This window comes from Enhydra lutris, unplaced genomic scaffold (assembly GCF_002288905.1).
Source record: "Enhydra lutris kenyoni isolate GAN:26980312 unplaced genomic scaffold, ASM228890v2 scaffoldscaffold59, whole genome shotgun sequence".
Taxonomy (NCBI): Eukaryota; Metazoa; Chordata; class Mammalia; order Carnivora; family Mustelidae; genus Enhydra; species Enhydra lutris.
This window is the reverse complement of record NW_019154143.1, coordinates 5,682,986-5,755,074: the sequence shown is the minus strand read 5'-3', so window position 1 is coordinate 5,755,074 and position 72,089 is coordinate 5,682,986. Positions and strand designations below refer to the sequence as shown.

Here is a 72,089-nt window from a genome sequence, read left to right as displayed (position 1 = left end):
AAATAACTTATGGTACAGCTACTTTGGAATACTATACAGCTATTAAAAAGAATGAGTAAGTGCTTTTTGTATTGATTTAGAAAGATCTTCAAGATAGACTGAATGAAAACAAGTCAAGTTGCTGGAAAAAAATGCATCTAGTATTTTATTATGTGTGTAAAAAAAAAAAAAAAGAAGAAGAAGATGAAAGTTGTCCTCCTTGACCAGGAACAATCCTTTGGAAGGCTAAACCAAACACTAGTATTGATGAGCTGTGTTGGGGTTATATCGGATGCGGGGGCAAATGGATTTGGACAGAGCAGGACTGAGACTTTCTACTGTGTGTATTTTTATTCTTGTTTGATATTTGGACAATGTGAACATATCTACTCACACTAAATTAAAATAGAAAGGCAGAAGTGCTCTCCTTTTGCCTACAAGATGATGCAGTTGATTTACCATAAGTAGGACTTTCAGTTTTAGTTTAATCTTAACAGTAATACATTTGCGCTGAACCATCATGCCACGTTCCTTTAATTCTAAGGTGCCTCTTCTCCTATGTACTACCATTTCTCTGAAATGAGTAATCTCCCCTCTCTTATCACACATAAATATAGTACCATATTTTATTGTGTTATCCGCCTGTTGTTGGACATTAAGTTGTTGCTAGGTTTTTTCCTTTCATTTCCTCTCCGTGAATTGTCTCCCACTGTTTATTGAGTAGTGAAGAAGTGTTCTGTTTTATTTTTGACGATTAGAAACAAGGCCGCAGTGCTCCAGCTTGGTGGGGCACTTAACAATATGGGTTCTAGAATCACACTGCCTGGGTTTGGATTGGGCCATAGTACCTGCCGGCTGAGTAACTGGGGTAGTAATTTAGCTCAAGTCTCCTTCTATTGTGAGATTAGGACTGTGACACCACCTGTTTCATATGGTGTAGAACCATTCTTGATGGCATAAGCATTCAGTAAATGTTATCTTCTTCATAACAAAAAACATGTGTTGATGTGTAAGAATAATTTCTATACAACAGAGTACTGAAAATGGGATTATTTAACTAAGGAGTATCAACACTGTAGGACTCATGATAGGTATTGATAAATTGCTTCTCACAAATTTGTATTGATTTATCTGTTTATTAGTGGTACAGTGCCAAAAATGGATATATTTTTAATCTTTCTTAAAATTTGAGACCTGGGCACTTGGCTGGCTCAGTTGGTTAAGCAACTGAGCCTTTGGCTCAGGTCATGATACCAGAGTCCTGGGATCAAGTCCCACATTGGGCTGCCAGCTCCACAGGGAGTCTGCTTCTCCCTCTGACCTTCTCCCCTCTCATGCTCTCTCTCACTGCCTCTCTCTCAAATAAATAAATAAATAAAATATTTCAAAAAAAATTTTTGAGACCTGATAGTATTTAAGTATTAAGTTTTAATTTCCTTTTACTACTAGGTTGGTGAAACTTTTTTTTTTTTTTTTTTTTTACTCTGTATATTTATCTGCTGTTTCTATTTCCTCTTGTTTGAAATTGTCTATTCTTGACTTCTCTTTCATTTTCTAACCTGGTCTTAGTACTTATCTGATTGATTTATAGGAGCTCTATACAACGTTGATACTTTAATTCTGTATTATTTATGCATTTTCCACTTGTTTTTTTAACTGTAGTGATTTTTAAAATAAACACATCACCTTTTAAATTAAAAATATGAAGATATTAAAACAAAAGTGCCTATATAATGTATTTGTACAGTTTAAAGATCAGTCATAAATTGAACATGTCTGTACTCTCCACTCAGTTTAAGAAGGAGAATGTTACCAATATTTTGATGGCTGCAAGCAACTCTCCACGCCCATTCTCCCCAAGCCCCGTGGGTGCAAAAGTCTGCATTTTATTTCTTGCTTTTAAAAATAATTTTACTAGGGGGGCACCTGGGTGGCTCAGTGGCTTGAAGCCTCTGCCTTCAGCTCAGGTCATGATCCCGGGTTCCTGGGATGGGGCCCTGCATCGGGCTCTCTGCTTGGCAGGGAGCCTGCTTCCCCCCCTCTCTCTGCCTGCCTCTCTGCCTACTTGTAATCTCTGTCTGTCAAATAAATAAATAAATAAAAATAATTTTACCAGGGACTTATGTATCCCTAAATAATACATTGCTTGATTTTTCCCATTTCCAACTTTCATCTACAAGCAATCATACTGTGTGCATGCTTCTATAACCTGTCAAAGATTATATATATAACATATAAACCTGTTTCTGGATTATCTAGTCTGTTCTGTTGATCTATTTGTCTCTGAGTTAATACCACAAAGTTTTTTTTTAACATTGTTGCTTTATCAAAGGTCTTAATATTCAGTAGGACAAACCTCTACATCTGTTTTTCAAGAGTGTCTTAGCTATACTTGGCAGGCTGCTCTTCCAACTAAATGCCAAAAGAAACTTGTAAGTTTCAATGGAAAAAAACCCGAGGGGGTTATGATTCAAAATGGCACTGAATCTGTACGTCACCTTGAGAGAACGGACGTCTTTATGATGTCTTATTTATGAAAAAGCTGAATTTCCATTTGTATCTGTGGTAGGCAGATTTTGCTGTTCGTTGTTTCTGGTGACTTTCACTTAGGGTGGTGAGGTCACGCTCCTTGGAAGTTTGTGGGAATTCTCTGAAGCCTGGATTTAAAGTGTGTCCCAGCAAAGAGAATTTTTTTTGTTTTGTTTTGTTTTGTTTTTGTTTTTGTTTTTGGACCTCCTAAAGGCTTGGGAGCTCTGGCAGTCTAAGACCACTTTATCTAAGTTTTCAGAGTAGGGGGTTGCTGGCAGGATAGGCAGCGTGAATGCCCAGGATTTATGTGATATGATAATACACACTTTGTGGTTGGGAGATCACAGCGCTAAAACAGATGCCGACTTCCCCCGTTGCACTTCACTAGGTGAGTTTTTTCTTCTATCATTCATTTAGCAGGTTATCTTAGAGCATTCTAGCATCGAGGGTTTCTGTTCTGATCTCCCATCTTGTGAAAGATTCCAGCTTTTCTCTTGCAGCCCTTACACTCAATCTTTTTTTTTTTTTAAAGATTTTATTTATTTACTTGACAGACAGAGATCACAAGTAGGCAGGAGGCAGGCAGAGAGAGAGGAGGAAGCAGGCTCCCTGCTGAGCAGAGAGCCCGATGCGATGCGGGGCTCGATCCCAGGACACTGGGACCATGACCTGAGCCGAAGGCAGAGGCTTTAACCCACTGAGCCACCCAGGCGCCCCCCCTTACACTCAATCTTAAAAAACAAAACAAAACAAAAAACTCAAGTAGTAGGTCACCAGGGATCAGCAGATTCCTCAGGGTGAAAACTCACCACTTAACTTCTCTGGTGGTCTCTGGCTCCCATGGATTTCTTTTATATTCCAGCCAGCTCAACTATGCATTTAAAAAACGATATTTAGTTATTTATTTGTAAAACTTTTATTTATTTATTTGACAGAGACACAATGAGAGAGGGAACACAAGTGGAGAGGGAGAGGGAGAAGCAGGCTTCCCATGGAGCAGGGAGCCAGATGTGGGGCTCGATCCCAGCACCCTGAGATCATGACCTAAGCCGAAGGCAGAGGCTTTAACCCACTGAACCACCCAGGTGCCCCTACCCCTCTGTTCTTAAATCTCCTTTTTGTGTAGGAGGATGGAGCTGAATTTAGCTCAAGTAGGTTTCTATTGCTTACGAGGTAAGGAAACCTGATTCTAACCATTATTTACTAGCTGTGCAACTTTATGTGAGTTCTTTAACCTCTTAGCCTCACTTTTCTTATTGATAAAATGGGATAGTAAGAGTCTTTATTTGCCAGGATTGCTGTAAGGATTACGTGAGTTAATAAACGTAAAGTGTTTAACAGAGTGCTTGGCATGAGGTACATGCTGCATACATTAGATGTTATTTTTATTACTGATTTTTTTTCCAGTCAGGCTGCAACTTATACTGAGTACAGGACACTTTGTGAAGCCATGAAGGATTATACGACACCACTATAACATGACTTGCCACCAAGATTCAAATACGCTCCTAGGCTTGTCACTCACTAACACAGAGACCTCTACCTCCTGAGTAAGCACTTCCCTGAAAGCCTCAGGTCACAGAGAGCCCTGAGTGGGGGCTGAGAACTATTGGGGAGGATGTCGATGGGAGGAGGTGGTGTAAATGTTTCTTGAGAGAGGCCCTCAGGCTACAGCAGAGAAAAGGCTGCTGCCAGCCCTTTGCCTTTTAGGGGGGCTAAAAATCTGTGAAGGTTCTAAGGGAAGTTGTTAATGGGGTGGCTTGATGGTAGCCAAATGCATGTTTCCTAGGCTTAGCAGAGCCTCAATTCCCATTTGAGGACCCTTGGTTTGGACTACTCATTGTTAAACACAGGTAATCAAGATAATGATCATCGGTGAATTAGCAGATGGTGTTGCTGCTGACACGGTTTCCCTAAGGAAACTTTCTGTCTAGTTAACTGACTGTTCGTGTGTCCACATGGGGCTGTTAATGAGCAGCATCAAAAAAATGTAAAATGGGTCTTGAGAAAGGAGTTCTGCAAGCACATCCTGTTTCTCCCCCACCCCCCAGCTTTACTGAGATGTTACTGAAATATAACATTGTATAAGTTTAGAGCATGCAGAGTGATGATATGATACATGTATATATTGTAAAATCATTACTACAATAGAGTTAGTCAACAGATCCGTTATCACCTCACAAAGTTACATTTTGTGTGTGGGCGGTGAGAACACTTAAGATCTCCTCTTTCAGCAACTTTCTTTTTTTTTTTTTTAACTTTAATATTTTTTTTTAAAGATTTTATTTACTTACTTGACAGAGAGAGAGAGATCACAAGTAGGCAGAGCAGCAGGCAGAGATAGAGGGGGAAGCAGGCTCCCCGCTGAGCAGAGAGCCCGATCGATGCGGGGCCTGATCTCAGGACCCTGAGACCACGACCCGAGCTGAAGGCAGAGGCTCAACCCACTGAGCCACCCAGGTGTCCCTTTCAGCAACTTTCAAGTATATAATACTGTGTCATTTACTATAGTCATCATGCTGTACATTAGGTCCTCAGAATTTATTCACCTTATCACTGGACATGTGTACCCTGTGAGCCACATCTCCCTATGTTCCTGAGCAATCACCACTCTTTCTAGGAGTCAGGCTTCTTTAGATTCCATGTATCAGAGAAATCATATAGGATCTATCTTTCTCTGTCTGATTTACTTCACTTAGCAAAATTCCCTCAAGGTCCTTCCATGTTGTGGCAAATGGCAGGATTTCCTTTCTCATGGCTGAATAATGTGTGTGTGTGTGTATATGTGTTTTCTTTATCCATTCATCTGTGCACAGATACTTAGGTTGTTTCCATGTCTTGGATATTATTAATAATACTTCAGGGGCACTTGGGTGGCTCAGTGGGGTAAGCCTCTGCCTTCGGCTCAGGTCATGATATCAGGGTCCTGGGATCGAGCCCCGCATCAGGCTCTCTGCTCAATGGGGATTCTGCTTCCCCCCTCTCTCTGCCTGCTGCTTTGCCTACTTGTGATCTCTCTCTCTGTGAAATAAATAAGTAAATAAAATCTTTAAAAAAAATAATACTTCAGTGAACATGGAAGTACAGATGACTCTTAAGACAGTGCTTTTATTTCCTTCAGATGCATACCCAGAAGTGGGTTGCTGGATCATATGGTTAGATCTAATTTTTTGAGGAGCCTCCAACTGCTTTTCCATATCGGCTGTACCGATTTGCATTCCAGCCAACAGTGTATAAGGGTTCCCTCCTTTTCTCCAAACTCTCCCTAGCACTTGACTCTTGTCTTTTTGAAAATAGCCTTTCTAACAGATGTGAAGTGAGAGCTCATTGTGGTTTTGATTTGATTTCCTTGATTAGTGATGTTGAACGTCTTTTCAGGTACCTGTTGGTCATTTGTATGTGTTCTTTGGAACATGTCTATTCAGGTCCGGTACCCATTTTGCAAATGATTATTACTATTTTTGCTATTGCATTATAGGAGTTCTTTATACATTTTAGATTTTAACCCCTTATTAGATAGATGGTTTGGAAATATTTGCTCCCATTTCCATAGATTGCTTTTTCATTTTGTCAATTGTTTCTTTTGCTGTGCAGAAGCTTTTTGGTTTGTTGTAGTCCCACTTAGTTTTACTTTTGTGGCTTGTGCTCTTGGTATCTTATCCAAAAAGTCATTGCCAAGACCAATGTCCAGGAACTTTCCCCCTATGTTTTATTCTAAGAGTTTTATAGTTCCAGGCCATTTCGAGTTAATTTTTGTGGGTGGTGTAAGGGATCTAATTTCATTCTTTTTCATGATTGGTTATCCAGTTTTCCCAGCACCATTTATTGAAGAGACTGTCTTTTCTCCCATGAGAATTCTTGGCTCCCTTGTCAAATATTAGTAGGCCATAGATACATGTTTTGTTTTGTTTTGTTTTCCTGGGCTCTTGATTCTATTCCATTGGTTTATGTGTTTATTTTTATGTCTGTACTATGTTGCTGTGATTACTAGAGCTTTGTAAAATATAATTTGAAATAAGGTAGCATGATACCTAAAGCTTTGTTCTTCTTTCCCAGGATTGCTTTGGCTATTTGATGTCTTTTGTCGTTCCATACAAATATTGTGATTAAAAAAAAAATTTCTGTGACAAATGTCAAATGCCATTAGAATTTTGATAGGGATTGTACTGAATCTATAGGTGGTTTGGGATAGTATGAACATTTTTTTTTTTCATTTTTAATTTTTTAAAAGATTTTATTTATTTATTTGACAGACAGAGATCACAAGGAAGCAAAGAGGCAGGCGGGGGCAGAGAGGGGAGGGAAGCAGGCTCCCTGCTGAGCAGAGAGGCCTGATATGGGGCTCAATCCCAGGACCCTGGCTGGGATCCTGACCTGAGCCAAAGGCGGAGGCTTTAACACACTGAGCCACCCAGGCATCCCAGTATGACCATTTTAATAATATTAATTCTTCCTATCCATTAACCCAGGATGTCTTTCTACTTATTTGTGTTTTCTCAGTTTCTTTCATCAAAGTCTTACAGTTTTCAGTGTACAGATCTTTCACCTCATTGATTACATTTATTTCTAAGTATTTTATTATTTTTGATGCTATTGTAAATGGGACTGTTTCCTGTATTTCTTTTTCAGATATTTCATTGTTGGTGCATAGAGACACAACTGAGTTCTGATGATTTTGTTTCTGAGCACATCACTTTTTAAAGGTCTAACACTTGTCATTTTAAAACTGTAGTTCCTGTTATGATACATAAGACATCCTCAAATGGTTTAAAAATATTTTGCTATGACCATGTAAAGCTGGCAGTGTTCTGTCCTATAGAGTTCTCAGATCCTCAGGAGATTAATTCAGAGATGAACTAGGCTAACTTGGGAATCAGTCTCTAGAGCTAGGTTGTGGGTGACAACAAGTTTTAGCCTTTTTTCTTAAAGCATAAAAAATTCATAAGCTCATTATGTAAGAGTGATATAAATCAAAACTATTGAGGGAAAATCCCCCATAATTCCATCACTGACACAAATTAACCATTTTTACTTTTCCGTGTTTACTCTATATATCTTTTTTTTTTAAGATTTTATTTATTTATGATAGAGAGAGAGATCACAAGTAGGCAGAGAGGCAGGCAGAAGCGGGGGTGGGAGGAAGCAGGCTCCCTGCTGAGCAGAGAGCCCAATGTGGAGCTCAATCCTAGGACCCTGGATCATGACCTGAGTAGAAGGCAGAGGCTTAACCCACTGAGCCACCCAGGTGCCCCATCTATACATCTTTTCATGCTGACTGACATATCTCTTTGAATTATAAATTATTAATCCAAATGCAAGCTGCATGAGCTATGGAAGATGCTTACAAAGCACTTGAAGGATAGGACCACATGAGAAGTTTGAGTCATCTGTTTTTAAAAACTCTTCTGATGGGGTACCTGGGTGGTACAGTTGGCTAAGCATCTGACTCTTGGTTTTGGCTCAGGTCATGACCTCAGGGCCTGAGATGTAGCCCTGCATTGAGCTCTGCTCTCAGTGTGGAGTCTGCTTGGGATTCTCTCTCCCTCTTCCTCTGCCCATCCCGCTCATGCTCTCTCTCTCAAATACATAATAAAATAACTCTTTAAAAAATACTTCTGACACTTACAAGGTAGCAATAGTAAAAAATCATAATTTGTATACATATCTCATCTCCTGTTCTAGATCATAATCTCAGAGAACAAATGAGGATCATAGTTTGTTCACTCTCGTGTTCCCTGAAATACACAGTGTGCATTTTGTACATAAAGGACAATAGTAAACATTTGTTAAAAAGTGAATGGGGCCTATCAAGATAGATGTGCAGCTACTGGAGACTGAGACCAAGACAGGAAGGCAAAGTTTCCTGTTCTCTCAGCTTCTCTCTTCCTTGGCCAATCCCAAGGGGTGGGTGTGGAACATCACCAGGAACCTACTCAGTGTAACTCTCCGAGTCTCTGTCCACCCGTGACTACCCCCAGCTCCCATCTTCATTTAGTTAGAAACCAGAGAAAAACACTGTGAGATCTTTAAAAAGCTCTCCTCTTCTGTAGTAGCCAGAGACTCAAGAGGATTCATGAGGGCATCACCAGAGGAACATGGCGTCCCGGAAGAGGCTCCCTAGGGAGTGTCCTGTGCAGTTAGGGGCCTGAGGGCATGTTGTGAGCTGGAAATAGACGTTGTCCAACATGTAGCAGCACACCACTGAATAGATGCCTGTGCTGGGACAAAGAGCCACGTGCGCAGAGATTTGATGACTCAAAAGAAATGGACAAACCCAGCCACTCCATCAGTGATGGCAGCACAACACCCCAGTGGTTAGAGAGGAAGGAACATTTGCACTCAGGATCCATCATGCAGGGAGAAGAGTTATCCCAGAGACGGCTCAAAGGCTGAGGCTAAGAGACTTTTGATTGGCTAGCTAAACAAATTTCATATTGTAACTAAACAAAGTCAAGTTTTGACAAAGTCTCCATGGGCGACAGGAAATGAATTTCCGTAGGAGCTAAGATTCTTGTATTTACTGAAAGAGGAGAAGGATTTTTTTTTTTAAATGGTGAGAAATACTGTTCTAGAATAGAGGATAGATACTTCTACTTCCTGTAGATCTTGTGATTATGTTATCTTTGATCTTGATCTGGTACACATTAGGCTGGTTATCCCTCTATCCATATTTATCTATCTCAAACAGGACCCAATTATTGCCAGTTCCCAAAATCATCAACTTTGAAAATAACATCTTAATAATAGTGCTATGGTCAAGAATGTCTACTCCATCCACTAGTCAGTGCATTTTAAAAATAGTAATTTTATATTTATACAGATAATTTGGACCTGGCTACATCAAAACAGCTGTTTAAAAATGTCCTGCTTCGGACCTGTGTCCTATGTGGTCTTCTAACCACAGTCTATCGTAACCACTCTACTTCCTTCTCCTTGAAACTTCAGCCTAAAGAACACAGGAGCATTTGCCGGTGGGAGAGGTGATTAAGGATCTATTTCTACACAATGAGCAGCAGTGGCAGAAGTAAAGGCTGTGCACACTCTCTTCATCACATTTTTGGGCATAATTCTTAAAAGTCTGGTCATTCAGATAGTTGTATAGGATTAATAAAACCTTTTGCTGGCTGGACAATGTATAGCATAGACTGGGAACGAGGGGACAATTCTACCTTTTGCAAAAACGTCCCTCACATGCCTGAAATTTGTGGTTTTCTTCTGCAAGAGGTGAGAGGTGGAGTAGGGGAGCAAGGAGAAAAGAGGAAGAGATTCATTCATTCAATTAACAAATATTTTTTGAGTCCTACTCTATTCTTGGTGCTGGTCTGGGCACTCATGATAGAAACAAAGATCCCTGAACTTGGAGCTTGAGTTCTAGCAGGATATTGCTGAATATCTTCAATTTCCTGTTGTGTGAGAATAAAACTGCTATTTAATCAATTGTGGTCTGGTTTTCTGTTACTTGCAACTGAATGTAATGCTAGCGATATGGGATTTTGTGGGCCTAGTAGTGTTAACTCTGCTGGTCAAACATCCTCAGAAAGCAGTGATTGTAACTAGACTTTACTCCTTCCAGGGTCAGGGACTCTCTGAGAGGTTTCCATTTTTCTGTTTGCTTTGGGATACTTCTTTCATGCTTTTTTCTCAAATGTTTGGCTTCCTTGGCTGGCCACTAATTTTTAAGACTGACTTATGAAAAAGCTCTTTGGGGGCTCTGGGTGTATTGACAAGGTCTATGGCTTGAAGGGTCTTGCTGTAGGATCACTGGGTTCTGAACCAGCCTTATTATTTGGGCACTGTCTAATGTCAGTGTCTGTAGGTCTTTCCTCTGGGATTGTCTAGTTTCTTCAGAGGAGAAGCTCTAATTGATTGGGTGTGAGCAGGGGAGAGGGACATGCCTGAGGCTCCCCACTGGTCAGTATTAGCTTCTTACATGATACTCCCATTTTCAACTTGATGACTTGTCCTTACCCTGCATGTGGCTTAGTTTTCAAGTCCAGAGCCTCTTGGGTTAATTTCTCCAGAATATGAACTTCCATTCTCCTGTGGAGTGGTAGTTTTCTGGCTCCTTAGAATTGAGAAGGGGATTGGGGACTAGAGGCCCAACCATTTTCCACATACAGTCCACCAGTCATATTACTTTTGGAGTCACACCTTCACTTCTACCTTGTGTGGTCCAAGCACTTAGACTCTCAGTTTCTAGCTCATTATTCATTGGAAATCCCCCTCTGAGATGCTTGTATTTCAACTTCCTCTGTTCTATTAGGTTGGTTATGACTTCATCATTTACTTTTCAATCTTCCATAAGTTTGTGGAATAGTCTTTGTTTCTGTTTCCTCTCCAATTTTTTTTTTTGGGGGGGGGAAGCTAATACCTTTTTACTGTATTCTTTCACTGTTATATTACTAGTGTTTGGGAGGAGGCACAAGTGTGTGCTCACGCTACCATGCTTTCCTTCATCTCCAGAATTACAATAGCGAACATCATGATAACTGGCTATAGCAATGAAAATCTCTGAGAAGGGTTTAATGGTTCAGCACATTGTGGCAGGAGGTAGAATCACTTTTTCGTGAAAGAAACCCTCCCTTAAACGGGCTTATGGAAAAGAAGACTTTATTGGCTCGTGGAAGCTGGGAAGTTCACAGGGTTGAATGGACAATTTTGGTCTAAAAGAGAACTTCAGATGGAATGTATTACGCAGGAGGAAGAAAAGCTAGCCATATTAGTTAGTAAAGATAAAATAAGTTAAATAGCAAATTCAGGGCAAAATGAATGTGTCAGCCAAAAGTTTTGAAAGAGACAAAACAAGGAAGAGAGATGGGCAGGGACTGCAGAAAGTCTGTTTTTGTGACTACAAAGGCAAGAGGAGCCAAGAATCCTGGGTTCAACTCCAGGATTAAACATGGGGTAGTTCAAGCTTCATTAAAATTGTGATGTGGTCTTTCCCCACGGGTGTTCTTTTTGTTGTTGTTTTTTGTTTTTTAGATTTTATTTTTGAGTAATCTCTACACCAAATGTAGGGCTCAAACTCACAACCCCAAGATCAAAAGTTGTATGCTCTACCCACTGAGCTAGTCAGGTGCCCCTTCCCACAGGTGTTCTGATGACTGAACACCTTCTTTCTTCAGAAAGGAATTCTCTAATTTCTTCCATGCTTTTTTCAAGCCCAGGTAGCACCTGGATAATCATCATTCTGAACTCTTAGTTCTTAGATATTACTAATGTCCATATTGATTAGGTCCCTAGCCATTGGTACTGCCTCTCGTTCTTTTTTTGTGGTGAGTTTTTCTGCCTTGTTATTTTATCCAGATAAGAATAGATGAGAGAATAAAATACTAAAAAGGTAGCAACGACCCCAGAAAAATATACACTAACCAAATTAGAAGAGACCTGAAACCAGGGGGAGAAGAAAGGGAGGAAAAAAGAAAAAAAAAAAATATATATATATTAGACTGGTGAATAAAACAGAGTCACACCCTTGATTTGGGATGTATTTTGGTCTGTTAGAAGAAACTACCCCCAAAATTTTAAAGAAAGAAAAACTTATATATATATATACAAAAATAAGGCTAAACACGATGAAGGGAGGGAATATAACTAAAGATGAAAATTTTAAAAAATTCTAAAAAAGGAATTGATAAGATTTGAAGTTGGTTGAAAAAAGAATAAAAAAGATGAAAGAATGTGATCAGGCTGGAGACTAAAACAAAGCACTAGATTTAGGGTATATTTTGATCTGTTAGAATAAATTGTATCCAAAATTTTAAAGAATAAAAAAACCCTAAATGTATCCAAAAAATAAGGTTAAATACAATGAAGGGATAAAAAATGACTATAATGGGGCACCTGGGTGGCTCAGTGGCTTAAAGCCTCTGCCTTCAGCTCAGGTCATGATCCCAGGTTTCTGGGATCGAGCCCTGCATTGTGAGTCCTGCCTTGCGGGTTCTCTGCTCAGCAGGGAGCCTGCTTCCTCCTCTCTTTCTCTGCCTGCCTCTCCGCCTGCTTGTGATCTCTGTCTGTCAAATATATAAGTACAATCTTTAAAAAAGAATGTGACTATAACACTGAAAATTTTAAAAAGATTTTTAAAAAGGTATTGATAAGATAAAATATTTAAAAATGATAAAATAAGAAAGAGGAAAAATTTTAAAAACAGAATAAGAAAAAAATAAAATTAAAAAAATTTAACTTCGAAAGACTAAATGATCATGGGGAAAAAGCCATGAATTCTATGTGCTTTCCCCTCGCTCTGGAGGAACACCTTCTTTATGATAATGGCAAAAACCACATGCAAAAAAGTAAACAAACTAATCCTTGGAGGACGATCTGGAGAGGCATTTTGGAAGTGAACTGACCACAGGTAAGACTTGTGTCATAAGGAAAATGATTTCTGTTTATAAAAAGATTATCTAGATCCTGTGGGCTTGAAAGAACTTCTAGGTGCTTCTAAACTGTTGTCTTACTCCCTGACTTTGACATAAGTTAATGAAGATGAAGAATCACGTGCTTGCGTGTTCTTATTGTCTCGCCAGTTTCATTTGACACCACTGCCTGGAAGCAAACTCCAGGGACCCAGCACTGGGAAATGGTGGGAGTTTTACTCCTGGTGAGCCAAGTATATTGATTTGGTTTCTTTTTTTCTTTTTTTTTTTTTTAAGATTTTATTTATTTATTTGACAGAGACCACAAGTAGGCAGAGAGGCAGGCAGAGAGGAAGGGAAGCAGGTTCCCTGCTGAGCAGAGAGCCCGATGTGGGGCTCGATCCCAGAACCCTGGGATCATGACCTGAGCCGAAGGCAGAGGCTTTAACCCACTGAGCCACCCAGGCGCCCCGAAGTATATTGATTTGGGATTGGAATAGTTGAGCCTACTGCTCCGGAGTGGATGGTAGGAGACAAATGGGGAATCAACATGAAGTTGGCTTCAGGCGTGACTGAATCCAGGGGTTCAAATGAGGTCGTTAGGCCTGTTTCCCTATCTCCTGTCTCTCCTTATCTCTTGTAGCTTCATTTGGGCTTCTCCAGTCCCAGATGCCTAAGCTCCCAGCTTAGCAAATCCAACACAAAGGACAATCTATCCCAATAGTTCTGACCAAAAACTCCTGGAAGCAATTCTGATGTGTTCTACTGGGTCACACATACATCTCTGGAAGAAGCAAGGACACTGAGGCAATGGGAACTCTGGTTGGCCTGCCCTGGTCACTTGCATACTTGTCATGTTGGCCGTGTGAGAGCTCAGTCCCACCTGAGACACCAGTACTGGGTTCCTTACAGGAAAGAAGAGTTCTAATAAAAAGGGGAGAAGCTAGAGTGTTAAAAACAAGAGAGGTCCATTACAGGTTCATTTCCCACTGATAGATTTGAATCTTGTCCTTGCGTGCTAAACAGCATGGTCCCTAAGAGGGATTCCAACATGCGATATAAAACATTCTAAACTTTTGGAATGAACATGAAACTGATTTGTTCTGCATAATTTTTTAAAAGATTCTTTTAAGTAATCTCTACACCCAGTGTGGGGCTTGAACTCACAACTCCAGAGATCAAGAGCTGCGTGCTCCACTGACTGAGCCAGCCAGGTGCTCCTGTTCTACATAATTTTAAGTAAAGTTTAATTTGGTGTGATAGTACCAGAAGAAATGTTGCTATTACAGTCTCATTCTTTAGGCCCCACAAATACAAGCTTAAAAATCTGGTCTTTGTGAACACGGTGACCGTGGCAGAGGCTAATAGCGGAGGAATAATTTCAGAGTAGGGCACGTGGTTCCATTGGCTTTTCAGTGCCCAGCCTGCTCTAACCTAGTATTCATCTCAACATCCCCATTATCAAAAGTTCTAAACCCAATTTATTGGAACTTTTCCTCCACTAGAAAATAATTTATTTGTAGTCAACTTTTCTAAAATATTCATTTTATAAAATGAGGAATACCTACGGAATATAAAATTGGGAATGAATGGGGTATTTTTTGGGTAAACCAGATGTAGTTGGAATACATGCCTACCTAAAAGACTTTGGTAACTTTCCTTCATAAAATCTTCATGGGGCGGTTGTGTGTGTGTGTGTGTGGGGGGGGCTCCTGGGTGGCTCAGTGGGCTAAAGCTTCCACCTTCAGCTCGGGTCATGATCCCAGGGTCTTGGGATTGAGCCCCACATTGGGCTCTTTTGCTCCCTGGGGAGCCTATTTCCTCCTTGCTCTCTGCCTGCCTCTCTGCCTACTTGTGATCTCTGTCAAATGGATAGATAAAATCTTAAAAAAAAAGTTTTCACCGGGGTACCTGGGTGGCTCAGTTGTTAAGTGTCTGCCTTTGGCCCAGGTCATGATCCCAGGGTCCTGGGATCAAGTCCTGCATCGGGATCCCTGCTCAGTGGGAAGCCTGCTTCTCCCTCTCCTACTCCTCCTGCTTGTGTTCCCTCTTTCACTGTCTCCCTCTCTCTGTGTGTCAAATAAATAAAATCTTTAAAAAGACACCTTCACCAATTCATTTGGGAATTGTGAATGAAATTTCTTACATTGAGCTGAGGCTCAAATGTGCCCATGCTCCTGGGATGCTGAGAGTCCCTTATTCAAAATCTGTTTGAAGGAGGCACCCACCCTGTTGCTAGGGCCTGCAGCTACATCCCACGAGGCACGTGGAGGCATGATTAGCTCCACCCACCCAGCAATTAAGACAACGACTGATCTCACTCTGTCCTTTTTTTTTTTTTTAAGATTTTATTTATTTATTTGACAGACAGAGGCCCATCTCACTCTGTTCTTTCTTTTTTTAAAAAAGATTTTATTTATTTGACAGACAGAGATCACAAGTAGGCAGAGAGAGAGGGGGAAGCAGGCTCCCTGCTGAGGACCCCGGATCATGACCTGAGCTGAAGGCAGAGGCCTTAACCCACTGAGCCGCCCAGGCGCCCCACTCTGTCCTTTCTTACCTGGGTCTCAAGACAGCACCATATGTGTGTCTAGTTCAACAAAGTATCATGTGAAAGTTTCCGCTTCTGATTCTAACACTTCTTTTTGCAAGGACCTAAAGAGTTCACAGGACCCGGTATGTCAGGGTGGAGTAGAAGTGGAGTGGTGAGAAGCCATGCCTTCCATTCTGCTCTCCCAGATTCTTGCTCCCAATCTTCTCTTCCTTTCTTTCTCAGCCTCCAAATTCATCAAGACTCTGAATATAGCTCACTAAGTCAAGAGTCAAACACCCCTGTATTTGTTTACAGATTCAAATATATGCCCCAGAACAGGAGAAGGTGTGTGTCAATCATTCACATTCCCCTTCTCTGCCAAGGCTTAGGCCCACTGATCATCTGCCTCTCAGGTGATTGCTTTTCAGAACAATTTCATTGAGATGTTAAAAAACCATTTTTAATCCTTTGTACAAATGGAGCAAGGAACAGAATGGCTATATAAATGTTGACAATGATTTTATTCTTTTCCTACACTTTGTCCTATATTATATACTTGCCATATTACTCAGCACATGTTCATAAGTGAGGTTCTATTTCTTGTGCTCACATCCATTATGTAAGAGGAGGAGGGCTGTAAAGTATTCTGTAAATGTTAGATGCTGTAATTCGTAATATATTTTTTTATAACACTGGGCATTGCCAAAATATTTTCAGTAACTTTCCATTGAAGCCAAACATAACATTAAGTTCTAACTCAAATCACAGGGATCACTGATGAAATAATTCATTTTTTTTCTTATATGAAGTTTCCTGTGAAATCGTGGTGATTCTGAATGCGGGCTAGCTCCAGGAAGCATTCTGCAGAATGAGAGTCACGTCCACTGTTAATGGGGTCATTATGTCCTTCTTCCCCATCTGAATCATATATCAATTTGGCTTCCTTAGAAATGATTTTGCAATCATCTAAATAAAGTTTCCTTTGATGATATGATGATAGTGGGAAGGTAAAAATTATCTCTTGCTGTTTGTAATGGCGTAGATGGAGTTCGGGAGTATAATGCTAAGTGAAATCAGTCAGAGCAAGACAAATACTGTTATGACTTCACTGATATGTGGTAATTAAGAAGAAAATGAGCAGAGGGGGAATAAAAGGAGAAGACAACACGGAAAGTATTGTGTCTCATTAGCACTCATGGGCATTTGGTTCTTAGTTATCATATTTGGTGATGTAGAATGCTGCTCCTGCTACCACATTCTTCTAGGAATATCTGCTAAAGTTGGTGGTAGAAGCCAAGATATTGAAGATCTAGGGACAAAAAACATGCCTCTTTCTGCCAGGACAAAAAAACCTCTCTAGGGGGCGCCTGGGTGGCTCAGTGGTTAAAGCCTCTGCCTTCCCCTCAGGTCATGATCTCAGGATCCTGGGATCGAGCCTCACATCGGGCTCTCTGCTCAGCAGGGAGCCTGCCTCCTCCTCCTCTCTCTCTGCCTGCCTCTCTGCCTACTTGTGATCTGTCTGTCAAATAATTAAAAATCTAAAAAAAAAAAAAAACCAAACCTCTCTAGTAAGAGAAATTAGTTTTTGTTTAATTTAACCAGGATACAAAGGCACTAACAAATTAACGAGTTGATTGACGAATTTTTAATAACTAGGGAATATGCGTATATAGCACAAAATTGAAAAGTATAAGAGAATATGTATTCTTTCAAGCTGTGGTTTCCGGCAATGTTGTTTCCCTCCCTGGAGGGTCTGATGTAGATATGCTAGGTATAGGCTAGAAACTAACATTCCAAGAGATCCCAAAATTAGGCATACAAACAAAGTGGTAATTTGCCTTTCTCATGGAACAGTCTGGAAGTCTGTGGTTCAGGCTGTGGAGTTGTTCTGCTCCATAAATTTACCCAGGGATCTAGGGCCTTCAACCTTGGTGCTCTGCCATCTTGTACAGTGTTCTGCATGGTGGAAGCTGATTCAGTCCCACATGTGTACTCCAGCATGTGGGAAGGGAAAAGAGAACACTGAGGGCAAACGATTTCTTTTTAAGTAATGATGTAGCAATTCCACCATGCTTTCTGCTCCTATTCCATTGACAAGAACTTTGTCACATGGCCACACCTAGCAGCAAGGGGCGGGGGGCTGGGAATGTAGTTTTTAGTCAGGGGACTGTTAGACCAACTGAAAATGCAGAAGAGAGTTGATGTTCTAGCTGGGGGTGTCTAGAAGTAAGAATTGAGCACCAGGGTAGCTCAGTCAGTTAAGTGTCCAACTCTTGGTTTCCGCTCAGGTCATGAATCTCAGGATTGTGGGATCCAACCCTGCATTGGGCTCCATGCTTAGTGCAGAGTCTGCTTGGGATTCTCTCCCTCTGCCCTTCCCCCTGTTTATGTGTTCTCTCTCTCAACTAGAATCTTTAAAAAACAGTAAGAATCAATTCTTTCACAATGTGGCAGTGATGTCAACTGGATTGTGAACTGCTGAATCTATCTCAGTATCGAATTGTAATGTCTGGCATGTTACAACTAGATCCATTCAAAGTACCAGGAATAAAGTAAACAGCAATCAATACAGGCCTGATGCTCCAACCCATGTCATTTCTAGATCTTGTCATTTTTTTTTTTTTTAACGTAAGCTTTATGCCCAGTGTGGGGCTTGAACTCGTGACCCTGAGATCAAGAGTCATGTGCTCTACTGGCAGAGCCATCCAGGCACTCCAAGTTCGTTTGTCTTCTTTAACCCATTCTTCTCTTTCTCTTATTTGAATCTCTAAGGCTGGAGTTTGGTAATCTGGAGGTGATTGGCAATCATCCTTCCCCACAACAACACTGGGCAGACTTAATCTTTTAAAGTTATGAAGTGGGTGAAATCTATCTTTGCTGATCTCAGTTCTTCACCCTCCTTCCCTAAGCATACAATAGCCATGGTGCTATTGACCATTCAAAACACCACACCATAGGGCCCACAGGGTTGCTCTCCATGTAAGGCCATGGCTGCAAAATTCACAAATACATCCTTAGTGTTCCAGCTGGTTGATAAGGATGCTGGGGGCAAAGAAGGGATTTAAGGAGTGGTTGAAATGTTGCTGCTTGTGATAAGAACTCAGTTTGACTAGGTACAGCTATTGCCTTACCTAGATTAGAAGGACTAGAGTTTGTCTTACTGTCAGTAGGACACCCCCCCCCCCCAATCTGTTCAATTGCAGATGTACACATGGATATTCATGAAGACACAATTCCAAATATCATTTTTGTAAATTTCCACTTCTTTTCTGCAAAAAAGCACTGCACCCTATAGAAACAATCAAGCAGGGGCACCTGGGTGGCTCAGTGGGTTAAAGCCTCTGCCTTTGGCTCAGGTCATGATCTCAGGGTCCTGGGATTGAGCCCTGCATCCGGCTCTTTGCTCAGCAGGGAGCCTGTTTCCTCCCTCTCTCTGCCTGCCTCTCTGCCTACTTGTGATTGCTGTCTGTCAAATAAATAAATAAAATCTTTAAATTAAAAAAAAAAAAAAAGAAACAACCAAGCAGACGGACTTTCTCTCTTCTCCCTTCCTATGGTCATTTTGAAGCCATCTTAGAATTTTTTTTTTTTTTTTTTTTGAGAGAGAGAGTGAGTATGTACATATGCACTGGCGGAGTTGGGGAGGGGCAGGATGGAGGCAGGGCAGGGTGAGAGGAAGAGAACATCTTAAGCTCCATGCCCAGCTCGGAGCCTGATGTAGGGCTCCATCTCATGACCCTGAGATCATGACCTGAGCTGAAATCAACAATCGGACTGCTAGCCAACTGAGCCACCCAGGTGCCCCACTACTATCTTTGCTCACTGTAAATCTTTTTAAGAGTTGATTTGATGATACACAAGTCGATTATAGCCATCTTACTTTTTGCTTTTTCTTTTTTTTTAAGATTTATTTACTTGTTTTTAGAGGGAGAGTGAACAGGGAGAGGGGCCAAAGGAAGAAAAGAGAGGGAATCTTGAGTAGATTCCATGCTGAGTGCAGACCCTGATGTGGGGCTTTATCCCATGACCCTGAGATCATGACCTGAGCCAAAATCAAGAGTTGGATGCTCAACCAATTCAGCCACCCAGGCGCCCAGAGCTATCTTTAGTTCTCTACATTTGTTGCCAGAATAGCTCACATTTTAAAAAAAATTTCTGCTACCAATAAAAGAGTCCAAAAAGAGTGCATATATTGGCCAATACTTGACAAAGACTCAATAACAGACATATTTATTCAAAGAGGGCAATGCTTCCCACATCACAGCACAGGTGGAAAATATTAGTGCTTCTATAGCACTCTGATGGAAGCTGGGGCCAACTGGCTTGGAGGCTCTGCCTGCCCCTGGCCTCACCTAACTGTCCCAACAGTTGAAGGGAATCATTGCCTTGGCACACTCCATTCATTCGACAGCCTGATTGAAGAAGATTTATCTAAAATGCTGGTATTCAAAATGTAGTTCTCACATCAGCAGCACTAACATCACTTAGGGCTTGTTAGAAATGCAAAATTGGGGGGCGCCTGGGTGGCTCAGTGGTTAAAGCCTCTGCCTTCGGCTCAGGTCATGATCTCAGGGTCTTGGGATCGATCCCCGCATTGGGCTCTCTGCTTAGCAGTGAGCCTGCTTCCTCCTCTCTCTGCCTGCCTCTCTGCCTACTTGTGATCTCTCTCTCTCTCTGTCAAATAAATAAATAAAAATCTTTAAAAAAGAAATGCAAAATTGGGGGTCTCTGGGTGGCTCAGTCAGTTAAGCATTCAACTCTTTTTTTTTTTAAGATTTTATTTATTTATTTGACAGAGAGAGATCACAACTAGGCAGAGAGGTAGGCAGAGAGGGAGAGAGGAGGAAGCAGGCTCGCCACTGAGCAGAGAGCCCGACGCGGGGCTGGAACCCAGGATCTTGAGATCATGACCTGAGCTGAAGGCAGAGGCTTCAACCCACTGAGCCACCCAGGTGCCCCAAGCATTCAACTCTTGATTTCAGCTCAGGTCATGATCTCAGGGTCGTGAGATCAAGCTTTGCATTGGGCTCCACACTGGACATGGAGCCTGCTCAAGATTCTCCCTTCTGCCCCTCCCCCACAACTTGCTTGGTCCTCTTAAAAAAAAAGAGAGAGAGAGAGAGAGAGAATCATTCCATTAATACCCTCAATTATTCTTTGAGTATTTAATACTTCTGGCCTAAACTAACTGGGATGAATTCTGTTCTCTGCAACTGAATTTTGATATAGTCAGCTCTGTTTTCAGGACCATGCATGTATACACTGATTTATTTAACAAATATGTATTGAGGGTCTTCTCTGAACAGGTGTTTATATGTATTACATTTTATATACTATATCTAATGAAAAATTATATTCCTAAGAAAGTAGTTCCATCCAAATAGGGCAGAAAAATGAAAAGTTCCAATTCCAATCTAATCACTACAAATAATAGTTCATCTGTCCTCATTGGTATGCTGGAAAGAAGATGGGAATTTAGAGGAAAATATTAGCTTTTCTGAACATTTACCAAATGGAGACAGTAAGGTCTTGTCCTGTCTACCCATAAGGTTTCTGTGAAAATCAAATGAGGCAATGTATGTGAAACTGCTTTGTACATAGTGAAGTTCTATGCAGTGCTGGTTATTTATAATTAGTAATAGTAAATTTATCTTACAAACTTTTAACATTGGATGCTTATGATAGCACCTTTAATGAATACCATTTTTGTTTGCCTAATTCTCAATTCAGTGCAAATTCTGACGTTCATGTAATGGCATTCTTAAAGATAAATCAGAGAGTGACTTCATTGTGAAAGGAATTGTCATTTTTGAAAAATATTCACAATTGGAAATCTTTCAATAGATGGGCCTCATTTAATACTATTGGTTGACAGACAGATTTAAATCATACACATTTTGGTATACCCAGTGTACAAAATGAGCTTAGTTGGTTGAAAAATGTAATATCTTTTAAATGATCTCATTTCAAATATGAGTGAGGAGCAAATCAAATTAGAGATCAATCTGAGACACACAGACATAACTTGCAAAGCTTACATGTGCTATTTTATGTGCTTCTTTTTCTTGAGCTGTGAGAACGAGGAACTTAATTCAACCAACAAATGTCTAGACAGTGTCTACTATGTACAATGTTGTAGGTGATGAAGACACAAAGATGAATGAGATACGGTCATTCTCTAGGCTACACTCCGGTCCAGCATGTCCAAAGCAGCAGCCTTTTGTACATGTGACTCTTGGTCACTTAAAATATGACTAGTGTGACTCAGAAATAGAATTTTGCGTTTTCTTTAATTTTAACTAATTTGCATGTAAATAGCCACGTGTGTCTAGTGGCCACTGCATTGAAGGCACAGGTGGAGCCAAACTCAGTAGCTGACATGTGGTTAGGATGCATGGGCCAAACGCTCTTCTTCTCTTAAAATAAAGGTGGTCTATTGATCCTCTGGTTTTAGGGGTGGTGGTGGGGAAAGTGCCACAATGGTTTGGGAACTTAACATTGTATCAAGGGGGAAACAACTATACAGTTCTGTTAAAAATCCACTCCTTTTGATTTAAATGTCCCCTAACATATTCAGAAGGCAAAGACATTGCCAGGCCAAGAAAGCTAAAAATAGGAAAGGTTTAAAAAAAAAAAAAAAAATGGAGGTCTAAAAAACCTAGTTTATGTGTTATCTTAGTGTTCCTTGTCATTTTCATAGTGGTTCCCAGCATCAAAGATTGGGAAAGAAGAATGGGTTAACTTGCTTACCAAGGAAACTTCCTTGATGGGGTAAAAAAATTTTTTTTTTTTTGATGGGGTAAAATTTTTATTTTCTCAAATTAAAAAAACAGAAAAGAAGAACTGAGAGATCATACTTAACAAAAAGGTATTAAGTAGCACTGATCATTCCCCATTATTTCACATTTTATACAATTGGGAATGATCAGTAGTACTTAGTACCATTTTGTTAAGTGTGAGCAACTACTTGTTAATTTTTACTGTATTTTCATATGTAAGGTGAATTTACTTTGATAAATTCTATTTACTCTCACCTGGGGATAGAAATGCTATGATTTTACTCTTTTTGCTTATTAAAATTATTTTTAAAGATGTCTAAAGTACTCTCAATTCACAGGAGTTAGAAGTGCAAATAAGTGTTATTTCTAAGACTAAGTGGCTATCAGTGATAATAAGAATCTGAATTTTACCTGTCATCATTTGGTAGATGAGCTAGTCCTCTAAGGTAAATCTATTTTATTTTTGCTGATTTATCACAAATTGTTATCATTATTTATTTTTTTAAAGAGGCCAAACATGGTGGCAGTTGTAGCCCCAAAGCAAGGTGCAAGACAGTCATGCCTGAAAGAGAATACAATACCACTGTGGTTACACTTGACTACACTTGACTATTAGTGCTCAGGGCACTTCCTATACCGTGCATCCTATTGGAACTGTGGCTTCTTTGCATAACAAACCCAATGCAGATCAAATTAAAAGGGCTAGCTTGGGTACAGCACCATCTTGGGGGATCTCTATGGAACATGGAAGTGGTATCATCACAGATATCCTCTGGATTTGACAAAGTTTCATGGGAACTAATTTATTTGTCTCTGAAAGGACTTCGTTCATGTGAAACAGGTCTTAATCAAAATACATCTCTACGGTTCCAGTCCTTTGGAAATGTGGCTCACAATCATGGTGTGCGTAAGGGTTTTAATCATCTGATTTTATACGAGCTGGGGCAGGAAACAGAGTTTTGTATATTCAGTGAAGTAGCCACAATATTGGGATTGAGTCTGGGTGTGAAAAGTTCATAAACTGTATCTCCAGTTGTTCAAATTATGCATCCATCACAAAATAGAGACACTTTTCTCATGATTTCTGAGCCTTTTTATAGAAATTAAATTGAAAAATGAACATGAAAACAGCTTAATTTATAATTTCTTATAAAGCTAATAAAATTTCCTTATACCAATGAAAATGGTGAAAACTATATTCACCCCTTTCTGCATGAGCCCTGGTAGAAATTAGCGAATAAATTGGTATCATGATAAGTGACTAGAAGACCTGTGTTTGTGGTAGTAAAAATAAAACAATAATTAAATCATTCTTCTTGATGAAGAGTACTAGCTCTGGAATCAGATGGCTTGGATTCTCATTCTGACTCTGGTTTACTTTGTCTCTAGGGCAGGTCCTTAATCCTTTCTGGATTGTTTCTTTTAATTTTACAGTGGGCGCAGTAACAATAATGCCTATTAGAGGGCTTCTGTCAGAATTTGCTGACATGACCCAAATAGCGGTTAGCACAGTGCCTGGCACAGTGTGAATTGCTTTTATCACACGTATATTTATATATGCCTTGTTTCCTCAATTAAAAAAAAAATATTTGGGGCACCTGGGTGGCTCAGTGGGTTAAGCCTCTGCGTTCAGCTCAGGTCATGATCTCAGAGTCCTGGGATCAAGCCCCACGTCGGGCTCTCTGCTCAGCGGGGAGCCTACTTTCCTCTCTCTCTCTCTCTGCCTGCCTCTCTGCCTACTTGTGATCTCTGTCAAATAAAAAAAAAAATCTTAAAAAAAATTATTTGACAGACAGATCACAAGTAGGCGGAGAGACAGGCAGAGAGAGAGGAGGAAGCAGGCTCCCTGGTGAGCAGAGAGCCTGACGTAGGGCTCTATCCCAGGACCTGGGGATCATGACCTGAGCTGAGGGTAGAGGCTTTAACCTACTCTGCCACCCAGGTGCCCTTGTTTCCCCAATTTGACTGCAAACTTTGAGAACCCAGGGACCATCTCATACAGTTTTCTGGTCCCTTCATCACCTAGCACACTATGTTAAAAATTACAGAGTCAGCCCTGAGATTTAAAACTAAAGAGCATCTTAGGGTTAGATTATAAAGGACCTTGACATTTCCCTAGGGCTGCTCTGGACCTGTATCCCATTCTAATAGAGCCCCTGAATCCACTTTGAGTTTGTGGCGATGGTAGTTCTTGGCCATTCTTACCGTAATCAAGAGCAGTCAAACCAATCAAGCATTCAGACAATCAGCCAGAGGCCTGAGGCTATATGTAGTGCAACAGAAATTCCAGATGGTCGCGGCATTTAGGAGCTGTTTCTGGGTTTCTTAGGCATTTCTGGCTACTGGGTGGTATATAATTTCTTAATCTCATCTAAATTAAACCATGCAGAGTATAATTTATGCCCTTCTTCTCTAACTCTTCTCATGGTAGAGTGATGAGCTAGCTAACATTTTTCTTATCAAAGGACTTAATGTCTCTGAACAACTTATCAGCAACAAGCTCACAGATAACCTGTGGTCAGTGTACTGATCTATCTCCTTTAAACACGCTTTCCACATTTTACTTCTTCAGTTTTTTTATTGAACAATTTGGTTGAGTTATTCCAAAAAAGAACTAAGTTTCATACTTTGATAAATAGAATAAACTTTATCAAAGTTACCTATCTTCTGTTTATAAACACTGAGTATAGCAACAAGGTTCAGCAAGGCTGGGTTTCCTTATGGAGTAATGTGAGAATCACATATTAATCTAGTATAATCTAGGAGTTGGAGGTAGGCTTTGAGAATTTAATATTTTCACTATCACTCTAAAACATTTGGAAAGTTTGAATAAGGCCTTCCTTCTGGCTCTTCTCCTTCTTCCCAATGCTCTGCCAGTAATGTTTCCTCATGTGGCTGGCACTGCAGCTCCCTCGTTGATATTTCTTTTGTCCACTTCCATTCTATCTTAATTTAAAAAATAAATTTCCAAAAATTTTTTAGTTCTATTTTGTCAGTGTACACTTGCAGCTGCACACAAATTTGATTATAAGTTCTACGGTGCTGTGAAAAGCTTGCAGTTTTTTTTCCCCAAATGACAGGCAGTGTACATTATGAAGTACAAAATAATGTATGTTAAAGTACTGCCAGCAATAAATAAAAATTGCTTTTTTGGAAGAAATGACTTTGGAAATGAGGAAGAATGAGGGGGGAGGAGGAAACCGTCCACACAGGAAAGGAAAGAGCCACATTTAGAGGAGCCTCTGAGGGATAAAGACCAAGGACATACTTAAGGCATCTTGATCCCTGGAAACACTTAAGGAATCTACATCTTAGGCAATCCTCCAAGGGTTAAGTCACAGAGGGTAGTTAGGTTGGGTTAGATTTGCTAGTTTCTTTCCTAATACGATACTGGACCTTTACTTCCCAAGGACGGATCCTTCAGCATTGTTGAGTACCTAACTTGTGCCAGGGATCTGCACAGGAACTGGATTTGCAAAGGTGAAAGAGAGCACAGTTCGTCTTCAAGCATTTCTGGTCTTTAAAATAGAACACCCTTAAGAGGTAAGCGTAAAGGGACCTGCTGGAAAAAGAGAAAGCAGCTAGAAGCTTGGAAGAGTCCTCAGGACTGCGCTGACCGGAGGAAGTGAGTTGTGGTCTGAAGGACAAACTGAATTTCGATCGGTTTTTGTATCTTCCGAAAATAAATGATAATGTGAAATGAACAGATGCTCCCGAAAGGAAAGGGTTGGGATGAAGGATGACGTATTATATGGATGATTTAAAACACATTTAACTGGAGCAAAAACTTACACAAACCAGCCCCCTGTAACTGGCGGGAAAGAGGGGTCTAGATGGCAAACGAGTGCTGACTGATCAAACTGACATTTCCCCGCGTGCAGCGTCTTCTTCAGACTTGCACCTTGCTAAATGGAAATCTTGACTGCTATTCTCGAAAATCCAGCTTGAGGGGTTGGGGGAGAGGGCACCCACTTTCATTAGATTTTGCACACAGCATAGGGAGAATCCTACTTGCATGGTTCCAAGCCCTTTTCTCCCCTCAACCTCTGTAGTTTTATGGGTTGTGCGAGGTCTATCTGCAGGGATTTTAGAGGTTTTCCTCATCCTCTTGAAGAGAAGTAATAAAAGCATTTAAATTAGCGGGAGGGCGGTTAACACCCGCAGCCCTGGCTCCACCGCACGCCTCATCGCCCACTGGGGTTCACTCGGCGCCTGCCTTCAGCTGAGTCCCAACAGCGCTAACGGCCGCGGGGGCAGCAACGGCTCCCGGCAGCGCGCGGGGAGTGTTGGGCGCTCGGGACTCGCAGGCCAGCAGCGAGTTCACCAGGCGCAGGGAGAGGGGCGAGGCCGAGCCGTGGGCGGCTCTTGACGAACAGCCCTTCCGGCCAATTGGAAGCCGGGTCGACTTTTCCCCCTGCCAATAGGGAGCAGGACCCAGGCTGAGGGGCGCTTCCCGCGGGCTGCGGCTGGATTCGATCCTCCGCGGCGGCGGCTAAGGCGGGGGCGGAGGCTCGGCCTGGGCGGCGGGGAGCGGATTAGGGGAGGAGGGAAGACCGGAAGCCACGGTCGCGTCCCCATCCTTAGATTCGCTCCCCCGGGTTGGGAGCGGAGACGGAGAAGGAGGGAGAGGCTGAATGTTGGCTCCGTAATAAAGGGGAGCGGTTGCTCCGGAGCTTCCTCCCGGGGCGCCCCCCTCATCCCGGCCCGCTCCCTGCACCCACCCGGCTCCTGGGCGCCCGGCCCCCGAGGCCGGCCCGGCAGCGCAGACCTTCGCTGAAGACACTCGGCCAGTGGCGGGGCTGGCCGGCGGCGTCGGAGGCCCGCGCCCCGCCGCCACCCCCACCCCCACCCCCACCCTCTTGCCCGCCGGTCTCTCCGGCCGCCGCCATGTCCTCCTCCTCATCCTCTCCCAGGGAGACGTACGAGGAGGATCGCGAGTACGAGAGCCAGGCCAAGCGCCTCAAGACCGAGGAAGGGGAGATCGACTATGCCGCCGAGGAAGGCGAGAACCGCCGGGAACCTACGCCCCGGGGCGGGGGCGATGGCGGCGGCGGCGGTCGGAGCTTCTCACAGCCGGTAACAAAGCGCGGCGCCCCGTCCCCTGTGCCTGGCGGCTCCCCGGGAAGCAGGGCCCGGCGGCGGGGACTCGGCCCCGGGGCCTTCCGCGAGCCCAGTTTCCCCCCCCGCTGCTGCGCTGACCCAGTCGGGAAGCGCCGGCTCCTCTCTTTAGAGCTTTTATTCTTTGCCCTACCTGTTTCCCGCATCCCGACCGGGAACCCGGCTCCGGCCTGGCTGCAGGCCCCGCGTGCGAGTCGTTTGCCGGCCCTGAACTTGGGGAGGGTATCCGGACGGGGGCGGCGGGGCGGCGTTGCTTCCGCTCCGGGTGGGCTTTGGGGCGCGATTAGCTCTTTGTTACTTTAACTCCTCCGGCTGCTGGCCGGCGTCGGGACGACCCTTTCTCTCCCTTCTGCCCCTGTGCCCGCAGCATCCGCGCGCCGGCCTCGGTCACAGGATGGTTGCGTGGGTTCCGCCGGGGTCTCTCTCCACCTGGGTCCCGGGCAGAGCTGTAACCGAATGACAGATTGGGCTCTGCGCTCACACCCTAGTTCCCCTGAAGGTTTAATTTCAAAATTTTTACTCTTGGCAGGCATGGCGTGTATGCTTTGCTACCCAGGTTTAAGATCGTTGCTCAGTACAGATTTTACGTCTTCGATCAAAAAAAAAAAAGTGTTGGTAGGTGTTAACACCATCCTTATTTTCAGGTAAAACAGATCTTACCAGATTTGCCCCACGAAAGGAGGAACTGAACTCGAAATTGCATTAAACATACATTCTTACATTGTTCCTCTTATCAGAAATGTTAGGTGGAGGCAGAAGGAATGTGAAAATCGTCTTACCCACAGCGAGCAGTAGTAACTCTGCTTAAGTGCGTGGAGACTTTAAGGAAACAAAGCAAAGCAAAAATTTTTGCCCTTTTTTGGTGCACTTAAGATGTCTTAATGGCTTAGATGTCGTTTAAACATTTATCACATTTTAATTGTGATTTTTTGAAAAGAAGCTTTATCTGAAGTTTGAGACATTATACACATATATTCTACTCAGAATGTTTTTCACCATTTTATAAGAGGCACATTATAAGCCTTTTAGCTGTTGTTTGAATTTTTATGTGAAAAATTCTGGTCAGTAGTCCCCAGTGTTAGAGTTTCCAAATATGAAACAGTGACACACAGGTTTCAACACATTAGAAAAAAGGAACTTTTTCTTCCTAAAAATAAGTGTTTCCTTGTGGCTAGATATGGCTTTTGATTTTTTGTGCCTAGGTATTTGGAATATTAAAAATGTGGCTTGAACATGTGAATAAAGGAAATGCATGTTTTCTTAAAGTTTCAGTTCAAAACCAATTCCACTGTGGAATTTGGAAGCAGGAATATAGTAACTGATATTTTTGATGGAGCCGATGGATTGGTGTATTTCTTTTGCCAGAAGTCTTGAGTTTTTTGTGTAGTAGCATGAAACGTTTTAAGTGTTTTGGAAAGATACTTTAATTTTTTTATGAAAATTTTTTTCTTTGAAAAATAGATTTGGTATTAAGACAGTGGTATTATTTTGGATGTTGGGAAGAAAATAATACCTAATTAATATATCTAGAGTGAATTGTATCTGGCAGTGGAAATAGCACTGGGCAGGGCTTAGAGAGAGCCAGAAGTCTTAGCTAGCATACGATCAGTGTGCCTTTGGGAAAGTCCCTTAATTACTATTCTTGAGTTCATTTAGTCTGTAAAATATAAAAGTTGAACCTTTCCATACCTGAAGTTGTAGTTTGGTGATTAATGTAATGCAGCTTTTAAATTACCCAGGCAGAAACTAATACCTGCAGATTGAGTTATAAATTCTAATTTTTGTTTATCTTACTGTTGTTTTGTTTCTTAGGAGATAGTGAATTGCTTTTATTTAACTGTAGAACCAATACTGCACTGTCAATTTTAATGAAGTTTTATTTTTCCCGTTTTTAAACCTTTTTATTCATGTAAATTGTGGTGCTACTTTGAAATTATTGCAGCTGTGGAAACCTGCACATAATAAAATTTTATTAGGATAGGCATTCCCTGGATAGAAGTTTAATGTCTTGTGCGTCATCAGCTAGAAATATGGTAATTCATCTAACTGAAATGGGTTTGGCTCAACCTCAGTTGTCCTCCAGTCCAGCCAGGGAAGAAAATACCTTGTGGTCAAACTGTTAAACAACAGTAAATGCAGGTTAGGTACAATGATAAGCAATCTTTTCAATTCCAGTTGGAGGTTTGTAAGGTGCAAAGTAAGACTTCAAAGATTTACATTATTTAGCTTCAGATAATTAAGTTCCCACTAGTGCTTTAATAATATATTAATTAGATTTAAAGAGAAAAGTGAGTATTTAGGAAAAGCAGTGATGGGTGGCTCAGTCAGTTAAGCATCTGAGCTATTGATTTCTGCCTAGGTCCTGATTTCAGGGTTGTGAGATCGAGCCCCACCTTGGCCACTGAGCTGGCAGTCTACTTGTCCCTCTCCCTTTGCTCCTCCCCTCTTGCGTACTGTGTCAAATCTTAAAAAAAATAAAAAGGAAATCAGTGTTTTTACAAATGCTATTTAAAAATGAGTTGATAATTGTGAATGGTCATGATGTGTTAAGGTGCATGGAGAAATGAGTTAGGAAAAAAAGAAATGAGGTGGTAGGTTGGATATGAGAAATAAGACAGTCTTCAAATTTATGGCTTCTGGCACTTAATTTGAAAATCAAAAATCTAGAGTGTCTCAGATTCACTGGGCTGCATTGTTGAACAAAGCTGGATTATGGAGGTTTGTGATGTATTATACATTTAGTTATTCTTAGAGTGAGTGGTTGTCTTAAATTTAGCAGTCAGGACCTTCAGGATCATATTAATAGTAAATTTTGTATCTACTTATTTTTAAGAAAGCAGCTTGACTCCCAAATATTGGAGTTTTACTTGGCAAAACCAATTGAGGAATTAAATGGGGAGGTTATATAGAAATATCTGCTTTTTAAAAGACTGGTATCAATAAAGATTTATGGAGTGCTAATTCATTTTGGAGACTTTCAAGTTTTTCTTTTATTTTCTGTCAGTGACTCAAGAGGCAAATCAGATTGTTAAAATGGTTTGTTTGCTGATGTGGTGAAAATTTAAGTTTCTCAACTTTTAATAAATAGACTTACAAAATGGCAAAATGACAAGATAAAAATGTAGATCCTAGGATTTCCTAATGATATATATTAGGTAGAGAATCTAGTTTGAATTTAAGACACACTCCTATACTTTAAGGATCTGAATTACAGAGATGTATAGGTGTATTATGATGGCTTATTGGATGAATATAGGATAGGAGATGAGATGAGGTCACTTTGTTAGCTAGCTCCCATAGGAAAAGTTTAGAGGCTGACGGTGAGCATAGTAACTACACTCTGGGCAATAAATAAGTTAAAGGGTGTGTTCCCTGGAGGTAAGTGCCAGCGTCTTGAGGCTTCTTTAGTAATAATGTTCTCTGTCTCCTTTAGCTAAGCTATTCCAATAGAGTGAGGTGAGGATTTTCTGGCTTGGTATTAGGGAAAAATTGAAAAATACTAGGTTTTACTATCTTTTGGTTTTAATAATTGACTATATTTCTTTGTGTTAGTACATACAGTTGAAAGAGCTCTTAGTAGAGCCATAAGCCCAACCAAGGCAAGTGTCTTGGATCTGCTACCAGTATGCTTTGTCACTTAACATCTCTGGAGCTCAACTATCTCATGAGGAGGTTGGATTACATGAACAGTGTGATCTCTTAACTGATCAAAAAACAATACTTGAGGCCCTTTTATGTGCTGGCTGCTGTTCTCAGTGATGGAGATATAAAAGTTAAAAATTCCATATCTAAGAATCTGTGATTCATTTAGCGCTTTTTTTGCCTCTATGAATTGAAAACAAGTTTGAAAGCTTGTAGTTGCAGCCACAGTAGCAATTCAGGTGAGCTTAAGCAATACAAAAACTGGCAGACAGAGGTAGGGAATTTATTGGCCCACGTCACCGAGAAAGCCAAGTTGTGGCAGTAGTAGGCATGGCTGGGTCTAGGGATTTAGATGATGTCGCTGAGACTTGCTTCTGTATGCCCCGTTTCCTCTATGTATTTATAAAGCTAGACTTACATGCTTACAGCTAGCAAATAGAAAACACTCTTCTTCCCAGTGTCCATATATATCCCTTCTTCTTCTTTTTTTTTTTAAGATTTTATTTATTTATTTGACAGACAGAGATCACAACAAGTAGGCAGAGAGGCAGGCAGAGAGAAAGGGAAGCAGGCTCCCCGCTGAGCAGAGAGCCCGTTGTCGCGGGGCTCGATCCCAGGACTCTGCGATCATGACCTGAGCCGAAGGCAGAGGCTTAACCCACTGAGCCACCCAGGCGCCCCCATATATATCCCTTCTGACCAACACTTTTTATCTTCTCTCTTCCCTGCAGCTAATCACTGGGCTACTTCTGTGTGCATGACTGTGTGATTGAGAATACCAGAGGGACAACAGCGTTCAAGACGCACAAGGGTGCTTGTGTCCGTGTGTCTGTGCATGTGTGTTTAACCAGAAGAAGGGGAAAGGGGAGGGTGCCTGGGTGGCTCAGTGGGTTAAAGCCTCTGCCTTCGGCTTGGGTCATGATCTCAGGGTCCTGGATTGAGCTCAGCTGGGAGCCTGCTTCCCCCTCTCTCTCTGCCTGCCTCTCTGCCTACTTGTGATCTCTCTCTGTTAAATAAATAAATAAAATCTTTAAAAAAAAAAAAAGAAGGGGAAAGGGGTTCTGGGTGGCCAAAACCAAATAATTTCTACTACATGAGCAAAAAAGCAAAGATTTTTTTAGAAAGTTATTTGAAGCATATGGCTGTTCTTTTTAATTTTTGTTATGTGATCAGATGTACCTAAAAATATTAAATAAGAAAATTAAAGGGTTTCCCATATTTTGGATCTGCTCTATTATTTCTTAAAAAAAAATGGAAGAGAGAAATGGGTGCCTAGGTGGCTCAGTCGGTTAAGTGTCCAACTCTTGATTTTCGCTCAGGTCGTCATCTCAGATGGGTAGGATCAAGCCCATGTTGGGCTCACTGCTGGGCATGTAGCCTGCTTAAGATCCCCCCTCCCTGCTTGTCTCCCACATTTCTCCCTCTCTAAAAAAAGAAAGAAAGCAAGTAAAGAGATGTGATTGTTTAATAAAAATCATGTAGTGCAGCTGCCCCCTTAAAACTCCTTTGTTCTTGATTTGTATAACTATCCAAATAAAAGGGATAACTTAGTATCTAGAAATACTGTTTTCATTTCTTGGTATAATGTTGATAAATTCTTAGTTCTTTTTTTTTTTTTTTAAGATTTATTTATTTGAGAGAGAGAGAGAGATCACAAGTAGGCAGAGAGGCAGGCAGAGAGAGGGGGAAGCAGGCTCCCCGCTGAGCAGAGAGCCTGATGTGGGACTCGATCCCAGGACCCCGAGATCATGACCTGAGCTGAAGGCAGAGGCTTCAACCCACTGAGCCACCCAGGTGCCCCCCCCCCACTTTTTAAAAAAAGATTTATTTATTCATTTATTTGACAGAGAGAGGGAGGGAGAGAGAATTCTTTATTTAATGTTGATAAATTCTAATGCATCCAGAGAATGATTACCAGAATGGAAAAGATACTTTAAATCTCATTAGAAGAGGAATGACAGAAGAATCTGGGGCTGTTCAGCCTGACGGGTATATTTAGGTGTGGTGTGAGCAATCATTACAAATAATTGGAAGGTTATCATGTAGAAGAAGGAAATGTAGATAAGGGTAGGTGGCACCATTTAATATTTCTTGAACCATTGCTAAATAACTACATCTCTCACTGTGCTAGACATTTTATATTAGTATATTGTATATTTATTTACAGTAATTTTATGTGATACGGATTTTTTTAAAATAGTGAAACTGAGGCTCAGCAAAGTAATTAGCCTAAGATCAATGAGCCAGTAAGTGTCCAGATTCAAATGCTGGTCTGACTTCAAAGGCCATTTTGGATACAAAGTGACAGAGAGGGTGATTTGGATGCATATTAGGAAGAATTTTCTAAAAATATAATGGATTGTCTCATGAGTAGATGGTTTCCTGTCATTGGAGGTATGTAAGGAGAAGCTGGATAATCACTTGGCAGTGGTTCTGTGTCTGGTGTTGGCAAATAAATTACTGAGTTTGAGGTTGGAGTTTTGTTTTGTTTTTTTTTTTTTAAGATTTTATTTATTTATTTGACAGAGATCACAAGTAGTCAGAGCAGCAGGCAGAGGGAGAGGGACAAGCAGGCTCTCCGTGGAGTAGGGAGCCGATGTGGGACTCTATCCCAGAACCCTGGGATCATGACCTGAGCTGAAGGCAGCCACTTATAACAGACTGAGCCACCCAGGCACCCGAGGTTGGACTTTTTTAATCCTGTAATTGTAAGAGGGCAGAAGAAGGTTGTTCAGTTGCTGTTGAGCATGTGTTGGGCATGGAGATGTTGGGAAAACAAAAAAGCCTAGTAAGGACATTGTGCCTGGCTTTACTGGTTTACAGTTGTTGCTTTACTATGTGAAGAGGCATTAATGGGCCCTTCTTATTTTTCTCAGATAGAAACTTCATTTATACTCTACTGAGCTTCCCTTCTCTTCAGAAGAGCGTGCTCTTTAATCAACAATAGTCAAAATTCGCACTTAAAGTTGTTGTTACTAGAGTTGGTCCTTCAGATAGCCTTTAAGGGGCTGGGAGTTTGGAGTGGTTATAACTAGACTGGTCTATAGCCTGTAAAGGGGACCAGAGAATGCCTCCATTATAGTTGACAAAGTTTGCATAAGGAAAGGATAGAGTAATTAAAAAAGAAAAAAAAGTGTATGTAAAATGAAGGCATGCCTTCATTTGCTGAGTGCTCACTTGGAATATTGTTTTTAGTCTGAAATAGGTCTGGATGGAGCCTAGATAACTAAATAATTAGAAATGGAAGGAATTTGGGCTTCTGTATGAGAAAGGATTTTAAAAAGAAACTTTTGAACTGGAGAAGACAAAGTGTTAATACATGCATGGGGTAAATAATACTGATTTATTCGCCAATTAGTAGTTAGATGCATAATATAATACTTCAAAAGAGGTAATTTTAGCGTAAATAAGAGAAATTGTACAGCTGATTTCAGATTTCTCACCACTAGTATATAGGATAGGTAGAGATAAGAAAATACTGATTTGAGAAAAGTTTTAGGGGGCATCAGGTGGCTCAGTTAAGCATCTGACTCTTGATTTTGCCTTGGGTCATGATTGAGCCCCAGTGTTGGGCTCTGCGCTGGGCGTGGAGCCTGCTTAAGAATCTTGCTCGTCTTCCCCTGCCCCATTCCCCTGCTTGTGCACACTTGCTCTCTCTTTCTCCAAACCAAAAAAAAACCCAAAAAAATCCACCCCAGAACTTTTAATATTTGGGGCAAAGGGGGTGGTAAAAATATTGTTTGAAAAGATATCATTAGTATATCAGTTTTATATTTGGAAACAACCCTGGGGGGGTTTCTTTTTTTTTATTTTCACCGAAAGGATGAAAAAAAATTAAGTTCAAGAAAAGGGGCCATAATACAAAGATGAGAGAAATATCAAGGTAGATAAACTCATGAATGGCAGATTCACTGAGTGGGTATTAGGGAAATAACAAGGGGGACAGAGTATGTTTTCTGCCTTGAAGTTGAGATAATTGTATCTTCCCCTAAGTAGCATAGTGTTTACATTTAATAGCTTTTAGCTTCTGAAGAATGACTTACATTTTGAACTGTTCCATTTAGGAAATAAAATTAAATAATAATATATTAACATAAGGTAATCTTTGAGAGATTTAAAAAAATTGGTCCTGGAATCCATTTCTTTGAGAGAAGACCAATTTGAAAAATGGTCATTCTTTTAAGCATTGTATTCAAGATAATGGATATCCACGATGGGAAGGGAGGTAGATATATTCAGCTGACTGGTAGTGTTTTATTTTTTAAACCGAGCGGTGAGTTAATGACTGTTTATATTGTTCTTCATACCATATTGTAGGCCTTAAGTATTACATAATAAAATAATTTCCCAACTTTTTATTCTGTGAAATAGTCAATTACATATGTCCTTCACCTAGATTAATCAGTTTTTAACATTTTGCCATTTGGGATTTCATCTCCATATGTGTCTGTCTATATTTATATACATTTTCCCCCTAAACTTTGGAAGTAAGTTGCATATATCGTGACGATCCATCCCTAAATATCCCAGCTTTCCTAAAAATAAGGATATTCTTGGGGCGCCTGGGTGGCTCAGTGGGTTAAGCCTCTGCCTTCGGTTCAGGTCATGATCTCAGTGTCCTGGGATCAAGCCCCACATCAGGCTCTGCTCAGCAGGGAGCCTGCTTCCCCCTCTCTCTCTGCCTGCCTCTGCCTACTTGTGATCTCTGTCTCTGTCAAATAAATAAAATCTTTAGGGGAAAAAAAGAATAAGGATATTCTTTTCACATAAACATTACCAATATAATGGTATACCTAAGACAGTAGTTCTATTGCATAATATAATATCCTGTCTATATTTAAATTTCTCCAGTTATCCCTAAGATGTCTTTTATACCAGTTTTTACTATTATAAAGACTTAAGTATTGCCTTTGGTTGTTGTCTCTCTTTAGTCTTAATCTAAAATCTTCCACTATTTTTTTATACTAACTTTTTGAAGAGTCTTAGCCAATGTAGTTTTCTTCTGTACGTTTACCTTCACCAGCTGATTTCTAAGGATAGCAAAGATGACTGTCTTATTTCTTGAAGTTAATTGTTGTCTCATTATTTTTAGAGTAAAACTTACTATTTAAACTTTAAATATATGTTCCAAATTAAGTTTTCAGGTATGATTTAGAGCTCTTTTCCTGCATTGCTGTTCAGTTATATTTAGTAGCTTAATGATGATAATGCACATTTGGTTGTTGAGTTTTACTTAGGCAGAGTCTCATTTGTTAAGGTTGTTAATGGAGTGTTTGGTTACATGGTGTACAATCAGAATGATTCATTTCAAACTTAGTGGCGTGTAATGAATATCTGCTTGACCATAGAAAAGACTTAGCATAAGCAATTCAAATGACATTCCAAGTATTGAATTAGTATTTGCAGAGGACTGAATTTATTTGTTGAATTTGACAATAGTGTAAGAGAGTAGTCACATGGTTACTTTATATATTTAAATTAGCTCTTTTCTTTAAGCCATGATGTAATTTTTTAAGTTATAAAGTAAACAGTAAAAAGATGCTTTTAAAATAGCCATAAAGAGATTTAATTTTCTTAAAATGATTCTCAAGTTTTAAAGCTAAAACATTTGTGCTTTTAGATTAGTCTGCTTGTAGGAGGAAAAAACCTTTAATAGATTTTTTTGGTGTATATGTACAAACATATGGGGGGGGGCTCTCCGCTCGGTGAGGATCCTTTTTCTCTCTCTCCCCTGCCTGCTGCTCTGCCTGCCTGTGTTCTGTCAAATAAATTAAAATCTTAAAAAAAGAAAAAAATCAAAATTTTCATGCCGAACATTTAATTGATGATTTTTTTCTCAGGTCCTTTTGCTAACTTGTGAATGCAATTTGGTTTGGGGTTTTGTTTGTTTGTTTGCTTGCTTTTTAATGCAGGATTGAATTTACTAAAGATGCAATTTAGACTTTGAAAGTTTTTAACTATAAATTATTTTCTTTTGCTAGGAGGCAGGTGGAAGTCATCATAAAGTTTCTGTTTCACCTGTTGTCCATGTTCGAGGACTCTGTGAATCTGTGGTGGAAGCAGACCTTGTGGAGGCTCTGGAGAAATTTGGGACAATATGGTAAGGCTCATAGGGACTTCATGCAGATTGAAAACAGTATGGTAAAAGCCTTGATGTTTAAGTATATATTGATGTCATAGTATATATTGTTTGCCTGTGATTGTATTTCTTTAGAACCTTTGTATTTCTTTTAAACCTCTTAGTCTTAACCTTCTGGGATGATGCATGGATGTTTTTTTGTGGATCCATGATCACCTTTCACTCCTCAGCCAGGTTGTATGTGAAATAGATTACGGCACCTTTCATCTGATTTTCAGATCAGTCCATGATTCCTTGTTAAATACTGCTTTAATGTTTAAATGAGTTGATTACACCCTTCTTCTTTAGAATTTTAAGTAGTGGTGCTTAAAAACTGATTTTTTTTTTTTTTTGGTTGTTTATTTTGAAATATTTAAGAATTAATTGGTAAGTAAAAGGGGGGTAGATTAAGGGTAGGCATTATTTGTGTAGGTTTGTGTTGTTGAGTTCTTACGCAGACCACGAGCAATCAGTGTTTTCTCCTAGTTTGTTTTATTTTGTGTTTTGTATTCACTCAGGCTCCTCCTTTCACTTCCCACAGCTGCTGTATGCTTAAGAATATTGACTTAAGTGAAAACATAATCAGAAAAGTGAATTTGCTGCCAAAAATAGATACTCAAAAATTCTAATTATTTTTGGAGTATGCCCGGCTGTTGTTCTCTTCTTAGTATGGGTAGTCTGGAGTTGATTTTATTAGTTTTTCCTTGGTGACTATGTTTGGGGTTTTGGTTATAGGCATCAGGCACAGACTAACTTAAAATATACAAACAGCAAAGAAATTTCAGTATATTTGCTGAGATTGTTTGATTGCTTGATTGCTTCAAACTTATAAAAATTTATGTGGAGTTCTGAGTTTTGAAAGGATGCATAAATAGATGATGGTGAGAGAGTGATCAGAGATGTCCAACAGGAATCGTTGCTTCAAAGAAGCAGTAGTAGAAGTGTTAAGTGACACCTTCCATCATGGCGTCTTTTTTATTAATTCTCTTGATGACTTTATAGAGAGGTGGATGACTTGGCGAACCTGTTATCCTCAACTTATGAACCTCAGAAACCACAGTTACATATTGTTTATTTTTGGAGGTATGAAGTGGCAATCTACACAGCAGAAGAAAGCCCATTTCTTAAAGTGTCATTAGGATGACTATCATTTGTTAGTCATTTGAAGTGGATATTGGAAGTTTAAGTTTTTGTCTGGAGCTTCATTTATTGAAGCAGACCTTTAGCCTTATTTAGACCTTGCATGTTAGTGCTAGGCTAGCCCTATGGGTTGCATTGTCTCATGAAGTTAGAAAGAGATGGCTATTTCTGGTTTATCCCCCCCCCCTTTTTTTTTAAATATTGGGCTTTTAAAATTACTTCCTTAAAGTGAAGAAATACTGAAGCAATATTAGAAAACCCGTTGATGAGCAAATACTGGTGGAAACTTTAGAGAAATAATAACTGTGTCGATACTTTGATGTTAATTATGACCATGACCTGAACATTGGGCATTAAAGAAATAGGACTGTTTGTTGAAGTTGAATTATTTGAATCACTTTTGAGTGGCCTGTCCAATTTTAGCCTGTTTCTTTTTGATATTTAGTCCATGGTAAAGTGTTTTATTTGTGAATATAATTCAGTGACTTTGCATAGTGCATCATTCTGCCCTCAGGATTGGTAGTTTTGTGGATAAAAAAGTGAAATAATTGGAACAAATTGGTATAAAATTAGAAGTTTGATTGGCATAAATGTGTGCCATAGGAGTTTTAACTATATGAAGTGATCTTGAGTAAGAGGTGGCTGCTTTTAAAGCTGAAAGAACCTTGAATAGCCTCCAATGAGGAATAGGTGTTTTGCTTCAGAATGTTGCATTTTAGAACCTTTTTCTGTTTATTTCTTTAGTGGTGTGTGTGCGATTATGAAGATTATATAGAAACTGCTCATACTAAAAAGATGTGTCGCTAAATTCAACATGTAGTAAGTTTATACCTAAAAACTAAATGTGTAGGAAAGAAGTTTAGGAGCAACTACAATATGATGTTGGTTGTGTCAATTTAATGAAATTCTATATATTTTTTTGTCTTTATTCTGTAGTGTATCCATGTATTAGGATCAAAAAGAATGTTTAAAAATCTTTACTGCGTCTCTCTTCCTACCTTTCCCCCTCCCATTAAAGGAGAGGATGCTAGGTATAATTAGCTGTATTGGTTTAAAATTTTATTTTATTTATTTTTTAAGACTTTATTTATCCATTTGACAGACAGAGACACAGCAGGAGAGGGAACACAAGCAGGGGGAGTAAGAGAGGGGAGGAGCAGGCTTCCCGTGGAGCAGGGAGCCTGGGACTACAACTGGAGCTGAAGGCTGACGACACCCAACCGAGCCACCCAGGCGCCCTGGTTTAAAATTTTAAAACAAAACTTTTGGGACTTAATTTTCTTTTCTTTTTTTTTTAAAAGATTTTATTTATTTATTTGACAGAGAGAGCTCACAAGTAGGCAGAGCAGCAGGCAGAGAGAGAGGGGGAAGCAGGCTCCCCGCTGAGCAGAGAGCCCGATGTGAGGCTCTATCCCAGAATCCTGGGATCATGACCTAAGCCAAAGGCAGAGGCTTAACCCACTGAGCTACCCAGGCGCCCCTGGACCTAATTTTCATTTAAAAATTGGTAAATGTATTTTGAATTATAAGTTGAAAGCACTGACCCTACTATGTCCCTTAGTCCCATTGTCTATTTTCTTTCTTTTCTTTGGTCTTCCAGTCTCCCTCATATTAGTGCTTTTAAGATTTCTTATAAATTATGTGCCAGACAGTTTAGATGCATTCTGAGACGTCTAAAACATTCTAATTTCTCCTTTATCTTCATGTAATGACACTTTTTAACTTTTAACTGTGCTTCTAGTTCACTTACTATAGTTACAGAGGCAGTTTTACTGTGACCAAGTCTATAATAGGCCAATAAAGAATTTATTTTTGAACCTTTATAAGTTTCTGTGTGCCAAAGGATCAAAGGGCATTATTAACTTATTTACTTGGTAATACCATTTAGCTATTCAACCAACATATATATTTGAGAGGAGAATGTTTGTTCTTCCTTAATTTCTTTAGCATAGTTCTAATTCCAGGGTTTTCTATTTTTCATGCAAGACATCAGAATGTTAGCAAGAAATTTCTAAAAGGAATGCTTTTCTCTCCTAGTATTTATATTTTGCATTCATAATTGGTAAATCTTTAATTCAAGGTCTGTTGTTATTTTCTTTAATTTTGAACAATGTGGGTGGGAGAGCTAACAAGCCTCATAGACGAACGAATACTGATTTTTGAATGCCTGTTACACATCAGCTCTGTTTTCTTGATTCTAAAGATATGAAAATGAGGCAAAACAAGCAGTTTGAATGCAGTAACATAATCGTGACAACAAAAAAACAAAAAAATCGTGACAGCTGAAATTCATAAGAAATTACATAATTTGCCAGGTTACAAAGTGGTCTGTTTCTTACTAATAAACCATTTGCCACTTTCTAAAGGGTAGTGGTAGGTCCAGATGCTTATTGAGAAACAGTGCTGTCACTGAGTACCTGGCGTGATGATTTTTCTGCAGACTTCTACTATTATAAAGCCATGATGATTGTATTTTAAAACATTTTTAAGGGGCTTGTTCTTATGAACAGAGGAGATTATTGTTTCCCCTGGTGTGATCCACATGCTTTGATTTCTTTCTTCCCTTCCTCCCTTCATTGCTTTATTATTTCATATATTTATTTAAAATATGTTCTTCCCCAAGAGTATACAGTGAAATGTGACTAACTTCACCCTCTTACTCATAGGCAACCATGATTACCATAATCCAGTGAATAATTTTTCTTGGATTCTTTAATATTTAAAAATATTTTGGAGGAGATTATTTGTATGAAATTGGTTGGTTTGGAGTTGCTTCTCTGTATCTTTTGATTCTCTTATTTTTAGTAAGATAAATGAAAGTGTATAGTCAGTTCTTAGTTATTAGTGTGGGCAGTTATTTATTTGGAAAAATTGATAGAGGTAGTATCTGTTTTTAGAGTTCCCAAATGCTAATCTTCTGTTCAGTTTTATTTCCATTGGTTTCTATATCTAGATATTTTCTTTTTTTGTTTTTTTTTTCAAAGATTTTATTTATTTGACAGAGATCACTAGTAGGCAGAGAGGCAGGTAGAGAGAGAGAGAGAGGAGGAAGCAGCCTTCCCGCTGAGCAGAAGAGCCTAATGTGGGTCTCAATCCCAGGATTCTGGGATCATGACCTGAGCCAAAGGCAGAGGCTTTAACCCTCTGAGCCACCCAGGCGCCCTCTATCTAGATATTTTCTAATATTGCTTGGGAGTGGCGACCTGAAGAGTAAAGGGGGCGGTGTCATTAGTAACTAACAGAGACTTGTGCTTGGGGAGGGCAAAAGGTGGAAAACCTCTCAGTCACAGGAGGCTAAGCTTGCAACTATGCATCATCTACCTGATGTACCACGGCTTATTTGGATGATTTAAGAATTGACTAACATTACATATATGTAGTGAAGAATACTAATCTCTATAATTTGACATATTTTTTTTAAAGTCTGCTTTCCTTGATTGAGATAAAATAATGTTAACTGAATTTATTATATTTGGGTATTCCTTTCCAATCTCCCTTTCAGCTATGTTATGATGATGCCATTTAAACGGCAGGCTCTAGTGGAATTTGAAAACATAGATAGTGCCAAAGAATGTGTGACGTTTGCTGCGGATGAACCTGTGTACATTGCTGGTCAACAGGCTTTTTTCAACTATTCTACAAGCAAAAGGATCACTCGGCCAGGAAATACTGATGATCCATCAGGAGGCAACAAAGTTCTTCTCCTATCAATTCAGAATCCTCTTTATCCGATTACAGTGGTATGCAGTTTGTATAATAAACTAAATTAAAAGTGATTTTGAAAATTGCCTCTAGAGTGACTAACCTGTAGTTTTCTTCACTGCCATCTAGATATTTGAAAATATTGTTTTTTAAAGAATTATTAAAATGAATATATCATGCTTAACAAAGAAATGGTGAGCACTGAAGTTAAAATGTCAGAAGTGCAGTTGTAACAAATAAGCACTTTTCAGAATTGGTATTATTTAGCATCAGTGTTAACTATTTCTGATAAGGAATTAGACAGACTTGTTAGATAATCCAAGAAATTTCTCTCGCTCATGTGCCAGCACATGTGTTAAGACCATCTATTAGGTAAGGACAGAATCTCAAAGATGTATATATTATTGTAAGTGCTTTTGAGATAACTTATTAAAAACTTGTCTCATTTACTTAAAATTTCCTGTTTCACCCTTTAAAACAGTGATATTAGCAGAATTTTTACAAAGGATTCATGTTCTGAACCAGTTAAGTTTTTTACTTCATAATCACATGCTGTTTCATAATAAGCCAGTAACAAGGACACTTTATTTTTTATTTATTTATTTATTTTTTTAAGGACACTTTATTCTTGTGATGAATAGAATATCATAGTAAGGGAAGCTTCAGTTAGTATGACTTCTAGTAAGGACTTATGATATTGGGACATAAAGCCAAGATACAGATATAAGATATACAAGATATATAGATATAAGAATACAGATATTAATAAGTCTATAATATCCCTAGACTTATTAATAAGCAGTATTAATTAGTATTAATTACAGTATTTTGTGTTCAGGGAGAAAGAATGTACCTAATCTAGTACAAGTAGTCTGATTTGTTTATGGTTGTATCCCTAGAACCTAATGGTGCTGCTGTGTAATTGTAGGTGCTCAAGAAATTTCTTGGTAGTTGAAGAATTTTTCTTAAGTAGGTGTTAAGTTCTCTCTTATTTAATTCAGGGATCTTGTTTGCTGACATCTAACATTGTATAAATGATCTTTCTGGAATCTTTTCTCTAGATCATCATTGTCCCTTGAAAAATAAATGCCAAGTTTATCTGTTACTACTTCTTAATAAATATTTATTTCTATAATTCAGGGGATTCTAAAATACTCCTGAGTCACTTTGGAAAACAAAACATAAATTAATTGAATATAATTTCGGTTTACTTACTGTGTGTTGTCAGACGTTATTTTAGGTACCTGTTAAAGTAAGAATCAAGGATTTTGGGGGGAGATAGAGGTAACAGTCCTTTTGAAATGTTTCATTGTAACTTCTCCGATGTTTGTTCTACTGTATGGGTGAGGAAATAATTTTAGAAGTATAACAGTTTTTAAAAGTTTAATGAGTAATGGATAAAAGTGACATCTTGAGGGTGTTTGTTTTTTTTTTTAAGTTAAAAAAAGCAGGGTATCATTTTCTTGTTTTTCCAAATGTAAAATGTGAAAAAAATCTTGTTTTCTTTCCTTCATAGGATGTTTTATATACTGTATGCAACCCAGTTGGAAAAGTACAACGTATTGTTATATTCAAGAGAAATGGGATACAAGCAATGGTTGAATATCCTTTACTTAGAAATTTTTTTTATTGATGTAGAAGATTGCTGTGTAATATGGTCTTATTTTTTCCTGCTTAATCATATCTTGACAAGTGGTATTTATTCTCTGCTCTTCACCAAAAACATACTTGGTTTAGATTTAAAAAATGAAACTGCAGTACCCACAGATAAGAATAACTTGCTACCTAAAAACATTCCCATACTTCATCTCATAGTGTTCTTTGTCTTTTTAATAGGGGGGAAAAATAACATTTTTTGATAATGTGTTCATTTGTACCTTTTTATTTTATTTTTTAGAATTTTTTGTCGTGGGGCGCCTGAGTGGCTCAGTGGGTTAAGCTTCTGCCTTCAGTTCAGGTCATGGTCTCAGGTTCCTGGGATCAAGCCCCGCAACGTGCTCTCTGCTCAGCGGGGAGCCTGCTTCCCCCCTATCTCTGCCTGCCTCTCTGCCTACTTGTGATCTCTCTCTCTCTCTATCAAATAAATAAATCTTTAAAAAAATAAATTTTTTGTGTTCAGTTAGCCAGCATATAGTACATCATTAGTTTTTGTTGTACTGTCCAATGATTCATTAGTTGTGTATAACACCCAGTGCTCATTTGTACCTTTTTAAAATGTATCCCAAATGGACTTTTCTGACTCTCTCCTTAAAAACAGGTAGTTTGGAAGTACCAAAACTTTAGAGAGTCAGTAATATAAAGCTCTTCTTACCTTTTTTTGTTGAATTTTTCAAATGGGTCATAGTTTATATAAGAACTTTTTGTTGTTGTTGTTGAGTAAAAAGAGCAAGTTGCGAATATACAGGCAATACATACAAAGTATGTATTGTATAATCCCATGTAAAAAAATAACTATTCCCCCCAACCTATGTGTACATGTGTATGCATAGAGAAAGGTGGGGGTATACAGCAGACTCTTAATGGTGTTGACCTCAAGCAAGGTGTTTTAGCCCCCTGCTTTTTTTTAACCATTTTGGTGGTTTGATTTTTGTTTTTTCTTAAACAACTATAGGCCGAAGTAATTTTTTAAAACCAATAAAATGAAGATAGTTAAATGATTATAAAACTCTGCCTTCTCAGAAATATATAAAAATCAAATATTTGCTTTATGTAGTTTGTTTTTTTGGTAATGTTTTTCCTCCTTTAAGAGTAAAATATTTCAAGATAACAGACTGTCATCATTTGCCAGGGAATTGGATCATGCTCCATTTCCCCTCTTCTTTTCAGTTTATAAAGTTCTTTTGAGATTTAGAAGGATTAATGTAGATAGTTTGGTTTACTATGTTTTCTTTGGTGCCCTGGATCTTAAAAAATAAATTCTCCTAAAATTCATCTAGAAATTTTATTGGTAAAACATTTCTGGAAGTGAGAGTTACAGTTGATTATTTTTCGGTCCTTTTCTTAGGCAGTGAATAATGATTAAATATTGGACACTTTAAACCAAATTTCCTTAATAGAGCTTATGTTTGAATCAGTTCTTTGTGCCCAGAAAGCTAAAGCAGCACTCAATGGAGCGGATATTTATGCTGGATGTTGCACGCTAAAAATCGAATATGCAAGGGTAAATATATTTTCAACACTTTGCCAAAGAAATATTTATGCTTTGGATATACAGTTTGAGCTTATTTTCTTTTTGATTTTAACAGCCAACTCGTCTAAATGTTATTAGGAATGACAATGACAGTTGGGACTACACTAAACCATATTTGGGAAGGCGAGGTAAGTATTTTATGCATTTTAGAATGTACTCACATCTGCTGACAAATTTTTACATGCAGTTAGATTCCTTTTTCCTGAGGTGAGCTAGTGCATTTAAATGAAAACCTTGTTGGTGAATGCTTTTGTTGCGAAAGGCCATGTAATGCTGGAAAATAACCTTGAAATTAGTGCCCCCTACTGGTATGTGCTGAGTTATTTATATTTAGTTCAACAAGGAGCCCATACATACAGGCACGCCCGCAGTTCAAGGACTTGCATTTCTCCAAGCAGCTCTCTCTCTTTGGAGGAGAGGAAACTGATTCAGAATATTCCTTACAAACTGCAAACTTGCACACTGCTTCTCTATGGAAAGGACTTTTCCCCCAAGCTGGACGAGGCATTAAGAAGGATAGAGGACTCCAACAGGCTGACTCTACACTTCATCATGCACAACATCGGCATCAGCAAAAAGCCCTCTGAAAAACTCAGACTTGCAATTCACCTTGACTGCATACTGCATGCACCATCACCCCAAGTTTTTAAAGGAGGACACTTAACAGTACTTCAGACTTGCATGGGATGAACACCATGATAGACTGTGCCCATTTATTCAAGTTGTATGTGTATATTGGTCTGATTTCCCTTAAGGTTCCAGTTGTAGAATTTAAGACTTCTCACTAACGGGTACTAGACTTTATTTACAATGTTGTAAATCTTAATGCCCATTAATGTAACTGTTTTCAGCTCAGATTCAAATTGTTAATTGGCAGATAACCAGGGCCAGTTTATCTATAGGTCTTGAGAATTGCTAATGCTCAACCAATCCACACAGATATTAAAGATAAAAGGTTTAGAAAGGTGCACATTTGCTGCACTCCAATTTACTCTTTTGGGGTTTTTTTCCTTAACTGTGGACATTGAGCACATTAACATAATGATGAAAAGTTGCATTATATGTAAAAGATGGTTTCTGTGTGGTTTGATTTTTTTTTTTTTTTGTAAAGTGGCTGTTTATAAGTTGTCACTTTTTGTAACAATTTAAGGTTATCATTCATGTTAACTTGTGTAACTAGAAATTTTGACATTTCAAATGTAGGTGAAAGTAACATGTCTGTTCAAGGTAGACTATATTTAAACTTGATAAACCTTAAAATAAGAGCATTTCACTTGAAATGCATTTCCACCTATAACTTATAAATTTCACGAGCATAGGTTTGACTGATAAAATTGTTCAACTAACTGTGTGGCAATTCTGGAATATACAAGTTAAAATGTGGATCTTGTAAAAACAAGGGGGCTGCAGTATTGGCTACACCTCAACTACAATATCAGTGTTTGAACCACATGTTGAAAAAACTCACCAAGATGAGCATATCTATAAAAGTCCATAAAGTAGGAAAAACTTTTATGGCACCCAGAATATCTTGGGCAGTAGGGACTCCATAGTGCATGTATTCTTAACAAAAGAAAACATCACAAAAGACAATATGATGATCCTTTGCATGTTGCAATATTTAGAACTTCGGATGATTGGCCCCTTTAATTATCAATTCTTAGGAAACCATCTTGCCTTATGCATGGTGTTGCAAACAGGTTTGTATTGTGATGCAGCTTTGGCTGGACCCCACATTTTTCCCTACTTACAAATCTGCTTGGCATAGGCTTGGTACAGTTGAGCACAGTATTGGAAAACAAAACCTTAGTACTCAAACAACAGAACAAGTGGTTGATGAGAAATCTCTCACTTCTGTGAAATTACAATCTGTTATTGAATACTTTTTTTTTTTTAAACTCGAAACAGTTTTGGTTACATTTCTCTTAATGTCTTTTAAAACATTTGTAGATGTGCTTCTTATTGTAATAGGGTTTACATCTTTTTATTTTTAGAAGGTCTAAAGTTTATGCAGAGCCAGCTTAGATTAGTTTTTCATACAAGGAATTATAATCAGAAAAGGTTAGAAATGTGTGAGGTAGATATTAAATAGTGAAATATAAAGAAGTAAAACAGAAGTTTAGTTAGTTTTCAAGGGGAAAATACTCTTGCCTTCTAAGTCTAGCAGTTTCTGTTCTTGTTTTTGTAGTGACTTCATCTTCCACTCAAGTTGATACTGAATTGTAAGTTTTTCTACCAAAAGGAACTCTGTAATAAATACAACCTCATTTTTAAAAGTCCTTTTCAGCCCCAATTACGCTTAGTATAAAAAGTTCTTAGTCTGGACTCCAGAGAATCATTCCAGAAATGTTAAACAAAACTTGTGTATATGTGCATTTTTGGGGGAGAACGTATATAGCTTCCATCAGATTTCAGATGAATTCATGAAAAGTCACAAACCACTATTTATAGACTGATGTAATCAGCATTTGACTCTTCCGCACACTTTTTGTTTCATGTGACCTTATATTAGGTAGCGAATGCTTCAGATGAAGAGAACTATTAATAATGAGAATGTTTGGCTGAAAGATACCTTGGGAGACCATCCACTCTAACTCCTTCATTTTATGAATGAAGATTGTCAGTTTCTGTGATTATACCACAAATTAGTGGTTAAATTGGAATCTTCTGATTCCCAGTCTAGTGCTCTTTCCTTTATATAGTACACTGTTAACTGTATCAGTAAAACTGAGCCATGAAGACATTATGGTGTTTTTGGTTTAAGATTCCTTAGTTAAAAAAAAAAAAAGATTCCTTAGTTAGATAGGGAATTGCATGTAGTGTTTGGTGGCATGCTTAAGTAGAGGAATATTAACAGAAGGGATTAGCCGACTGGATTAATTCAGGAGGAGTGGGACTTAAATGATGATGCTGGAACCCATGTAATAGAAAGAAGGAACTGTGAATGACAGGAGAAGAAATGACTTTGGGGAAATGGAGGGAGGATCTTAATAACTTGGAAGCATTTGAGAGGGTTTTTGGAGATAGACTAAGTCTGTGAGTCCCAAACGGGATAGAAAATGGGTAGAGGACCAATTTATATACAATACAAAAATTATCTCATTATTTAGGACCAACTGAAAATGTAAAGGAAGGTAATGAAGGTAATAAGTACATTGTTATTGGTATTGGGTAAGCAGAGGGCTAGATGGTTCCAATTGATAGGGATGGTGTAAAGAGAATTTATACACTGAATAAAAGGTGAATTAGATGACCTCTTAGGTCCCTTTTAATGCTATGCTAACTTGGGATAGGTACTTAAAATGGTACTTCTCTGGGCTGAAGTGAAAATTATTTCTCATCTCCCATAAATCTCATTTGTTTAGGTGACTAAGGATTTATAGAAGGCCTCTCTGTGAATTTTCAAAGATTAGAATGACCAGATTCATAAGATATATTTAAAAAAAATTTTTTATTTGGTACTGTAATTTGATCAGCAAACTTTATAAAAGTATTGTACAGTAATTTCTAAAATTTACCAACCAACATAGGAAGTGCTATTTTAGAAACTTACAAGTAATTTTTTTTTTTGGATGTTTCAAATTAACTTTAGGAAAATTGGCATGCCTTTCCTGAAAACATAGCTAGCATAAAAATTATTTTTTAGGAGTATTGTAGTACTCTCATCCAATAATGTAGCCCCCTTGGTTAGCTTTATCTTGGCATATTTAAACTTTGGGGGGTGTTCATAGTCCTGCCTGGTGTTAAGGTCTATAGACAATGACCAATCCATGATATAAAATGGGCCAGTGATGTGCAAATTTCCAGCTCTCAAGTCAGTAGGTGTTTGTAAATATGTGTATATACATACAAAATACTCTGTGTTTACTGATTGTGAAACCATGTAATACAGGTTGTTGTTGGCTTATGCTGAACTTCTTGAAAGAAGCCCACTTTGAAAATGTGTTGCTGTTGAAGCTAATAGTATGATTCAGGTACTGTCTTTCAAAAGTACTGCACTTAAAGCTTGTTTTAAAGACATGTATTGGTAAAAACTTCTGTACAGTGTCAAACTCTAGCATTGTGTATGTTCACTTCCTGAAAGTATCCATTCTTTCCTTAAATTTGAAAGTGTGATTGTATTTGGCATTTGCCAAAAAGATATTTTCAAGCTAAGTGGAATTTGTTAGATAGAATTACTTCCTTAAACTCTTGGTGTTTGTATTTAAATTGGATATGAATGGATGTTTAAAGTTAACCAGGAATCCTATTTCTTTCATGAATTGTAATGGATGTTTTGAATGGGTGTTTCCCATGTGAGTACTCTGTTAAGTACTTGGGTCAAAATTGTTAAAACCATGTTTCTACTTTTGTGTCAGATAGAGGAAAGGGTCGCCAGAGACAAGCCATTTTGGGAGAACACCCTTCTTCGTTTAGACATGATGGCTATGGTAAGTTTGTCAAGGCAGAAGGAAGGTAGTATAGACGAACTATTAGAATTTTTGCATTTCTGATGAAGAATGGCACATTTCTTGTCTCTATTTTTCCTGCTCACCTGACTTGGTTTATAGGGGATCAGTCCCTTATAATGTACTCCCAAAGAGTTGTCCAGAATCCTTTGTTTTCTTAGAGGATATTGATTTATCATATAATCCTTGAGATAAATGAGAGCTATTGGTTGGGGGTTGAAAGCTTTTTTACCATTTTGGTTTGGTTTGGTTTTGATTAGTAATGGGCACTGGTCTGTTAGAGGACCAAAAGGAAATATTATTGCTCAGTAAGTATATTTTCTTCCATTCTAGCCATTAGGAACAAAGAGGAACTTTGAGTAATAAAGGCAGAAAGAATGGGGCATTTGTCAAAAAGAAACATGTTTCTGGTTAGAGTCTAATTCTTTAGTTCTACAGTTGGTATTTTGGCTTTGGCTAAATTTGTTTGTACTTAATTCCTCTTTTAAAACGTCTCAGTTTTAATGTTAGCTATGTTGGTAAGGTTAAATAATACTCTTCCTCAGGAAAAAGTTAGGCATCAGACTGTTGTTCTTGTAGGGGTAGATGTTGAGAATTGTTATTGATAAGACTTGCAACTGGTTATAAGTTCTGTGTTTTTAGATCTTTAGTTTTTAGTAGTGGTTATTGACCCTACCTATTCTGTGGTTTAAGGCTGAAGTTCAATGCTATTAGAAGCTGTAGAAGATAGAAATTGCTATATTGTACTCTTGGGATTTATCTTCTAAAATCTTCCGGTGTTGCCTATTGTCCGTAATGTTTTCAGATTGCCTACATGTTTGATGACTGTTTTAGCCATGAATTTTAGCTTATTCCTTAGTGTCTTTTTTTGAACTCTGGGATTTATTACCTGTGTGTTTGTGTGTGTGTGTGTGTGTGTGTGTGTGTGTGTGTTCAGGTTGCTATGGTAGTCTGTCTGGAAGAAGTGATTGAAAATCTCTTTGTTGTCAAAATAGTAAGTGTGGTATATAATGAAAATCTTCCTCCAGTGGTTTCAGTGAGTTCCTTGATCATTTTTCTTAGCTGTTTCTTTAACACCATAAATATTAAATCTGGTCATGTAGATAGTTCTGCTCCTGTAGTAAAGAAACACTATTATTAGGAGCCGACTGTGCTTTCCATAGTGGGAGGTTACAAAGAATTGCTTATCACAAGTTTGTAGTGTAGTTGTGGAGTATATGTGTCATGGCAGTTGGCGGAAGGCTAAAAATTGTTTAAATATTTTGCCAAGGGGCCTAGAAAAGTCTGTGAAAGAATAAATGAAGGACAAAGAACCCTACTGTGGTATTGTTGACACAGACTATTTTCTCATTCTGAGTTTTCAGGTTTGCCTTCATAAAATACATCTTACTGAAAATTGGTATAAATAAAAGTATACTATATGCATGTGTAGAAGAACTCTATATTTTTAAAAAGCCTATTGTGAAATTCTTTGTCAGTTTCATACTCTAATTAATTTTGTGTGTGTGTGTGTGTAAATTTTAAAATGTAAGCTTACTAAAGAGAGGTGCAAAATTCTTTGCATTGGCAGTTAAATAGGGTCCTGCTGTGGAGGACTGGTTGTGGGGTTGTGTAGGGACAGCCATTCTGAGCTATATCCATTGAAATGTTAACTCTCTGAGGATAACTTGTTTTACTTTCCTAGGGGAGTAAGCAGAACAGAATATAGGAAGAGTGAGAGATGCATACAAAGAGGTAGAGAAAGAGAAGTAAGGTGAGGAAATTGGGGGAAAAGCAAAGAAGATGGGAGTAGGTGCTAGTGATATATTGAGCCTGTTTAAAAACTGCAGATCATATCTGTATCCCTTCAGATCAGCAGTTCAGCAAAATAGGTGATTTTGCATTTTGGTGTCCTATCATAGGTGGCTTTTCCTTTATTTATTTATTTATTTTTAAAGATTTTATTTATTTGACAGATCACTAGCAGGCAGAGAGGCAGGCAGAGAGAGGGGAAGCAGGCTCCCCGCTGAGCAGAGAGCCCCATGCGGGGCTCGATCCCAGGATCCCGAGATCATGACTCGAGCAGAAGGCAGAGGCAGAGGCCTAGTCCACTGAGCCTCCAGGCGCCTCTGGCTTTTCCTTTATGATGGAATATGAGAATGAGTGAATAGAAAAGGTTTAATGACTTAATTAGATTAGATTTATTCATTGGTTGATTATAGTAGTATAAATCTGTGCTCTCAGAATTCTTTAAATCTTTTACTTTGGGAAGCACTATCCTATGAGGTGAACTGGTAGATGCCCTTATACTTGAAAAGTATTATTTTTACCACTTCTATACAGATTTGTTTTCTGTGGGTCTAAGAAAATTTTGTATATTAATTGCTAGCATCTTTGGATATGGCTCCTGGACCAGAGATTTTAAAGTATAAGGATGAAAAATGCCTTTCAGATGATAATGCATTTATGTAGCATTTTCCACATAATCGAATTTTTTAAATACCTGAAGTATTAGCTTTTTTTTTTTTTTTTTTTTTATTTGTTTATTTGACAGAGAGTTAGAGAGCACAAGTAAGCAGAGCATCAGGGAGAGGGGGAAAGAGAAGCAGGCTCTCTGCTGAGCAGGGAGCCCGATGGGGGGCTCGATCCCAGGACCCTGGAATCATGACCCGAGCTGAAGGCAGCTGCTTAACCAACTGAGCTACCCGGGTGCCCCAAGTATTAGCTTTTTAAGCATCAAAACATTTTGTATGAATTTTTTATTATAGAAACATTTAAAAAGATTTCTACTTTTTCTTCTTAAACAATATAGGCAACAATTTAAATAGTATAGATAACATAATTTAATCCTGAGGACTGAGGTCATAATTACAAACGTCAGTTACATTCTCTAGCACTGAATTCATTTGTTACCTATGGTAGTGGATCTCAACATTTTTGGGCATTGACCAACTTAAGCAGAGTGGAAGTTTCCATTGCCCATCCACTACACATCTTTCTACTTTCTATGAAAAAATTTAGTGATAATAGTGAAGTGTACTTTTTTTTTTTAAGATTTTATTTATTTGACAGAGAGAGGTCACAACCACTGAGCAGAGAGCCTGACGCGGGGCTCAATCCCAGGACCCTGGGATCCTGACCTGAGCTGAAGGCAGAGGCTTTAATCCACTGAGCCACCCAGGCGCCCCAGTAGTGAAGTGTCTTTAAAGCAAACGGTGGTAGCAAAGGGATGGTGTAGCATGGATATGTACTTCTGCAGTAGGGATAAGAATGATTGATATTTGACCCCAACATATGTATAAAGTTTAAATTAGAGTTCAAAATATGTGTTGCTCCTAACAAGTAACTCACCATGAGCTCTATTATTTTGATAAACTACTAATCATCAGCAAGAAGGGCAGTTGAAGGTTTAAGGCAACACTGATGATGCATTAATGAAGTGTTTATTCTTTCATGAAATCGTAGGAACTCACACTGTGTGTATGCTCACTGGTAGTATTGCTGTGTTGTTATGAATGACAGCTATATTAAGAATACTAAATACTGAACTGGAGTCCGCATAAGCTTTAATAGCATGCTATGAATACCAAAATGTAGTTCTTGGTAACTTACTTAGTGGATAACAGATGTCCCTTAGTTTTACATAAAAATGAGGATCAGTAGCATTACATACTCTTCTTGAGAAATGAAGAAAAGACTTGGGTCTTTGGATTGGTTTCTTGAACATCAGGAGGACCTTTCCATGTTACAAGAGTATGCTTCTGTAATCACTAACTCAGGAGTATCTAACATGTATGAGTTTATATTTCTGAGCTATGCATCCATTTTAGTTGCTGCTTTTAAGTCGAAGTATAGTTGACATACACTGTGACGTTAGTTGAGTGTACAACAGAGAGATTGATGATACTGTGCTGTGTGCAGTGCTTACCATGATAAGTGTGGTACCATACAGCGTTACTACAGTATTACTGACCATATTCCCTCTGCAGTACTTTCCATCCTGGAGAGTTATTTTTTTGCACTGAGAGTTGATCCTCTTTTCCTGTTTCACCCCCTCTTTTCTCTCCTCCGGCAACCACCAGTTTATGAGTTGGTGTCTTAGTTGCTTCTCATTTTTTAGGACTCTCTCTTCTTGCTGTTGTGAATGGCCCTATGCCTGCTTTTAGTATCAGTTTCTCCAGACTCCCCCATTCGTGTCTGTTCCATTGACTTTTTAGCTTTATTTTTCTTGTTACTTCCAATCTGTTACAGATGGGAAAACTGGATAAATCAAAGTTGTTTAGAACTACTCTAAAATTAGAAAGTTCTTAATAAGGATTCTCAGTATGAGACATAGATTTGTGTATGTTTTGTGACAACAGTTTCAGCTGTTCAGGCTTATTCTGGGTTCTTGACGTTGTTTCAGATAATGCAGGGTGCTGAATAAATGATACCTTTGAGTCGATAAGATATTAATGAAATTAGGGGTTTTGTTTCCTAAATTAGAATTAGGGTAATAAAATACCGGAAAGTATGTTACAGTAAAATATATTCAAGGAGATAGCTTTTCGGTGGAACTAAAGAGGTCTTCTTTTTTAAAATGTCTGTATAGAGATAGTTTCTGAGATTTCACTGTATATTTTATTGTATTATCCTCCAAAAGATGTTGGCAGAAGGTTTTTTGTTTTTGTTTTTTTTAATTTGAGATATAATTTATACACAGTGGCCCAAAGTTTTATACTGATTCTCCCCATCCCTACTATCTGTGGCTTGATCTTATATACTTTTTTGTTAAACAGTATTTTTAGAAATATAAACTTTAAGCCTGATGTATATGCAGAGGTGTGCAGGTCAGTGTATCTTGGATCTGGTACACAGAAACAGATATATTAATCCCCACAGGTTATATTTGAATATTAATACATTTGAGTTTTCCTTGGACATACATCAAACTAGCTAATACTAAGAGTTTACTTTTAGTGGTGAAGTGTATCTGCTAAGTTGTGTTTTGTTTTGTTTATCATTTTCTTAGGATCCCATGGTCCATTGTTGCCCTTACCAAGTCGTTACAGAATGGGCTCTCGAGATACACCTGAGCTTGTTGCATACCCATTACCACAGGCTTCTTCCTCTTACATGCATGGAGGAAACCCCTCCGGGTCAGTTGTAATGGTTAGTGGATTACATCAGCTAAAAATGAATTGTTCAAGAGTATTCAACCTATTCTGCTTATACGGAAATATTGAAAAGGTAAGTTTTGTTTTATATTAATTTCTTTACTAGGATACCTAGTAGGAAAGTTTGAAAAGGCAGCAATATATATATATATATATATATATATATATATATGTCTTCTCCTTGTATTAGGAACATAAAAGTTCTTTTAGTAGTAACCCACATAAGCTAAAATTTATTACGTAGGAATTTCAGAAATTGGTTTTTGTTGGTAAGTGATCAGTGTAGGTTATTGGTACTAAAATACTTTAAAAATAGCTAATGTAAATGGAAGTCCAAAACAATAGTTTAGTCAGTTACTAGCCTGTATTTTTTTTTTCTTTTTTTTTTTAATCATTGCCAAGTGTTTCTAACACTTAACATTTGAACTGTAGAATTTGAAAGAGCAAATGGAGCTTGGCCATAAGTCCTGAATTTTAGGAGAGTTCTAGATTTAAATACTTGCCTCCCAAATGCTAGAGTTCCAGTATCTTCTGAGGAACAATGTACTTTTACCTCTATCCGTATTTGAAACTGACCCCCTTTGAAAGAATGTGTCCAAAACTGTATCTGGAGGCTTATACTCAAAAAGCAGCAAAACATTTAAATTTTACGTATTTTAAAGATCTTTAAAGCTGTGACCTTATTTTTATTAGACAACCATTTCCCGAGATCTGTGATGTTTTGTTCATTGATATCTCATAAATATTTAAAATAGGTCCTATCATAAAGTAGATACTTAAACTGTTTTCTGAAGAATCATGGAAAATTTAACTGGGGAAGTGATTGGTCATCTTAAGTTACCACTTGTTTGATACACTTGCCAGTGAGTTTCAGTACTGAGATAATGTTATTTTTCTCTATTGTTTAAAGTGATTTTAGTGTTCTTTTCACAATAATAAAAAGGTACAAGCATGTGAGTCATAAATGTGTGGGAGCAGGAGCATGGCTTGAAAAGTTGGTACTCTGAGTTCTTGGTTCATTAATTCCAAAATAAAGCCTCCTTGAACTGAGAAAGCAACTCAGAAACTCTCTGAAACAAGAATTTCCTCAACATAACCATTTGAACACACTTAGAAAAGAAAAAGAAAATCCCACATTTGGTCTAGGGATAACATATGGGGTATTTCTTCTTACATAACTTGCCAGGAATACATGAACAAATTTAGCAACATTGGGAGAAGTAGTTCAGATTTTTTCACACAGACATTTATCTTAGACACCTAGGTGTTAGTTAAGGTCTAGGGACTGCATGTTTGTTAACTAAATGGGCTTTAATGTGTATTTTAATCTTACCACGTAATGTTACTTTTCTGTTCGTGCTTTTCACATTTGTAGACAATCAGAATCAGTTTAATCAACATCTTTAGGATATCTTTGTCTTTTCTGTTATGAACTAGTTGTCTCTAGATTTAGAAACCTAAATCACTTTGTTTAATAAACTTGAACAATTCCAGTCTCACATGTCAAAAATTTTTTTGTATTTTAAACAATTATGATACATGAAACTTAAGCTATGGTAATCCTTTAAAAGACCCGTATAGGGGCGCCTGGGTGGCTCAGTGGGTTAAAGCCTCTGCCTTAGGCTTGGGTCATGATCCCAGGGTCCTGGGATTGAGCCCCACTTTGGGCTCTGATTTCAAGTAAAGCTGAAAAGTTCTGCTAGTTTTGTTCAAGTACAGGTATGGTATAAAAACATTGGGAGAGCCCATTAAAATTGGTAGTTGCAAGGGTGGATATAAATGCTATGTGGCATGTGTTATGTAAATACATTTGTAGTTTTCTTTTAAGGCTAACAAATAAGAAGTATGTTCAAGGTGTTATGAAGGTTCAAGGTGTTAGTGGTACAGAATAGCTATTTAAGGAGTTTCTAAGGAGTAGGTACTAGCTGAATTATTATCATACTTTACCCATTTAACCCTATGATCGTGTTATCTATTAAAATTAGAATAGTATAAGAGGATAAGTGTGGCCTCTGCCCAAGATGTCATGAAATATTGTGAAGTATGCCTGTTTTTAAAACTGCCCCTACCTTGTACAAGCCTTCCTGCTGGCAGTGCTGTCTCAAGGCCATCATGCATTATTTCTTAGAGCATCTTGTTTATTGCTTTACAAGCATTCTGAGTAGTTGGGAATTATTATTTATTTTAAAATTTTTGACCTACCTACCAAATATAAGTTTCAAGAAGACCATGTCTATTATGTTCACCATTAATCCCTAGTACCCAGCACAATGTTTATCAGAACATTTTAGACACCTAATAAATACTTGTTGAATGAATAAATATTGATGAGCCCTACCAGATACTATCATTATCTCTGTTTTATAGGGAAGCCTGTGACTCAGAGAAGAAAGTTGCCCCAAATCACACAATAAATAGCAGAGCCAGGGTAAACCTGTACTCTTCTTCATTGTGCTACACAATGGAATTATAGTCTTCCTTACAAGGGTCTAATAGCACAGCAGAGTAAAGATTCCAGGTGATCTTCTGTATTTGACTTCAGTGACTTAAATCATACTGTCTTTAAGAAATTCTGTTACTGTAGAAGGGAAATAAATAGTCACCTTTTTGGGATTTTTGTATTTACAGGTAAAATTTATGAAGACCATTCCTGGTACAGCACTGGTAGAAATGGGTGATGAGTATGCTGTAGAAAGAGCTGTCACACATCTTAACAATGTCAAATTATTTGGGAAAAGACTTAATGTTTGGTAATTATCTTAAGTGGTAAATTTAAAAAGTATTTAAAAATCATTTTTATTAGATATTAATTTCAGTTTCAGAATATTTTAATGTAATTGAGAGCACATTTGAAACTAGCACCTATAATGTTACCATTTTAGACAAAATATGTTAGGGTCATATAATTCAGGTTTTGCCCACCTATACCTAGTTTTTAGTGTTATGATAAAACAGCATGTTAAAAATGGGCAAGTTTTATGTAGTTTCCCAATTTGAGAATATACCTAAACTATAAGAGTGATGAATTATAACTTAAACATTCAAGTAAATGTTTAAAATATTAAATAAATCATATTTAAATATCTGCTTTTGTCTTATTTGTCAGAATTGATGCAGGCATAGATATTAATATTTCGACACTGCCTACTTGTTGCTTTTTGTCTAACAAGGTATGTTCTGTACCTTTTTCCTTCCCAATCCTTAGTGTGTCTAAACAACATTCAGTTGTTCCCAGTCAAATATTTGAGCTGGAGGATGGTACAAGTAGCTACAAAGATTTTGCAATGAGCAAAAATAATCGCTTTACAAGTGCTGGTCAAGCATCTAAGAATATAATCCAACCACCCTCATGTGTGTTGCATTATTATAATGTCCCATTGTGTGTCACAGAGGAGACTTTCACAAAGGTAAAGAAATCCTATTTCTTATTTTAAAATTTATAATATTTTAGCCTCATTTTAAAGTCTTGCTTTATTCATCATCTGCATTTGATGTTATCAGTATTCTGTTATTTATTTCGGTCTTCATAGTTACTCTTTGACCATTGGACTTTTCTGGTCCCCAATCTACATTAGTCTTTAGTCTTTTGTTGGTTTGTGGCTCTTTTCTTGTTTGTTTGTTTTGTTTTAATTTTATTTATTTGACAGAGAGAGAGGGAATACAAGCAGGTGGAGTGGGAGAGGGGAAAGCAGGCTTCCCACCAAGCAGGGAGCCTGATGGCAGAACTCGATCCCAGAACCCTGGGATCATGACCTGAACCGAAGGCAGATGCTTAACGACTGAGCCACTCAGGCGCCCTGTGGCTTGGTCTTTTTGAAAGCTGGAATTAGAATGAGATATCTGACTTCTCCATTCAGAAAGCTCTTTTATGGGGCGCCTGGGTGGCCCAGTGGGTTAAAGTCTCTGCCTTCCGCTTGGGTCATGGTCCCAGGGTCCTGCGATCGAGCCCCGAATCGGGCTCTCTGCTCTGCAGGGAGCCTGCTTCCCTCCCCCGCCCCCCGCCTGCTTGTGATCTCTGTCTGTCAAATAAATAAAAATAAAATCTTTAAAAAAAAAAAAAAGCTCTTTTATTATGCCCTTAAATCTTGCCCATAACAGGGGGCGTCTGGGTGGCTCAGTTGGTTAAGTGTCAGCCTTCAGCTCAGGTCATGATCCCAGGGTCATTTTTTCGAGTCCTGCATCAGTCTCCCTGCTCAGAGAGCCTGCTTCTCCCTCTTCCTTTGCCACCCCCCCCACTCATGTTCATGCTCTCTGTCTTGTGAAAACAAATAAAATCTTTAAGAAACAAAATCTTGCCCATAGCAAAATTTTATGTATCCCTGTTTTTTTGCCAAACTGTAGGAAATGCTTCAGAAAAGAGCCGATATTTCTGGAACTCCACTCCCTACCTTAGATACTAGATAAATTCTGACAACTCTGAGAATACATATTTAGTTATAAATCTATAAATCTGTGGTTTTATTGTATAGCACGAAATTATTTACATAGTTTATTGAACATCCCTTTTTAAAGTTGATTTTCTCATAGAACTTAACAATCTAAAACATGTTTGATTTCATTCATTCATGCCAGACTTAAGTGCTGCCACAAGGATTACTTTTTTTTAGAGAGAGTGAGAACATGAGCACATGTGTGCGCACACAGGGGTGAGGCAGAGGGGCAAAGCGAGAGGCAGAATCTTTTTTTTTGAAGATTTATTTACTCACTTGAGTGTGTGTGCGCACCTCAGTGGGGGAGGGGAGGGGCAGGAGGGGAGAGAGAATCTCACGCAGACTCCCACTGAGCATGCAGCCTGAGGCGGGGCTAGATCCCACAACCCTGAGATCTTGATCTGAGCAGAAATCATGAGTTGGATGCTTTTTTTAAAAAATTAATTTACTTTTATTAATAGATAGTGTATTTTTGTTTTAGGGGTACAGGTTTGTGATTCATCAGTCTTACACAGTTGACAGCACTCACCATAGCACGTACCCTCCCCAGTGTCCATCACCCAGCCACCCCATCACTCTCACCCCCTCTCCACTCCAGCAACCCTCCGTTTGTTTCCTGAGATTAAAAGTCTCCTATGGTTTGTCTCCCTCTGGTTTTGTCTTATTTCATTTTTTCCTCTCTTCTCCTAAGGCCCTCTGCCTTGTTTCTCAAATTCCACATATCAGTGAGATCATATGATAATTGTGTTTCTCTGATTGACTTACTTTGCTTAGCATAATACCTTCTAGCTCCATCCATCTCATAGCAAATGGCAAGATTCCAGTTTTTTGATGGTTGAGTAATATTCTGTTGTATATATGTACCACATCTTTATCCATTCATCTGTTGATGGACAGATAGGCTCTTTCCATAGTTTGGCTATTGTGGACATTACTGCTATAAACATTCGGGTACCCGTGCCCCTTCGGATCACTACATTTGTATCTTTGGGGTAAATACCCAGTAGGGCAGTTGCTGGGTCATAGGGTAGCTCTATTTTCAACTTTTTGAGGAACCTCCATGCTGTTTTCCAGAGTGGCTGCACCAGCTTGCATTCCCACCAACAGTGTAGGAGGGTTCCCCTTTCTCCACATCCTCACCAACATTTGTCATTTCCTAACTGGTTAATTTTAGCCATTTTGACCAGTGTGAGGTGGTATCTCATTGTGGTTTTTTTGATTTGTATTTCCTTGATGCTGAGTGATGTTGAGCACTTTTCATGTGTCTCTTGGCCATTTGGACAAAGAGAGAATGTTAAGCAGGCTTCCTGCTGGGGTCCAATGCTCACAACCCTGAGATCATGACCTGAGCTAAAATAACGAGTCAAACACTTAACCGACTGAGCTACCCAGGTGCCCCCATAAAGTTTGCTTTCTAAAAGAAAAAAGGCAGGAATATTATTTTGGCCATATTTTTAATGGAGTTTCACATTTCTTTGACAGTTATGTAATGACCACGAAGTTCTTACATTCATCAAATATAAAGTGTTTGATGCAAAACGTAAGTGCACATTCCTCTTTTTAAGGTTTCTGGTTAAGCTGATGACAAGCAAATAACTGGACTTGTGTTTGTTTTAGCTTCTGCCAAAACACTTTCTGGGTTGTTAGAATGGGAGTGCAAAACTGATGCCGTAGAAGCCCTCACAGCACTTAATCACTACCAGATAAGAGTTCCAAGTAAGTAAAATTGTGTCATAATTTTTCAGTAGGCGTTACTTCAGAAACATCGACAGTAATTTTAAAATAACATTTACGAGTTTTGGGGGGGGGTTTGTTTTTGTTTTTTAAATATAGAGAAGTATGAAGAAAAAAGGCATATAAATCCCACAACCCACACAATCCTTAGATTAGTTAACCTTTTACTCCAAACAGATTACCACATTTAGCAGCTTTAAACAGCAAACTGAGGGTCAGCATTCTGTGTGCACTTGAGCTGGGTGTTTCTAACTTGGGGTCTCTTGAGGTTGCAGCCAGGCTGTTGTGTGGGTGTACAGGCATTTCAAGTCATGATTGGGGATTGAGAAATGATTTCCAAATTTATGTGGTTTGCAAGTCCAGTGAAGCTACATGAGCCATTTCGTCATGGTAGCTGGCTTCCTTCAGAGTGAGTGATCCAAGAGGGATGAGAGCAAAAGACTAAAACAGAAGTCACAGTGTCTTTTATGACCTAACATTGGAGGTGACATACTGTCACTTGTGCTGTATTCTTATGGTCACACAGACCAACTATGGTACAGTGAGGGAGGGGGCTGTACAGAGCTATGAATACCAAAAAGATAGTGATCATTGGGGCCATCTTGGTTGTTGGCTCCCACAGTCCTGTTCATCTTTCTAGAAGAAAGTCATACATACATTTATATGGTTAAAAAAACTTAAAACAGCACATGAGGGTACAAAATGAAAGTTAAAGCTTTCTACAACTTCTAACCTATTTGTCTTCCTTTCATTCCTCCTCCTCACTGTATGTATATCTATATTTTCAGAAGTTATACAGAATGGTTCCTCTATACATACTCTTCAGTGCCTTGCTGTTTTCACTTAATACGTCTTTGAGCTATTTCTATATCAGCACATGCAAAGCTACTACTTTTTTTTTTTAAAAAGCACCCCAGCGTAGCTATTCATAGTAGAGATATACCACAGTTTATTTGATTTACCCATTTCCCCACTGATGAATACAGTTTCTCCAATTGTTTTTTCTACTACTGTAGCATCCTTAATCATTGCACATTTTGTGTTCGTAGGGCGATTTCCTAGTAGTGGAGAACATAAAGGTTTATATTCTGATAGATGTTGCTCGATTGCCCTTTAAAAAGGTTGCACCAGTTTACATTTCTACGTGTGGTGTGTGAAAATGCCCGTTTCCCAACACTCTTTTTACCAACACTGAGTCTTGTCAGATTTTCAGTCTTTAACAAGTATGTTAGAAGAAAAATGGTATTCCATTGTTTTAGTTTGTATTAAATGAACTTGTCACTGTTTATTCTCTCCAGAAGGGTAATGGCCTCTTTTTCTACCAAAGTACACTCAAGTATTTAACTTTTGAAGCTTTTTGCTGTGTACTTTTTTTTTTTAAAGCTTTTATTTATTTATTTGACAGAGATCACAGGTAGGCAGAGAGGCAGGCAGAGAGAGGAGGAAGCAGGCTCGCTGCGGAGCAGAGATCTTGATGTAGGGCTCAATCCCAGGACCCTGGGACCACGACCTGAGCAGAAGGCATTCTTTAACCCACTGAGCCACTCAGGTGCCCCCTGTGTACTTTATTTTGATCCTGGATCTAAATGGTGCTAGGTGATAGATAAATTGGGGTTTATCATACCATTCTATATATTTTTTTATGTTTGAAAATTTTAATTAAAGGATAAAAACCAGGAATACCTCCTTTCATTTAACTTTTTGTCACAAAAGTAAATTTTAAGTAGTAAATCAAGCTTAATATGTGTTAGAAGGTTTTTAAAGGCTTTAAAATTATATGCATATTTGAGACATACTCAAGATGTATTTTAGACTCCTTGCAGACAGGAACGATTATTTATCTTTTTATCCTCTCCAGTGTCATGCAAGTACTTGTTAATTTATGTGCTTTTTCCTTTATAGGAATTAAGAATTTTTTTGAATTTTTTTAATACATTAAGATACCAGGATTGTTTCTTTGCACAGTTAATTGAGGAGGAGTTATCTGCCTGATCTGAAAAGTTAAAAATGTATAAAATGGAAAAATTTTTGTGGAGTTTTTTTTTTTTTTTTTTTTTGAGAAGTTTTAGAATTTAATACTAGATCTCCTGGAACATTTTCACCTTATTAATATCTTCCTTTACATGCCATTTTCCAGGCTGTGTTTGAATGGGCTTTTTTTTTTTTTTTTTTTTTTTTAATTTAAATTGAATTAGCTGGGATGCCTGGGTGGCTCAGTGGGTTAAAGCCTTTGCCTTCAGCTCAGGTCATGATCCCAGGATCCTGGGATCGAGCCCCACATCGGCCTCTCTGGTTGGCAGGGAGCCTGCTTCCTCCTCTCTCTCTGCCTGCCTCTCTGCTTATGATCTGTCTGTCAAATAAATAAATAAAATCTTTAAAAATAAATAAATAAATTGAATTAGCTGACATATAGAAGATCATTAGGTTCAGATGTAGAGTTCAGTAATTCATCAGTTGCATATAACACCCAGTGCTCATCACATCACGTGCCCTCCTTAATGCCCATCACCCTATTACCCCATGCCCTGACCTCCCCACCTCTCCTCCAGCAACCCTCAGTTTGTTTCCTAGAGTTAAGAGTCTCTCATTTTTTGTCTCCCTCTCTGATTACTTCCCTTTCAGTTTGAACTGGCTTTTATAGAGGAATTGCCATTCTGATATATTCTGCAAAGTGAGCTTTGCTGATGGACATAAGCCTAATCCCGTACTGTTCACCTGTAATGATTAATTCACTAAGAAATACTGAGTGTGGGGCGCCTGGGTGGCTCAGTGGGTTAAAGCCTCTGCCTTTGGCTCAGGTCATGATCCCAGGGTCCTGGGATCGAGCCTCGCATCGGGCTCTCTGCTCAGCAGGGAGCCTGCTTCCTCCTCTCTCTCTTCCTGCCTCTCTGCCTACTTGTGATCTGTCTGTCAAATAAATAAATAAAATCTTAAAAAAAAATAAAAATAGTAAGAAATTTCCCTACTATAAACACTTAAAAAAAAAAAAAAGAAATACTGAGTGTGTCTATGTGTCAGATAAGGTTTAGAGCAGTAGGCATGTAGCAGTGGACAAAGTCCCTGCCTTCATGTAGCTTACCTGCTGGTAGAGATGTACAAATGTAATCTTACCTTTACCTTACCTAGAAAGTTTCCTTTTTTACGTTTCTGCTTCTGATTTTATAAAAAGGTGAAATAATTTACTCTGCTAATTCAGGATAATCTTGAAAGTTTGATGAAGTGAACAGTTAACTTTGTTTTTTAATTTTTGCAGATGGTTCCAATCCCTACACATTGAAGCTTTGCTTTTCTACATCATCCCATTTATAAGAAGAGAAGAGCATGTTAGAATTTATGTTCACCTTTATTACAATTTTAAAGCTACACTTCATTAAAAAAAATTCTAAGATGGTTGATCTAATGTTGCCTTGCTTACTTTGACTTAAGATCCTGTTCTGTAATAAACAAATATTTTGCCTTGAGTAAATTTGTTGTAAAGTTAAATATTGAATTGTTTTCATTTTAAAATAGAATGTCATAATGTAGACTATCTACAGGTTCCTTGTAGATGACACAAATATATGATTTCTAATCTTATTATTTTTCTTCCACAGTGAAAATATATTTGCATTCTTAATGCTGATTATCTGCAAGTATTTTTCCATTGTGTATGAGATTAATGCAGGTGAAAGTATTGCATTTTAATATTATAGAATTCCTATAATATGTTTAGATGTTTAAGTATGTTGCAGTTATTCATATTAAACATAACTTGTATTTATTAAGTATTTTAATCAAGTTTGAGAATAACATTGCACATAATTTTAAGTACTAAAGATTTAGCTGATTTTATATTTCTGAAAGGCTAACGGACATGGATACACTTGTACAGTATGCACTCAAACTTATTTAAATTGGTGTAATTTTTTTTTTTAAGTCATTGTCCATTTGTATTGACATGCCTCTGTTTCTAGTTCCAGTTTGGAGATTTTATAAAGTTACAACAATGAGTTAATGTGTTCATCTTCATTTGTTGCATGTGACTTGATCTTGAAAACACATCTGGAATTTGGCATTAAGATTTTAATAGAAGTTATGATTAACAGTTCCTAACCTGAGATCCATGAATGGGCTGTAGGGAGTCCGTGAACCCCTTAAAATTGTATGTAGAATTTTGGGTACTTGCATTTTTATTTTATACTCTTGAATCCATGAGTAATAATATGTATTTTTCTACATGGTGCAAGGTGTAAGGATCTAATTTTATTTTTATTCCGAACAGATAGCTATTTGTTTCAACACCATTTATTAAACATTCTTTCTCCCACTGGATCTGTTTTTTTTCCCTTTTTTTGGAAAGTAATATATAATAAGGAAGGTGTAAACATGGTATTAAGAGACTGTAGCACACTTGCGTGCTTTGGTGGCTCTGTTGGTTAAGCATCTGCCTTCAACTCAGGTCGTGATCTCAGGGTCCTGGGATCGAGTACTACCTTGGGCTCCCTGCTCAGTGGGGAGTCTGCTCCCACCCCCTGCCTGCCACTCCCCTTGCTTGTGCTCTCTCACTCTCTCTCTGTCTCGTAAAAATAAATAAAATCTTTTAAAAAAGAGAGACTATAGCACACTTGTTATCAAATTCATTTTTTATTAAGATTTATTTATTTATTTGACATAGCACATAAAGTGGGCAGAGAAACAGACTCCTCACTGAGCAGGGAACCCAATGTAGGACTCGATCCCAGGACCCTGGGATCATGACCTGAGCCAAAGCAGTTGCTTAACCAACTGAGCCACCCAGGTACCCCAAATTCATAGCTTTTTTATAATAAAAATGTGATATAGCCATTTTATATTTATCTTTAAGAAAAAGAAGAATGTTTCATCTACCCGAAGTAACTGAAGTTTATGTTGGCAATAGCAATTTTGTGATCTTGAGACTTTTAAACAAATTTTACAAATAGAAGTTCCATTTAGATCTTTTGTAAAAGTTTTATTTTGAATTTTAACTTTAAAAAGACAGTTTGCCTTAATCCTCTTATAAGTGAGACAGGGGTCTAAAAAATTTTAGAGCTATTGAATAGAAAGTTAAGATGGAACCTAAACACACATTAACATTTATTTCCCCTTGAATTTTAATAGCTGTGGACCAGTGTCCCTTTAGCTCTCTAAAGACCTAGAAAAATTTAAATTCAGTCTAGAGGCGTTTTAGACTCTTAATGATGAGCACAGTATGTTTTGCCAAGGGTAACTTTGTGTGTGAACTGTAGGAGTATGGTACTGGGTTGTGTACATACATTCCTCATTCATTCATTGCCAAATAATACCCAAGTTTACCTAACTCTACAAAAAACAAAACTTTTTCCCCCCCTCCCTTATAAATACTTTTCCACATTCATTGCAAAATTAAGATGTCTTCATTTTAAAAGGTAACTTCTGAAAAAAAATAAATAACTTCTGAGTTTATGTAATAATTATCTCCTCTTCCCCTCTTCTGAAAAGTAATGGTGATAGTTAATCGGTTATTTTGTATCTAAGATTTTAGGAAACAAAAATTCGATTGTGACAGGGCTTATTTAATTTTGATTTGGTTTAAGTGGTATTAACTTTTTTAAAAATTTTTTTTAAAGATTTCTTTGTTTTAGAGAGAAAGTGCAGAAGGGAGGGGCAGAGGGCAAGGAAGAGTGAGTCATAAGCAGACTCCACCGTGAGCATGGAGCTGATGGGGGACTAGATCTCAGACCCCGAGATCATGACCTAAGCTGAAATGGAGAGTTGGTAGCTCAACCGACTGTGCTACCTCTAAGTGATACTGATTTTTAGTTATGGACTCTCTCTTAATACTCTTTCCCCAGCAAAATCATGAGTAAATTCTTAAGGTATAAAGTATGTTTTTTAAGAAAATACTTATTTCAGAGAACATGAGCGGGGGAGGGGCAGAGGGAGAAGCTGACTCCCCACTGATCAGAGAGTCTGACGTGGGGCTTGATCCCAAAACTGTGGGATCATGACCTGAGCCAAAGGCAGGCGCTTAACTGACTGAGCCACCCAGGTGCCCATAAATTATGTTAAGTTGTACCTTGCTGCTCTGGGCTCTAGTATGTCAGCCCTATACTGTTGCTATCAGTATTGTCTTTGCACTTTACTTGGGCATCACTACTGTTTATATCCAGTATTATCTGATCCTAGAATGGAATTGGCTTTGGCTATGTTCTCTTTTTCCTTAGCCTTAACAACAACATATCTTTCCGCTTTTACTAGAGAACATGAAAGAGCATATTCTATAGCTAGAAAGAAATAATACTAGCTTTGAGTTTGTTTTTTGAGTATTGAAATCCTATTCCATATCTAAATTCCATTAAATATTTGATAATATGTCTGTATAACTGAGTTAAGGAATATAAGCTGCTTATTAAGGTCCCCACTTTTCTGCTGAGGGTATTACCCTAAATAAAACAAAACTGCCGTTGGAGCTGACATGAGACTGACCAGCATCATAGTGATTTGGTTATTCAGACTGTTTTCTAGGACTGAACTGAGAATAAAAATGACCAAATAGGGTCAGTTTTGTTTCATTTTTTTAAACTCACTATTTGTAGGGATAGGTTGCTAGGTAACTGCTTTTTAGTAGTTAGCAGTGATGCTGTATTCCTCTCTAGAGCAAAGTGATTTTGGCCGTAGAGCCTTCTTCCATAATTAACAATCAAAAGCTCAAGGAGCTTTACTTCACTTAAAAAGTTCTTCAGGGACGCCTGGGTGGCTCAGTTGGTTAAGCAGCTGCCTTCAGCTCAGGTCATGATCGCAGTGTCCTGGGATCGGGTCCCACATCGGGCTTCCTGCTCGGCGGGGAGCCTGCTTCTCCCTCTGCCTTTGCCTGCCTCTCTGTCTGCCTGTGCTCACTCTCTCTGACAAATAAATAAATAAAATCTTAAAAAAAAAAAAAGTTCTTCAGGTGACAAAGGTCCTTCTAAGAAAGATAACTGCAATAAATCTTCCTGTCTCCATATGGCCTTTTGGCTCAAGAGACTTTGTCCATTAAGGGGCCATGTAAAGTAGCAAGCCTTCTTGGGGTCCCAGGGTGGCTCAGTTCATTAAGCATCTCCCTCCAGCTCAGGTCATGATCCTAGGGTTCTGGGACTGAGCCCTGAGTCGAGCTCCCTGCTCAGTGACAAGTCTGCTTCTCCCTCTCCTGCCTCTCTCCCCAATTCATGCTTCCTCCCTCTCTCTCAAATAAGATCTTTAAAAAAAAAAAAAAAAAGTAGCAAGCTTGGGGCACCTGGATGGCTCAGTTGTTGAGCATCTGCCTTCGACTCAGGTCATGATTCCTGGGTCCTGGAATCGAGCCCCGTATGGGGCTCCCTTCTCTTGCCTTATCCCTCTCCTACTCCTTTTGCTTGTGTTCCCTCTCTTGCTGTGTGTCTCAAATAAAATCTTTTAAAAAGCAGCAAGGCTTTTATTCATAGTACCACTTGTTTGCTCATAGAATTAAATCACCCTCCCCAAAAAAATGGATTTAGAGGAAACAAGGTTCATAGGTTCTGTCCTCAGCATGTTTTATTCTTTCTAAATTATTTCTACTATGATGATTTCTAATGTAAACCAAAAAACAGGTGAATGTGCAAACATGATTCCTGTTTAAAGCCAAGAAAACAATTGGGAATTTGAAATCTAGTGGATATTTAATTTGTAAATAAAAGCAGTGTCATTGCGTTTTTCCTAAAACCTAGCTTGTCTACCAAACAGATTCAAGTGCTAATTCAAAACTGATACATTTTGGGGTGCCTGGGTGGCTCAGTGGGTTAAGCCGCTGCCTTCGGCTCAGGTCGTGATCTCAGGGTCCTGGGATCGAGTCCCGCATCGGGCTCTCTGCTCGGCGGGGAGCCTGCTTCCCTCTCTCTCTCTCTCTGCCTGCCTCTCTGTCTACTTGTGATCTCTGTCAAATAAATAAATAAAATCTTTAAAAAAAAACCAAAACAAAACTGATACATTTTATTTATTCAGCTAATCATCTTTCTAGCCATCTCAATTTTAACATGCTTTGAACTTGAATATAAGAGACTTTGCTTTACTAGTAGAAATTTCTCGAATATAATAGCCCTTTATCTGAGGAAGCGCTTGAAAAACTCTTTGTGTTTTGTTCATTTGTTCTTAAGCTTTTAGTTTAATCACCCAGTGCTCTCTTCATGACAAGTGGATTCCTTAATCCCCATCACCTGTTTAACCCATTCCCCACCCCCCTCCCCCTCTGATAAACCGTCATTTTTTTCCCCCCCCCCCCCCCCCCGCCACCCTGGCTCATGTGTTTCTTAAATTCCACATATGAGGGAAATCATTTATTTGTTGTCTTTCTCTGCCTGACTTACTTCACTGAGGCGTATACTCTAGCTCCAGCTGTGTCTTTGCAAATGGCAAGATTTCTTTTTCATGGTTGAATAATTTTCCATTATATATATATATCTATATATATATATTTATATATATTCATTTATATATATATAGATATATCACATCTTTGTCCATTAGTTGATGGACACTTGGGCTGTTTCCATAATTTGGCTATTGTAAATACTGCTATATATATCAGGTTGCATATATCCCTTTGAATTAGTGTTTTTGTAGTCTTTGGGTAAATACCCAGTAGTGGGATTACTGGATTGTAGTGTAGTTCTGTTTTGAACTTTGTGAGGAATCTCCATGCTTTTGTCCAGAGTGCCTGCACTGGTTTCCATTCCCACCAGCAGTGCAAGAAGGTTTCTTTTTCTCCACATCCTCACCAACACCAGTTGTTTCTTGTGTTTTTTATTTTGGCCATTCTGACAAGTTGCAAAGTAGTTCTGATTCTCATTTTCCTGGTGATAAGTGATAATGAGCATTTTTTCTTGTGTCTGTTGGTCATCTGTATGTTTTTGGAGAAATGTCTGTTCATGCCTTATGCCCATTTTTTTAATTGTATTTGTTTTTTGGGTGAGATTCTTAGTTTTAATTTATGATTTATGAATGTATGAATTTGTTGCCTCTCGCCTTTCTAAATTTTGTAGAGTAATTGAGGTTTGAGTGATCCTTACTTAGTTTGATTCCTGCAACCCAGTGGCTCTTAATGCCCCCTTGGAAAACATTTCATCAGTTTGTAGGAGTGCTTTTTCACAGTTTGGGGGATAATACTACAAATATTTGATGGGCAAGTACTAGGAAGAATTGTCCCTTGTCCTACATGAATTGCCAGTATCTCATCAGATATTATCTGATCTTAGAATAAACTCTATTTTATAGCTATAAACACTGTCTTTTTATATATAGTACAATGAATTTCCTAGCAATGCAACTGCCTTGTAAATCAAGGAAAGATGATTGTTTTGTTTGGAATATTTCCAAGAGTTGTTTGCTATTTTGGGTAATTGTCACTACAGTATTTGAGTTGACATAGCACATCAGGGTCAGTTTTCATTTGCAACAGTCCTACTCATCTCTTTGTCTTCTATTGTAGTCATTCCTGATCATTATGTATCACAGTATGCATTTATTATAAGTTGTATTTCCCTCTGGTAATAGAATTACATTTTTATGTTTTTCTTCAAATTGTGTGTGTGTGTGTGTGTAGTAGGTAGGTATTACCAAGGAATTTTATTTCAGCATAATGTAAGGATGTCAGATTGTCTGGGTTGGGAACTGTTGCCTTAAACTAATCTGGTTCTGGGTTGAACAGGTAAACCTGATCCAAAGATAGCGAAACCTAGAATTTGTTGAAGATTGGACGAGGAGATGCTCTCCCAAAGGGGTATGGTCTGCATCTGTGAAGGAGACCTGAGACTGCTATTGCCAATTTGTTACCTTGAGAGAAACCAGCTGGGGGAGAAAAAGTAACAAGAGAGAGAACTAAATAACCCTTAATTTAGACAGCTTGTGGAAAGCATTGTGGCATAGGCTAGTTTGTTCATGCTCAGTAGACTCCTGTCTTCAGAGTTCCCTTTTCAGTTTGAAGTCTTGACTAGATGTTTTAAGAATGTCTAAGTGCCTAACTCTCACCTTTAGCTGTTGTATTGTAAAACTGCAAAATCACATGGAAGAACACTGAGAATTGGTTGAGAGGTAGCCCTATTTTTATTTTTATTTTTTAAAATTTAATTATTTTTATTAACATATTATTTGCCCCAGGTATTTTTTTTTTTTGAAGATTTTATTTCTTTGACATACACAGCAAGAGAGTGAACACAAGCAGGGGGAGCAGCAGGCAGAGGGAGAAGCAGGCTCCCCGCTGAGCAGGGAGTCCGATGCAGGACTCATCCCAGGACCTTGGGATCATGATCTGAGCTGAAGGCATCCCATTAGTGGCAATTTCTGATTTGAAAACATACACAGCTCCCTTTTGTGATACAGTAATCACATAGGCTAGAGCTGCTCAACAACCCTGAAATGCTTGCTTTGAGTTGGTTTGATAATTTGGTTATCATCCCACCCCCACCCCAGAAATACCAAGAGAAATCAAGAGCAATATTAGTCCTTTCAGGGGAGTAGTTATGCTTATTGAGAGCCTGGAAAGTAAGCCAGTAAGTGGCCTGAAATATTGTGATTATTACTATAATTTTGAATGTAGCTGATAGACAGCTGAATACCAGTGGGATAATTTGGGGACTTGAAACTTGATTATGAAACTTGATTACGATTTAGGATCGTGAAACTTAGGTTGTTAAGGTGATTATGGATGTGGTTTTGTTTATTTGAAATAACCCTTAAGACAGTAGGAGAAAAACATGTGGTACATGATCCTTGTGTTGCCCAGTAATATTTGACAGTGATTTGGAATAGAAAAGAGGATTTTGTGGGGAAGTGGGGTGGTGTTGGCAGGTTGAGGGAGGGAAATGATTCCATTAGTACAAACCAGAATCATACTGTTGTCCTGGTCCATCTGCACATTTTGACCAAATCAGACTATATATGTGTGTTTCTAATAGTCAAAGTAAATTGTATGATATTCATTGCTTTTCATTTGAAGTTTATGTTTATGATTTTATGATGTCACAAGGCATTAATGTAGTTATAAGAGTTTTGTTATTACTTAGAGTCACAAAGGACAAATGACAACAATCTGAGCCAACAAATAACAGTTTCTACAAAAACCATTCCAGAAGTGTCACTTGCAACCATTTGGCTTCTTGAACATTGACCTCATTTTTTTTTAAACATCTATTAAGTGCACAGAATATGCCAGACGAAAGTTCAAGCAGACAGTTAACCTTTTAAAAGTCAGTGGATTAATTTGAGCTTACAAAGGAACCAACAA

General features: G+C 38.5%; 1 protein-coding gene across 2 annotated transcripts; it reads left to right on the top strand.

Annotated features, from left to right (window-relative positions):
• The first annotated feature begins 26,740 nt into the window (after window positions 1–26,740).
• On the top strand, window positions 26,741–64,824 carry LOC111158369 (heterogeneous nuclear ribonucleoprotein L like). 2 transcript variants are annotated; one of them, XM_022520380.1, is made up of 13 exons: window positions 26,741–27,254; window positions 36,920–37,038; window positions 41,699–41,936; window positions 43,415–43,495; window positions 44,957–45,058; window positions 45,144–45,216; window positions 49,447–49,518; window positions 54,527–54,744; window positions 57,300–57,421; window positions 57,877–58,078; window positions 60,584–60,641; window positions 60,719–60,817; window positions 64,089–64,824. In XM_022520380.1, the coding sequence occupies exons 1-13, from the start codon at window positions 27,066–27,068 to the stop codon at window positions 64,142–64,144; spliced, it is 1,629 nt and encodes a 542-aa protein (XP_022376088.1). In that variant the 5' UTR covers window positions 26,741–27,065; the 3' UTR covers window positions 64,145–64,824. The 2 variants fall into 2 exon arrangements, with proteins under 2 accessions (XP_022376088.1, XP_022376087.1); XM_022520379.1 differs by having other exon boundaries at window positions 43,415–43,500; window positions 44,962–45,058.
• The last annotated feature ends 7,265 nt before the right edge of the window (window positions 64,825–72,089 follow it).

Excerpts from the sequence above, each read along its gene's own strand:
- LOC111158369 (XM_022520380.1), top strand. The coding sequence starts at position 27,066 with ATGTCCTCCTCCTCATCCTCTCCCAGGGAGACGTACGAGGAGGATCGC. Across the intron at positions 27,255-36,919 it reads GTCGGAGCTTCTCACAGCCG|GAGGCAGGTGGAAGTCATCA; the intron begins GTAACAAAGCGC and ends TTCTTTTGCTAG. Across the intron at positions 60,818-64,088 it reads CTACCAGATAAGAGTTCCAA|ATGGTTCCAATCCCTACACA; the intron begins GTAAGTAAAATT and ends TAATTTTTGCAG.